The sequence below is a fragment of the Mya arenaria genome, chromosome 12 (assembly GCF_026914265.1).
Source record: "Mya arenaria isolate MELC-2E11 chromosome 12, ASM2691426v1".
Taxonomy (NCBI): domain Eukaryota; kingdom Metazoa; phylum Mollusca; class Bivalvia; order Myida; family Myidae; genus Mya; species Mya arenaria.
The window spans coordinates 35,582,267-35,654,355 of record NC_069133.1 but is presented as its reverse complement, the minus strand read 5'-3'; the positions used below and the strand labels follow the sequence as shown (position 1 = coordinate 35,654,355).

General features: G+C 36.7%; 2 protein-coding genes across 3 annotated transcripts; both read right to left on the bottom strand.

Annotated features, from left to right (window-relative positions):
- Positions 1-15,748: 15,748 nt before the first annotated feature.
- Positions 15,749-18,485, bottom strand: LOC128211998 (uncharacterized). 2 transcript variants are annotated; one of them, XM_052917208.1, is made up of 3 exons: positions 18,403-18,485; positions 17,647-17,766; positions 15,749-17,304 (listed from the first exon to the last, which is right to left on the bottom strand). In XM_052917208.1, the coding sequence occupies exon 3, from the start codon at positions 17,144-17,146 to the stop codon at positions 16,079-16,081; it is 1,068 nt and encodes a 355-aa protein (XP_052773168.1). In that variant the 5' UTR covers positions 17,147-17,304; positions 17,647-17,766; positions 18,403-18,485; the 3' UTR covers positions 15,749-16,078. The 2 variants fall into 2 exon arrangements, with proteins under 2 accessions (XP_052773168.1, XP_052773167.1); XM_052917207.1 differs by having other exon boundaries at positions 15,749-17,200.
- Positions 18,486-34,406: 15,921 nt separating this feature from the next.
- Positions 34,407-45,342, bottom strand: LOC128212526 (carbohydrate sulfotransferase 10-like). The gene is made up of 4 exons (XM_052918011.1): positions 45,036-45,342; positions 43,395-43,530; positions 42,443-42,594; positions 34,407-36,065 (listed from the first exon to the last, which is right to left on the bottom strand). Exons 2-4 carry the CDS (start codon positions 43,489-43,491, stop codon positions 34,962-34,964), a joined length of 1,353 nt encoding a protein of 450 aa, XP_052773971.1. The 5' UTR covers positions 43,492-43,530; positions 45,036-45,342; the 3' UTR covers positions 34,407-34,961.
- Between the last annotated feature and the right edge of the window lie 26,747 nt (positions 45,343-72,089).

Here is a 72,089-nt window from a genome sequence, read left to right as displayed (position 1 = left end):
ATCATGAGCACCATCGCCATCATATTTATCACCATCACGAGCATTACCACCATCGTACTAATCACCAACATAAGCACAACGACAACAGTACTTATCATCATAATGACCACGAACACCAAAGCACTTATCACCATCATGAGCACCACCACCATCACCACCACCACTACCACCACATCGTATGTATCACCATCATGAGCACCACCACCATCGTCTTTATCACCATCATGAGCGCCACCACCATCACCACAACTACAACCACCACATCGTACTTATGACCATCATGAGCACCACCACCATCGTACTTATCACCATCATAAGCACAACCACTCTCGTATTTATCACCATCATAAACACCACCATCTTCGTACTTCTCAACATAATGAGCATGCCCACCATCGTATTTATCGCAATCATGAGCACAACCACCATCGTACTGATCACCATCATGAGCAATATATATGCAAAAAGCTACAGAAACATGCAGTAGCAAAAAGTTTAAACATAAACCCGCAACACCACCATCGTATTTATCACCATCATGAGCACCACCACCATCGTACTTTTCAACATAAGGAGCACACCCACCATCGTCCTTATCACCATCATGAGCACAACCAACATCGAACTTATCACCATCATGAGCAAAACCACCACCGTACTTATCACCATCATGAGCACCACCAACATCGTACTTCTCAACATAATGAGCACACATACCATCGTATTTATCACCATCATGAGCAAAACCAACATCGTACTTATCACAATCATGAGCATTACCACCATCGTACTTATGACCATCATAAGCACAACTACCACAGTACTTATCATCGTAATGACCAAGAACACCATCGTACTTAACACCATCATGACCACCACCATCACTGTACTTATCTCCATCATTATGAGCACCACCACCATCGTACTCATCACCATAATGGGCACAACCACCATCGTACTTATCACAATCATCAGCACAACCACCATCATACTTATCACCATCATAAGCACAACCACCATCGTACTTATCACCATCATAAGCACAACCACCATCATACTTATCACCATCATGAGCACCACTACCATCGTACTTCTCCAGATAATGAGCACACATACCATTGTATTTATCACCATCATCAGGACCACCACTATCGTATATATCATCATTATGTGCACCACCACCATCTCCACCACCAGATCGTACTTATCACCATCATGAGCACCACCACCATCATCACCACCACAACCACAACATCGTACTTATCACCATCTTGAGCACCACCACCATCATCACCACCATAACCACAACATCGTACTTATCACCATCATGAGCACCACCACCATCACCACCACCAGATCGTACTTATCAACATCATCAGCACCACCACCATCGTATTTATGACCACCATGAGCACAACCACCATCGTACTTATCAACATAATGAGCACCATTATCACCAAGACCACAACCACCACATCGTACTTATCACCATCATGAGCACCACCACCATCGTATTTATCACCATCATGAGCACCACCACCATCGTATATATCACCATCATGAGCACCACCACCACCACCACAAACACCACATCGTACATATCACCATCATGAGCACCACCACCATCGTCTTTATCAACATCATAAGCACCATCACCATCGTACTTATCACAATCATAAGCACCACCACCATCGTATTTATCATCATTATGAGCACCACCACCATCACCATCACCAGATCGTACTTATTACCATCATGAGCACCACCACCATCGTATTGATAACCACCATGAGGACCACCACCATCGTACTTATCACCATCAGAAGCACAACCACCATCGTACTTCTCAACATAATGAGCACACCCACCATCGTATTTATCACCATCATAAGCACAGCCACCATCGTACTTATCACGATCATGAGCATCACCACTACCACCACCACAACCACCACATCGTACTTATCACCATTATGAGCACCACCACCATCACAACCACCATCGTACTTATCACGATCATGAGCATCACCACCATCACCACCACCACAACCACCACATCTTACTTATCACGATTATGAGCATCACCACCATCACCACCACCGTTGTACAACCACCACATCGTTCTTAACTCCATCATGAGCACCACTACCATCACCAACACCACAACCACCCCATCGTACTTATCACCATTATGAGCATCACCACCATCGTATTTATCACCATCATGAGCACCACCACCATCGTACTTCTCAATATAATGAGCACACCCATCATCGTATTTATCACCATCATGAGCACAACCACAATCATAATTATCACCATCATGACACCACCACCACCATACTTATTCCGATCATATCCACCACAACCAACGTACTTATCACCATCATGAGCACTACCGCCATCGTACCTATCATCATCATGACCACCACCATCGCCTTTATTATCACCAACATGACCACCACCACCACCACCCTACTTATCCCCACCATGACCACCACAACCACCGTACTTATCACCATCATGACCACCGCCACCACCGTACTTATCACCATCATGAGCACAACCACCACCGTACTTATCACCATCATGAACACAACCACTTATCACCATCATGAGCACCACCACAATCACCACCACCACCATCACCATTAACACTACCACCACATCATACTTATCACCATCAGAACCACCACCATTGTACTTATCACCATCATGAGCACCATCACCATCGTACTTATCACTATCATGAGCACAAGCGCTATCGTACTAATCACCATCATGAGCACCAGCACCATCGTACTTATCACCATCATGAGCACCAACACAATCACCACCACCTCGATCACCGTTACCACTACCACCACTTCGTACTTATCACCATCAGAACCACCACCATCGTACTTATCACCATCATGAGCACCACCACCATCGTACTTATCACTATCATAAGCATAACCACTACCATACTTATCACCATCATGAGCACAACCACCACCGTACTTATCACCATCATGAGCACAACCACCACCATACTTATCACCATCATGATCACAACCACCACCGTACTTATCATCAGCATGAGCACAACCACCATCATACTTATCACCAACATGACCACCGCCACCACCACATCTTACTAAACACCATCATGACCATCATTACCACCGTACTTATCACCACCATGACCACCATCACAGTGCTTGCCACCATCAGCACATCTACCACCAACACCACCATGCTTACCACCATCTGCACATCCACCACCACTACCACTGTGCTTAGCACCATCAGCACATCCTCCACCACCACCACTATAATTACCACCATAAGCACATCCACCACCACCATCACCGTGCTTACCACCATCAGCACATCCACCACCACCACCGTGCTTACCACCATCAGCACATCTACCACCAACACCCACCGTGCTTACCACCAAGAGCACATCCACCACCACTAAAGTGCTTAACACCATTAGCACATCCACCACACTACTGTGCTTACCACCATCAGCAAATCCACCACCACTACTGTGCTTACCACCACCAGCACATCTACCACCACTACTGTGCTTAGCACCATCAGCACATCTACCACCAACACCACTGTGCTTACCACCATCAGCACATCCACCACCACTACTGTGCTTACCACCATCAGCACATCCACAACCACTACTGTGCTTACCACCATCAGCACATCCACCACCACTACTGTGCTTATCACCATCAGCACATCCACCACCACCCCTGTGCTTACCACCATCAGCACATCCACTACCACCACTACTGTGCTTACCACCATCAGCACATCCACCACCACCACCGTGCTTACCACCATCAGCACATCCACCACCACAACTACTGTGCTTACCACCATCAGCACATCCACCACCACTACTGTGCTTACCACCATCAGCACATCCATCACCACCACTGTGCTTACCACCATCAGCACATCCACCACCACCACTATTGTGCTTAGCACCATCAGCACATCTACCACCACCACCACTGTGCTTACCACCATCAGCACATCTACCACCACCACCACTGTGCTTACCACCATCAGCACATCCACCACCACTACTGTGCTTACCACCATCAGCACATCTACCACCACTACTGTGCTTACCACCATCAGCACATCCACCACCACCACTGAGCTTACCACCATCAGCACATCCACCACCACCACTGTGCTTACCACCATCAGCACATTCACCACCACCACTACTGTGCTTACCACCATCAGCACATCTACCACCACCACCACCACTGTGCTTACCACCATCAGCACATCCACCACCACTACTGTGCTTACCACCATCAGCACATCTACCATCACTACTGTGCTTACCACCATCAGCACATCCACCACCATTACTGTTCTAACCACCATCAGCACATCCACTACTACTACTGTGCTTACCACCATCAGCACATCCACCACCACCACTGTGCTTACCACCATCAGCACATTCACCACCACCACTACTGTGCTTACCACCATCAGCACATCTACCACCACCACCACCACTGTGCTTACCACCATCAGCACATCCACCACCACTACTGTGCTTACCACCATCAGCACATCTACCACTACTACTGTGCTTACCACCATCAGCACATCCACTACTACTACTGTGCGTACCACCATCAGCACATCTACCACGACCACCACTGTGCTAACCACCATCAGCACATCCACCACCACTACTGTGCTTTCCACCATCAGCACATCTACCACTACTACTGTGCTTACCACCATCAGCACATTCACTACTACTACTGTGCTTACCACCATCAGCACATCCACTACTACTACTGTGCTTACCACCATCAGCACATCCACCACCACTACTGTGCTTATCACCATCAGCACATCCACCACCACCCCTGTGCTTACCACCATCAGCACATCCACCACCACCACTACTGTGCTTACCACCATCAGCACATCCACCACCACTCGTGTGCTTACCACCATCAGCACATCTACCACCACTTCTGTGCTTACCACCATCAGCACATCCACCACCACCACCACTGTGCTTACCACCATCAGCACATCCACCACCATTACCACTGTGCTTACCACCATCAGCACATCCACCATCACTACTGTGCTTACCACCATCAGCACATCCACCACCACTACTGTGCTTACCACCATCAGCACATCCGCCACCACCACCACTGTGCTTACCACCATCAGCACATCCACCACCACCACTACTGTGCTTAGCACCATCAGCACATCCACACCACTACTGTGCTTACCACCATCAGCACATCCACCACCACCACTGTGCTTACCACCATCAGCACATCCACCACCACCACTACTACTGTGCTTAGCACCATCAGCACATCTACCACCACCACCGCCACTGTGCTTACCACCATCAGCACATCCACCCCCACTACTGTGCTTACCACCATCAGCACATCTACCACTACTTCTGTGCTTACCACCATCAGCACATCCACCACCACTACTGTGCTTACCACCATCAGCACATCCACCACCACCACTGTGCTTACCACCATCAGCACATTCACCACCACCACTACTGTGCTTACCACCATCAGCACATCTACCACCACCACCACCACTGTGCTTACCACCATCAGCACATCCACCACCACTACTGTGCTTACCACCATCAGCACATCTACCACTACTACTGTGCTTACCACCATCAGCACATCCACTACTACTACTGTGCGTACCACCATCAGCACATCTACCACGACCACCACCACTGTGCTAACCACCATCAGCACATCCACCACCACTACTGTGCTTACCACCATCAGCACATCTACCACTACTACTGTGCTTACCACCATCAGCACATTCACTACTACTACTGTTCTTACCACCATCAGCACATCCACTACTACTACTGTGCTTACCACCATCAGCACATCCACCACCACTACTGTGCTTATCACCATCAGCACATCCACCACCACCCCTGTGCTTACCACCATCAGCACATCCGCCACCACCACCACTGTGCTTACCACCATCAGCACATCCACCACCACCACTACTGTGCTTAGCACCATCAGCACATCCACACCACTACTGTGCTTACCACCATCAGCACATCCACCACCACTACTGTGCTTACCACCATCAGCACATCCACCACCACTTCTAAGCTTACCACCATCAGCACATCCACCACCACCACCACTGTGCTTACCACCATCAGCACATCCACCACCATCACCACTGTGCTTACCACCATCAGCACATCCACCATCACTACTGTGCTTACCACCATCAGCACATCCACCACCACCACTGTGCTTACCACCATCAGCACATCCACCACCACCACCACTGTGCTTACCACCATCAGCACATCCACCACCACCACCACTGTGCTTAGCACCATCAGCACATCCACACCACTACTGTGCTTACCACCATCAGCACATCCACCACCACCACTGTGCTTACCACCATCAGCACATCCACCACCACCACTACTACTGTGCTTAGCACCATCAGCACATCTACCACCACCACCGCCACTGTGCTTACCACCATCAGCACATCCACCCCCACTACTGTGCTTACCACCATCAGCACATCCACCACTACTTCTGTGCTTACCACCATCAGCACATCCACCACCACTACTGTGCTTACCACCATCAGCACATCCACCACCACCACTGTGCTTACCACCATCAGCACATCCACCACCACCACTACTGTGCTTACCACCATCAGCACATCTACCACCACCACCACCACTGTGCTTACCACCATCAGCACATCCACCACCACTACTGTGCTTACCACCATCAGCACATCTACCACTACTACTGTGCTTACCACCATCAGCACATCCACTACTACTACTGTGCGTACCACCATCAGCACATCTACCACGACCACCACCACTGTGCTAACCACCATCAGCACATCCACCACCACTACTGTGCTTACCACCATCAGCACATCCACCCACCACCACCACTGTGCTTACCACCATCAGCACATCCACCACCACCACTACTACTGTGCTTAGCACCATCAGCACATCTGCCACCACCACCACCACTGTGCTCACCACCATCAGCACATCCATCCCCCACTACTGTGCTTACCACCATCAGCACATCTACCACTACTTCTGTGCTTACCACCATCAGCACATCCACCACCACTACTGTGCTTACCACCATCAGCACATCCACCACCACCACTGTGCTTACCACCATCAGCACATCCACCACCACCACCCCCACCGTGCTTACCACCATTAGCACATCCACCACCACCACTACTGTGCTTACCACCATCAGCACATCCACCACCACTACTGTGCTTACCACCATCGGCACATCCACCACCACTACTGTGCTTACCACCATCAGCACATCCACCACCACCACTGTGCTTACCACCATCAGCACATCCACCACCACCACCCCCACCGTGCTTACCACCATCAGCACATCCACCATCACTACTGTGCTTACCACCATCAGCACATCCACCCACCACCACCACTGTGCTTATCCTGCTGGTATCCATAATCACAAACCATTTCATTCTCATTGTATTGACTATGTTCACCTAGTCAAGTTCAGCCATTGCGTCTTCATTGCCTGTACATCCATAGCCGACTCCACTGCAAGAGGCAAATTCTCTTCCGGTTGGATGGTTCGACACTTCCAGTAATGCAGTAGCTGAAAAAGTGAACAGCTGGAGTCTCTTATTTTAGTTAAGAATGTATGCATAATTTAAAGTATCAAATCATGTATGTTTTTGAAACAAAAATAGTCATATTATTTGAATTATTTCTGTTATTGTTTTGTACTTTATATTTATAAGCCATTTAGAAATTCGAAGTAGCATTATCTATACCATTTTTACCAATAGATGTAAAGTTTCATACACTATGATCAATTTTTGTCAATACTAGCATTATCTACATATTTACCTAAAGGTGCTAAGTTTCATACACTTTGATCACCCGCTTCAATCCAGCTGTCAAACTGCTGTCATCAGTGAGTTATCTCCCATAACCAACCCAAATGCATGTGTCATCACTTCAAGTGGACAGTTGGGCACTCCCCAGTACAGTTGGACCTGAAACATTGAACTGATGCATTCATTTATTTCAATAAAGAGTTTATATGTAAAATTATAACAAGTAGCTTAATCAAACAAACACATATTAAACATATTTAGTGTTAATTAAACTAATATTATGCAATGGTAATAAAAAATAAATGTCACACTACTATAACAAGAACCACCATTGCACATTCAAATTTATATAGACATAACTTTAACGACACCTTTCACCTCAAGGCAGTAATACATTTAAAATAGAATAAATTAACACTTCTAAAATATTGATTTAGATTAAAAGGGACCTGCTGACACAATACAAACAATAACAAGATCAATAGTTTTCATGTATATTGTTATGCGATGAATTGCGATGTGAACATATCCGAGGATGTTGCGTTCATCGATTGATAAATGCAATTGCCATAAGGCAGTTCATTTAACGAATGGAAGTTGAGGTGAAAAATGACCGAGATTTTCCAAATTATGTGAAAAGGGAGGAGGTCAACAACTTGTTAAATCATAATGTGTCAAAACTTGCCCTCTTAACGATTTTTTGTATCAAGCTTTGGGACAGCTGTTTCAGATCAAGTAGTTCTACTAAAGTGACCTCCCGTTTGTGTTTGCAAATCCCAGATTTCGCAAACTCAAGTACCCTTTTATAATGCTGTAATCGAATACTGACCTAGAATTTAGTTAGAAGGCTTCATTTAGGTATGATTTTGGTGTTTTTTGTTTGCAAAATGTTTTTGGAAGTTTGTCTAATTAAATCGCCAACTTCGGGCCCCAGTGGAGTTTTTGCAGAAAAAACCTCGATGGGGTTTCAATGATACAAGATTTAAGTTATTTTAGCTCAAAACAACATCTTATACCAAAAGGAGCGTTATGCTTTGACACTGGAAGTGAAATAACGGGAAACAAAAAAAACAGCTTTTCAGAACGGGGTTTTCCTGCGGGATAAAATTCCCAGATTTTAGCAAAAAAAAAAACGAAATCAATTCAAGCCGTATGTTTTTGAGATTATATATATACATTACTCTTAAGTTAATAGCTTCTTTGATGGACTATTTTAGAGTCATCATTTCATTTGAGAATTCCATAAATTTCATGCTTATTTTATGTGAAAAAAACAAGTATGCCATTTAACGAAAAATAACACGATAAATGCACTTTAAAATTCAACTTCCAGCAGTGGGATGTTGTTTAGATGTAAAGTTGTTAAACATATTTATATTGAGTAAATGATATAAAGTTAAAATGTGTTTTTAATATTTAGTTTTTTTTAACTGCAGATTTTAATAATTTAAGTTGTATGTTACCGTCGGCATCGTCGATATACAGACATCGTAAAATCTAGTTATGTTATGGCCTTCAAGTCACCATCAGTGATCTTCCAGTTAATTTATTGCCTAAATGATAACTTACATTAAAGGCTTTAGAATTTCATTTAAGAACTACCAAGTGATATATAATTTTGTTTAAATAATGGAAAATAACATCCCCTCCCCTCGACTACCACTAAATATTTTAAAGCTGTACTCTCACAGATTTGCCGTTTTAACAGATTTTGTCTTTTAATGAGCAATTTTTTGCATAAATATCTGCAAACCAGTGTTCAAAGACTGCTGACAAAAGATCGAAGATATATAAGAAGCTTACTTAATTTGCTGAAAATGGTAATATTGTTATTTATTGGGATTTAATCTGGGCAAGGAGCTGTTATAGGCCACAGATTCTTTCTTTAATGCTAAAATAATAATATTTTGTGCTTTTGCAATTACAAATAGTAAAATTTCATAAAAAATAATATATTATAAGCATCAAATACTTCTCTAAATTCAATCACAATACTTTTTATACCACCCCGTTTTCTCAGAAACCAGTTTTAGCTACAATAATGAGCAATCAGGGATACTTTTTGCTTATTATGTTGATATTTCTTGTGTATCCCTGTACAGTGATTTCTTTGGTGCAATTTACTGCCTTCAAGGCTGTTTTCCCTTAAAATTATATCTTTTTCCCAATTTAATAAATGCAGACTTATAATAGTGAGTTGGGTAGTTGATGTAAGGGGGGGGGGGGGCTGAAATGGCAAATATCAATATGTGTGAATGTTAATATCTAAAGCCATACATCGACATGACAGTTAATAATTGCATTTTGATCTATAACTGTGATACAAAAACAGCCATTTCTTAATTCAACTATGCCCTAAACAAAATCAAAACATCAAACAATTCATTAGGATGTTGAATGAGCAATTACAGGCAAAAAGAAGATGATTTCCTTCAAAATAATCACTTTCAAGCAGTGTAGTCTTGTTGGACAAGGGAGATCACAGCTGCAAGAATTATCCGTACTGATGAGAAATTATAAGTTGGTAATCAGTGTTGAGGTAAACCCTCACCAGAGATTTTTTTTAGTCTTTAAGCAAGATGATTTCATCGCCAATCAATCAATTTTTTGTAGCCTGGGTCATTTATTTCTGTGCCTCATTGATCAGGCTACCGTTGATTTTGCACACTAAATTTGTTAAGATATAATGTCATTTTAGTTGAATTGCGATTGGATGAAACTCTGTTAACTTTGAACTTTTATCAAAAGACTCGTTGACGGCCGTTTAGGTGGGCTACAACCTGTTAAGGGATTAGCAGATAATCCATGGGTTTAGAATTTGACATAAGTGGGGGCAAAACATAGGTCTGTGTGCTTTTGACTAGCGCCCCTCCCTTATGCGCAGGGGCTGTGTGACATCCCTCCTACCCTAGGAGCCTCCAGTCGGGATTAGAAGAATATCGTTTTTAACGTACAGTATTGCACCAGTCAATTATAACCACCATCTCTAGGGATAGCCGGACAAATGGGCTGTGTTTTTACCTTACAGGTGGCCCCGCAGTGGCGATTGTATGGGGTGGTTTTGCCTTAGCACCAAAAATAGCCAGGAATAGGCCGTACCTAAGGTCTCATGGAGGCGGGGGCATTGGGCAGGGATTTTACCAGCAGTTCGTTCCCTCACAAAAGGTATTTTACCCGGGCTTGGCTGGACCGAAAGTCAAAGTCCCCGCTATTTCCCGGACCTTGGGAGGCCGTGGTGACAGTTCATTTTAAGAAGTTGTCCTACAATTTCTTACCTTATTCAACAAGCCACACAAAAATTTAAATGAATAAAATATATGACTTACCCAGTGGGTGTTTGGGTTATCAATTTAGCAAAACTTAGTGTCATTCATTGTTCTACAAAGCTAGGTTATTTTATTTATCTTCGATGAAACTTAAAATAATTCGTCTGACACATTTAAAATCGTATAAATTTTCCAGCAGTATTGATTACTGTACTGTATGTTTGTGTTACACCGGTTTAAAGTCACATTGAAGTACCAATAATAAAACAATTTTACGCAATATTGACATGTTAACGTTACGATTCAATTCATTAACGTCACTCATAATTTTCTTTCATTCAGCATTTTTAAAGTCGGTTAAAAAGCGGATTTTTTTTTAAAAGCACTAAGGTTACATTATACTATTTCATAAGTTTCGAAATTAGTCAAATGACCTTTAATAATAACAATGAAATAATTAACTTAGGTGTTATATTAAACAAATTAGGTATTTATGTAAAACATTTGTTTTTGCTTCAAATGAGGTGCAATATACGCGTTTTAAAAATAAATTGTCAAAACAGTTTTTGCTGGGATTTTATCCTGTCTAAAAAACATTACATTTTGTTTGTTGTTCTTTTTAATGAAAAACATTCATTTCGAAATACTTACCCAAGTGATAAGTAACTTCATAACAATATTATAATATCTCAGAAGTGGGCTTTTTTATGGATTGTGCATTATCGGTAAAATCTGGGGATTTTATCCCGCAGGAGAAAAAAAAACCGTACTAAAAAGCTGGGTTTTTTTTTTCGCTTTATTTAACTTCCGCTGTCGAAACATAATGCTCCTTTTGGTATAAGATGTTGTTTTGAACTAAAATCACTTAAATCTTGTATTATTGAAGTGTGACCCCCCCCCCCCCCCCCCCCCCCCCCCCCCCAAGAAACAAGACTAAATTAATGGTCATACTAATATCTCGTCATTGATGCGCCAATGCCAATCCTTTAAAGATAAAAAAGTTCAGAAGAAATTCATATACATTTTTCGATGATTATTTCATTTGTATTTGTTTTGTACGAAGGCCTTTACTCGAGAGATGTGGCTCATACTTATAATGTTTCCACTTCGTTTTCTATCGTTTATTAAACTGTGAACCAAATTCTAATATAACCGTAATAATCTCATTGTACGAAATGTCTGCAACAATTTGCATTATGATATGTCATACTATACACGAAAATGGAACAAATATATATACGTATTCGGATAAAATATATTTGGAAGGAAGCAAACGGCACCAACTCTGTGATAAAGCATTAATAAAAATGTTGCAATTTAAACATATCTTAACTGATGACGATCCCTTGTTTTATATATCTATAAGTTCATGCAATGAAGCTACATTTTCAAGTTTCATTGAATTTGGCCTGGTAGTTTCAGAGACTTTTTAAAGCAAAACAGTAACTCGGCCATTTTGTTGTTGTTCAGTTGTATTTTTGTAGAGGGTCATGCAATGAAGCTTCCTGTTAAGTTTCAGTGACTAGTTGGCCAGATTGTTGTTGTAAATCAATCGTGACCCCCTTGTCGTATTTTTGTAGAAGGTTACCCAAGGAAGCTTCCTGTAAAGTTTCATTTAATTTGGACTGATAGTTTTAGAGAAGCAAAACAGGAAGTTGGCTATTTTGTTCTTGTTGTTGTTGTTGATCAATCGTGACCCCTTGTTGTATTTTTGGAAAGGGTCACTCAAGAAAGCTTCCTGTTAAGTTTCATTAAATTTGGACTGATAGTTTTAGAGAAGAAGTTTTTTTAAGCAAAACAGGAAATCAGCTATTTTTTTGTTGTTGTTGTTGTTGTTAATAGTCGTGACCCCTTGTTGTATTTTTGTAGAGGGTCTCCCAAGGATGCGTCACGTAAAGTTTCATTGAATTTGACTGGTAGTTTAATAGAAGATGTTTTTTTTTAAAGCAAAACAATACTTTTCTTCTCATCTCCCTCATTGGCGAAAAAACTTTTTCACGCACACACACACACACACACGCAAACACACACGCACACGAACGCACACGCACACGCCCACACACACACACACACACGCACACGCACACACACACACACACAGATTAAATAAGGTCTGCTCAATGAAACTTTCAACATGATATCATCAGACAACATTTGCAATATGCCTTCAACTATTTTGAGATACCTCTTTGCTTAAACATTCTGTATGCCAATGCATTTACTATGCTATATTTTTATTAAATTGTTTTTGGTGTTCTTAACTATTTATTCGGACGGCCGGGCGCAAATTTTACACCAAGGTTTTGGCATTGTCACTTTACATTAGATTACATATCTTGGCGTTTAAGTTAAAACGTCATCTATTTTCAATTGTTCAGTTATTTTTCATAAAACATATATTATAAGTTTATGCAAGTATCCGCCTCAGATGAGACGAGGATTTTTCATCAATTCCACATTTCAAAACCGACATCATCATGGCCACAATTATTGAATCCCCATCCTGGGTGTCGAGTCAATAAAACTTTTCTTACCACCGCCGCACTCCACGTTGTGATTACTGCACTATATGAAGCTGAATAAATATTATATTTGAAATTTTGAGTTTTACATCATCAATCAGACAAAAAGTTATTTAAGGGACTAGTATTGTCATTATACATTAGGTAACATATCTGGGCGTGAAAAGTTAAAACGTCATCTATTTTCTGTGTTCATTTACATAAGATAATAAATATATACATGTTTATGCAAGCATAATTTTTATACGAAATTGTTACATTCTTGAAACATAGTTTAGAAAAGAGACATAAGGATAATGGGTTGTTTTGTAGCGAAGCCGATTCGCAAGAGATCGCTCCGAACAGGTGTGTGTATTAGGGACAAGTAATGTTTTCTAGTTTATTATTTAACATGAATACAGTATAAACTATAAAACAGCAAATACATAGTCATGTTTGAATAAGTTATCTCAACTATTCTATGCTTTCTTAAAAGTACATATAAGTAAACAAACTCAGAAATGACATAAATGGAGTTCCTACCTAAGTAGTGGTATTTGTTAGTAGTTGTTACATAAATGAGCCGGGCCGTACCGAAATAATTGGTCCGAGTGTCTCATCACGGCCTGGCATGAATGTATTCTGTTTATAAGTTTGCCTCTAATACAAATATAATCCTACCACCGTCAAGCTTGACGAAGATGACTAAACTTACTCTCAAATGAATAATAGTTTTGAGAGAAAGCCACGTCGGAAAAAATTGCAAAGAACATAGTGCTTATTCATTTCTCCACCATTTCCAATCGTTGTGAACACTAACACTATTAATGTTAGCATAATGATTCCGCAAAAAAGTATATATTTGTTCTGTACGATTCACTGACACTCATCTTTTTCATGTCACGAACTTCACAACACCGTTTCATAAAAACTTTAAGCAATTAAAACACTTTAATAAACAATTAGCTGATATTCTTTATGTTAACAAGTATGTGAAGTGTACCTTAGTTTAGAAACAATTACAAATAGGCAGATGACATTAAGGTGACAAATGTATTTTTATTTTATCTCGTTTACGATTTATCAAGCGAGTGAGTTACTCGTTAAAACGACTTAGTAACTTGTTTTAACGCCTAACATGTTAAAACGACTTAGTTTTAGCACGTATGTCACCAATATGCCAACGAAACTTCGGTTGTTTCTGGGATTTTATTTCGATATCGGCTATGAATAAAAAGGCCGCTCTATCAGTCACTTGTTGCCAATTGTTTGCCTCCCTTTATTATTTTAATAGTTATTCAGTTTGAGCAATGAATCATGTAGTTATTACTGCAGCCCATGCGCCCGTCGCCATTTTGATTTTAAAACGAAAATTGAAGTAGCATGAGAACGTTCAACAGGCGGGCTGCAAAGCGATAATCGATAATCGGACGGTTTGCACAACTGATATTCGCCGAGTTTTGCACATAACCGCAGAAACCCGGCATAATTTTATTAGGATAGTTGACCAAGTAATGTTTAGCTACAGTCAATTGGTCATGTGACCGCGAAAACTGACTTTTTTCTTTTCAGAAATGTCAGAGGGAAAACACAAACTACACAAGAATCGTATCAATAGCCTGCCAACAACCGACATGTATGTAATACCATGTGTATATCAGATTATTTAATACGTTATCAGTGTATGCCGAAGCTACTGTAATTACTTTTGTAAACATTGGGGATTCAATCATGCCATCTCCAATTTCAATTTATATATCATGCCGGTGTCAAGTACTGTTGATTAAAGATATGTCAATCACGCTCAACTGAATGCTTACGATTAAAATGAAAGCGCCGAGAGAGTTACGAAGAGCAATTGAGGTAAGGACATTGACTGAAAACACAAAGAATACAAAACATGGCTCCTGTTCGATTTGCCTTATGGACTTACCATATTTATATCATCGAGAGTGGTACCAATATTAACTATAAAATTAGCCAAAGATTGAGGAACCTCCCGTGCTGAAAGGTAGCGGGAAACAATTCTTCTTTTCGACCTTATCCGAACTGCCATTGAACACAAGCTTTTTTACATTTTATCCTCTTTACTCATTTAAAAACCTTGGTACAAATTACGTGGCTAAAATGTTGTAACCAGATAAGAACAGAATATCACCAAAAAACGGATTAGATAGAGAAAAACACAATGTTTTGACAACACGTATACAATTATTCCGTGTCAAATCTTTAAAATAATCTAATTGAAAAAGCGAATTAACTCTAATATTTCAAACCACAACTCTGAAGTCTCTTTCTCAATGGAACAGTCTCAGCTGATCCCCAAGACGAGAATTTTCATCAATTCCACATTTGAAAACCCACATCTTCGCCATGGCCACAATTAGTAACTCCCCATCCAGGGTGACTACAGTCAATAAAACTTTTCTCCCCACCACTGCACTCCACGTTGTCCATCAAGATCCGGCCATTCCCCGGAGCCATTTCTCCGTCAGTTAGGCCTTTACAGTGTTCAAACCCAAAGGTTCTACACACCACGTTAACGTTGTTTGTTAACGTTCTTTTATTTACACCTTGTTTGTTAATTTCAAAGCTATCATCGCAAACGGTGCCCCAAACGGTTTTGAAGACCTCGAGCCGACCCTGGACGCCGGTTGAGTCATATAATGAGGCCTTGGCTAAACGAATATTTGGGTGACACGGGGAGAAATAATATCCATTTCTCAAATTTCTAACTGTTCCACTACAATTTAAGGTTTGTGTGTTGTCAGATATGTTGTTTTTGCAAATTATATCCGGTATATTATATATGCCACTGCCATTTAGTGGATTCGCTGCAATGAGTTTATTTATTTTGATGAATGTTTGATTAATTACCAATGACAGCCTGTCATTTAAACGTTCGCTAATATTGTCAAATTTGACAGCCAGTTTTGCATTTATCTTTTTTTCATATGTTTTAAAATAATTTTGTAATGTAATTTGCAAGTCATTATGTTTTTTTGTCATCTCATTTATAGCCTCATTAACTTTTTCCTCACCGTGTATAACAACATTGCTTACATTTCTATGTACATCGTCTAACATATCACGAATGCTTCTCTCACAGCTTGCTTCCATACCATTTACATTTGTAGGTACACCACGAAGCTTGTCACTCGTACCCTCGGTTGCTAGCGTAAGATTAATACATTGACGGTTTACTCTAGCGTTCATGTCTTTGACAGAAGATTCCAGTTCGCGAAACTGTTCCTTTTGACTTGAATAAATGGCCCTCAAAATTAGTATCTCCTCAGACACTCGTTTGTAAATATCCTCACTAATTTTGTTAGTCACTAAGGAATTGGAATACGTATCGGCAAGGAGAATGCCGGTTCTCTGCACCGAGGCTTGTGTAGCGTTCTCCATCGTTTCCACTCTCAGATATAAATCTTTTACCTCCTCTCGAATGGAGACTAGCTCCTGCAATTATAGGGATAAGCTAATAAGAATATCTTTTGTACCATTCTACATCGTTTCCACTCACAGGGACAAATAGTTTACCTCGTCTCGTACATAACAACCTCCTGCAATGATAAGGCTAGATCATTTGATTTTATATCTTTCACATGGACAAATAGTTTACTTCCTATCGTATTGCAAAAAAGCTTCTGCAAATTTAATGGTAGATAATTAGATTTGGAATTGGATGTGCTTAATGTCAGTTTAAGCACTAGGGCAAAACCTGGGCTTTATATTCTTTGTAATAGACATCATGTATGCAGATGTTCTGCTGAACTTCTTCAAATATATTTCCCACAGGAAGAGGTACACTTGTGGGCAGCGATGTAAATTCGAATGGCTTTCCATTTATTACTATAGTTTTGTTTTTGAAATAAACGTTCTTGTTATTCAAATGACACAAGTACCTTCAACATATACGACTCCAGCATTTCGAATTTCGCTTTCAGCTTTCCCCGTCGTGCACATGAACCGGAGCAGGCTATCACCAGGACGATCAAGCAATGGCAGATCATTATTTCCGGATGCTGAAATAGTTCATTACATATGGCTAGTGTGGTACGACTGTTGATTTGATACGATATATACCTTAGCATCTAGTTTATTATATTATTAGGTTTTTTTAAATCGGTTTTGACTGCAGCTGGTGAATGTATTTTATACGTTAGTTTCTCTAGTTCATTGTCATTTGGGTCATGCCTTGTTTCTCTTAACAGGGTTTATTTTTAATTTTTCGACTACATGGCTTTTCCCTGTATTTTTATTGTAATATTATTAGTATATATATATCTTCGATGGCTGCTCTGGAAGTTAATGAGAAAGGGTTGTGATAAGGCTGAAGCCAACAACAGTTATGATAAGAGGTGAACTCATAATCTGCTAGACCTCACCTCTCCCTGTTTTTCTTGAAATTTGATAATTTTGAAACCAACTGCTTATATTTGGCTGTAAATAATGCCTAAGACTCATATTACATATGGCAAATTTAATAGGGTATTGAGATGTATAATTTGAATAACAAGCTGAAAAAACACAATGCTGAGCATATATTTTATAAGCTTTTTGGAACTAAGCTTTCCACATAACTTGTGAAAAAGGCATGTTATAGTATCCATCATTAATTAAACACATGTATATACGTTATTTAAACAGTATTTCCTTACGAAAACACAGCTTTAGTTTACTCCTCAACTTAAAATCCAGTATCAAAGTCGTTCTCTCAAAGTCAAGCCTTTTTGCAATCTTACTCATTATAAAATGTGCTAGAATATTCGGCAATATGTTTAGAGAAAGATCCGGAAACACTTAACCATGAAAACACCCAAAACTTGAGAACAAAAGAGATCGGAAACACAAACATCTTGAAACAATATTGTTAACTGTTTATAATGGTATACAAAGTGGCTAAAAAGTTACAATATGGTAAGAGCGGCCTTTCAAATATGAATTCACTGCATTGTTATAGCGGTTGCTGTAATATTTTAGCTGTTAAAAAATCCTTAGTATAGCTGAAACACGCAGCTGTAACCATACTTGTGGCGCTAAAGAAACAACTACAGGTGCATATTTACAACATACCGTTGTATTTAAGAGCTAATAATATAGCTACAGCCCTAATTTTAGACTGTTGTTGTAGTTTATTAAAAGCTACAGCTGTAACAGTGAAAGTGTAAAATACTCTGTCAGACTGTAAACATTCTGTTTTTCAACTTCAATGTTGCATGCGTATGCATTTTATTTTACGTAGTACAATAATTGATAATCTAGTTTTATTTTAAGGTGACCTAGATTCATAAAATTAAAGTACTCGTAAGTTTAAGAATAATCAAGATTCTTGAACTTAAGAGATAGTTCTCGTGTTTTTATATAGAGAGTTATGATGTCCTGGAAAATTTTTATTTGATAAACGAGGGCAAACTTCTCTAATCATCGGTCCTTGTTAAACTTGTTTCACTGAACAGTTAAATCTTTATAAACGTTTCACCAGTCACTGGCGTAGGTCAACGTATACATTTATAATAGCCTTGGTCCGAGTCCGCACATAATTTTCAAAAAATGATATTTATAAAAAGTCCAAAAAATGCATTTAAAACTGAAGGGGTTTGGGACATATTCTTCAGGTGTATTTCGTTTTAGCGTACTATTTATTTTAATGTGTGTGTGTGTGTGTGTGTGTGTGTATTTTATATTCTAATATATCTCCATTTTTATTCTCAATGTATTTAAATGACATAAAAGAACATTATTTGTTGAATGGGTTCAATGGCATTGATATGGGTATGTTAAAATTATTTCTGTTGTTATATGCTGATTTAGCTACCAGAAAATTAAGTTATTAGATAATAAAGTTATTCAGACTTTTGTCGGAATTATTTTGAATGTGTATTGGGATTTAAATAGTGCACGTGGTGTGTTCAGTATGTTTTCATTTGGATTTAATCTCCTGATAAACAAAATTACCAGGGCCTTCCACAATGCAAAAGTAGTTCGAAGGACCAAAACATTACATTTAGTTTTATTTTGTTTAATATTTAGCAAAGCAGAATGCATACATGTAACATGTGTATGTATAATAATGAAGTTTAACTAAATATTATCTTATCAGATTTTCAAAAAAAAATAATTTGATTTTTATTTCAGAAAAGTCATTCATTTATAAAAAATGAATAAAAATTTTATGTTTTTGTGTCAAGAAAAACACTACCCAATCAACAATGTCTTGTGGAGTTGTGGTATTTGCAGCTGTTTAAGATATTTGCTTTTTCGTAACTAGGAAATGAATTAATTCCACATTTTTAATTGAATAACACTTTTCTTTTATTTGAAAGATATCATTACGAAACCAAGTACATTGTTGATGGGTAGTTTGGGGACATTTTGACACAAAAACATATTTATAATGTCAACAGACTTTCCCCAGAATATGAATATGTTTTTTTTTTATTCAAAATCTAATGAAACCTGTTGTAAAATTTGGTGAAGTCTATTTTACTCTTTTTTACTCATAACATGTTGCAAAAGATGTAATTATGTTTAAATGCTGAACAAGACTGTTCCTCCGAACTAAATAACACATGGACTTTAAACATTTTAATTTCTTGCCTTCCCCACCTAATTTTGCACTGTGAAAGGCCCTTAATGTTTTATGATCTTTTTGTCCAAGATTCAAAGGCGAACTATGATTAATGCTGTAATGAAGTCAATCATAGTGTCAGTGTTCATCATCATTATTGTTGGTAGAGACATATAGGATTGTCCCATCGCGATTTTAATGCAGTTTTGTTTAGTTTTATACCGAACAGTTTGAAACAGATACATATTATTTACCAAATTATGGGGAATCCCAGACATGCAAGACATTTGTCGTCTATCTTTTTTTTGTATAATCCATTAAGATAAGGTTTAATTATAGGATACCAGAAACCTACGCCAAAAGCTAAATGCAAGAGAGATATTACTTAAACCTTAGATAAGTAGATCCATAAATTTGATCATGCTAGAAACTCTTATCTATAAAGATAAAACAAGTACCCGTATGGAACTCCTTTTGTATTGTCATCACACAATTACCTCCCTTGTTGTCTGTATAGCATCATGGAAACATTGTCTTGTGGCAATATTTAGAATCCTAATTAACTATTGCTCGCTACAAATGGCACCATAAAAACTGTTCACGCTCCATTCAAGAAATAATGCTGCACTCTTATCAGCACTATTACAATAGCGAAAAAGTCACTGCGCGCATATCCATGACAACCATGAATTATCACATATCTTTACGTATTTATTTTCACTACGCACAAAAGAGTTCCAGGAAAAAATACAATTTTACCTTATTTTGTTTAACTGAGGTGGGAGAAAAAGCATCTATCATATCCGCTAGTGTAAAATAGGTTCATCCCAACCATCGCGCAGAGTGTTCTAAGGAAACTCGGTAATCCTTGGATGAACCTATCTTACACTCTCGGTCATGGAAGATACTTATAATCACAGGATGTGAACAAACTTTAGTCTAGTGACCACAAATGCAAACGCCGAGGGGAAATTTGACATCAAGATAATCCGGGTATTTTTATCGACATTTTCACTAAACTCAAAGAATCTAATAAAGAGGCATAGCGCAAAAAATGTTATATATTTTTTGGGATCGTAGTGTTGGTCCCCATTCTCACAGTCATGATATCTGAGAACATTTCTGAACAATTATTGTCATGTGATGCAAAAGTACGCAGCAAACATTTAAATGTAACGGATTAAGTTTATTAACCATCCATTTCTTACAAATATGCCTCTCGATTGTTCAATTTTGTTTCTTTTGTGCTGTATGAATATTTTGTTCGACGTAATAACTATACTTTTGAAGATTTACAATTTGGCAAACGCCATACTAAAAAAACAAACACACGTAGGCAAATCTATTTTCTATGCATTAAGGGCAATGAACACTAAATACATATAATAAATAAACATTTTTTCGTTCAGACTTTGCCGCCTTTGGGGAGAAAAAAATGTCATAGGGATTGACAGTGCATTTTCGTAACTAGGAATTCGCAGTGGATTATCGGTGAAAAGAAGACTGCTTTAAGGCCTTCTCGCCACGATTCCATGGTTTGGTGGTCTTTTGAAGCTTCTTTATTTGCATGCACATGCCTTTTGGTGCACATGTATTTTGTGTAAAAGTGAATTATTCCAAAATTACTGTAAAGCACATTTCTGTGTTTCTGCTTTAAGTGCTATTATGCATTAGCATTGATTTATCTGTGATTCCTTTGTGATTAAAGTGAATTATTTGTATGCATTTTTGTAGGTGCCTGATTTATGTAAAGATAACCCAAAATTCTGAGTTTTTTTCATTTTCAGTTACACAATGAATTTACATTGACTACAATTTAATCTCAAAAGAAATAGTACACCTTTCAGTGGGTTTACTAAAAAGAGTTGAGAAAATAAAAGGTTCAGTTCACATTTTTTTCAGTAACTATTTCAAACTAACAAACTATACAATTTATCTTTAAAGTGACAATACAAAAGCTGTTTTAAATATAAGAGACGTTGGAAAAATATATATTTCAATATACGAGAAGCATCATGTATTCATATGATAAATTGTATAGTTTGTTAGTTTGTTAGTATATTTCTTACAAAACAATATATTTGTATACAATGTATTGAATTGTTGATCGATAAACATATCACAATCCTTGACTCCATGATACTGTTTGGTTTCAATTAAAAATAATTTTGAGTGGATTCGCAGACAACGTTTTAATATTATAAATAAAAAAAGGAAGATTCAATTAACCATTCGTTAAATCCATACAATTGTATTTGCCTACTTGCGTTTGTTATTTTAGTATAATTGCTTTGTACGTTTGCACCAAAAAGATGCCGTTTGACAAAAGTCTTCAAAAAGTATAAAAGCTTTTTTGCATACGAAATCGAATGAACTATTCCTTCATCACATAATAATCGAAAATGAACAATCGAAAGGCATATGTGTAAAAAGTGGATGGCTAATTAACTCAGTCCGTTATATTTCAACGCTGGCTGCGTTCGTTTGAATAATTCGTCGAAGAGTTCTCAGAAATCATACAGGTGGGTATGCGGACAAACACAGATCGAAAGACAAAACAATGCATCCTTTTGCGCTATGTTTCTGTAACAGACTATCGGGTATAGTGAAAAAATCGGTACAAAACTATAACCGTATCGACATTATTTCTGTCGAATATCCCCTCAACGTTTGTATTTGTGGTCACGTGATAAAGTTTGTTCATCGCCCGTAATAATATACTATATTGGTATCATGTTTAATCTCCGCGTTATGTATTATACTATCAAATCAATCTTCATTACAGTATCCCCTATGCGGGATGGACTACCCTCAACTCAATAAGCATTACATGATTCGGACTGGCAACGGTTTCTCAGATTCACAAATAGGATAGAACATTCTAGAAAATGACAGTTTCCTCATCTAAATTTGACAGCACATTTTATGATTATTAGTACGATAAATAGCTCCGAACCTGTTAATGTTAAAATTAATTTCCAAGAAAAGAAAAAAAAGCCTATTTTGAGGTTGCAATGCTAATGTATCTTCCTCAGCATCTAACAACACATTAGCCATAATGGAGAACCGTAACAGATATATTTGTGACAAACTCCGACAATCTATAAATCATTGTCGTAAAAAAGCAGTATTTTGCCTGTGTTATCCATATTTGACAACAACATTGGTTTTAGGTACGTAATAAACAAAAACTTAGTACAGGATGTGGTCAAGGATGCCATCTCTATACATAAGATTGAGTGTGCTAAAATTCAAAGTGAGTGAAATTCGTTGGTAAGATGAAACGCGGCATATCGTATAAAGTGTTTGATCTGAATTTTTAGGAATTGTATGGCTGTCTTGTACATTAAACGATATAAATGGCCCTTTTCCAATCTGATCTGTGACTGTTTGCATTGAACTTTAATGGGAATAGGATACGTAGTGTATGACCTTTGAATATTGCAGTACCAATGTCCAATGCAGTTTTTCTCATGATTTCTTTAGATACTGAATTGTTGTATATTTTAAAATATCAGACATGACATCATTTTATATTCATCAAATTATGTGACCTATAGAAAACACGTGATGAATCTATAATTTTAATTAGAAATTTTCGACTTCTCAGTTGTGTTCTCATCTTTCAAACTCATGATCGTTCAGTTCTAACAAATATATTATTTAGACAATATCACTTCTTAAGCGATTAAGACCATTAATCTAACAGGCCCCTTGTACCAGCTTCAATTATTTACCAATTTTCGAGTAATAACATTCCCAAAGGCGTTGATACAAAGATTTTACTATTTATTTAATTACAGATCAATATTCATTACTCAGAAATGTTGCCAAGCAGATTAACACATAACAACATTTAAGCTCAAATCTGGTTATATTTCATTTTGTAATTTGTTGGGTTCAAAGCTTTGCTCTTCTGCTTTATGTGGTATTGTTATTTTACTGGATTCAAATCTTCTATAATCATTACAGTTATGTTAATTTCACAAAGAAGAAGTTGTGGGGAATGATTTTAATTCTATATTTTGATATTGTATAAATGACTTTGCATACTATGTATGTTTATATCAAAAATGAAATTTGTTTAAACCAATACTTCTCAAGTCTCCAAAGTGCCACAATGCTATATCAATCCTAAGCAATCGTATAGAGCCAGTAGATTGTACTTATTGTCAACAGAAATTCACTGAGTGGCATACAAATAAAAAAAATAAATCTCATGAATCACATGAACAAAGATGAAATGTAACACAGTAAGTCTGCCCAGCCCTGCCCAGAGCCTGGTATCGGACACTGCCTAAAATGTACTGTTCTGCCTGATATTTGCTGTTGAAATCAGAATAGTACATCACTTGATTGTACATGCACTAGTAACGCATTTTGTATGGATGTTTTAGTTCTATTCTATGTTGCCCTTGCAAATTCAACAAGTTCGATGCAAGCAAATCCCCTGGTTCTCGAATAAGATCAAAATCGAGCTCAGCAAACTATTTTTGTTTTGGTGTTACTTTTGTAATATATTTATTTTAAAGGCAATTGTTTTTAAGACCACCGCTATTAACTACGTTTGGTAATAACACGTACAAGTCCTTTTAAGTAAATTGCCTGAATGAAATAAGATATTTAAGTGTTTGATGCCATTTCTTTCCAGAGCATGGGTGGTGTTTGCGCACGCCATACTTCAACGTTTAGATTGCCTCTTAAACTAGTCACTTTTAGTGTTGTTATTTCAAGGACAAAAAACAGACATTTGGAAATTCGCTTTTTAGACGGAAGAGCTTTTAACGTAATGTGGTAAATAATTAGGCAAAATCGGAAGTGTGCAGCCACAGAAGGGATTCTCAATTTAATAGCATGATGCAAACAATTAGATATAAGTGCGACTTTTAAAGTGACACTCTTATTCAAAATCAATACATACGCATGTAAAACAAACATGCATTTTAAGTGATACACCCTAAACTACTTACCCATATAATGCATTTATGGAAAATATTAATTACTATTAACAATATTATAACCCTGTATTTAATAGCTGAAAACGCAAAACTATTAAATGATTGGTGAATGCTAAAAGATTTGCTGCGATCTACAACGGTCTCATAAGGTAGCAATACTGTGTTTTCTGAACAATTATTTTAAATTAAACTCGGTATCCTTCATAAGCATAATTGTTTTTGACATTTGTCCATGTTTTTGGTATATTAAAACAATTGTATTAAATGCGTTAAATCTTATTTGGGAGTTAAAGGCCATATTTAAGAGAAGATAATCAAAGCGTTCCAGATTTAATCGTTTGAACAGATACACTCGATTCACCATATAAAGGAAATTGTTTATAATTGTAGTTTATTTTATGAATATTACCAGCTATGGCACAGCATTTGATTTTCAGAAACACTTCCAAATAAATAATGACATAGTTTAGTTTAATAGTTTATTCTGTTTATCCTCCAAATGTGAAGAGAAGTATAGTTTATATACACATACACAAATATATACAATACAATACAAAGTATGGATATAGAAAAATAACAACAAAAAACAAACAAACACACAAACGTTATGGACACATATAAAGCATAAGGTTATTTACAATATATACAAATAATACATTGCCTATGTCATTTGACAGGAACTGACGCTTATCGTTTGATTGAAATAAAGTCCGTTTACCATTTAAGGATTAAAATTCGACATGTTGCATTTTATTGGGGTATGGTGTGCAATGGGGCTGTTCAAAATGGGTGGAGTCCGAAGGAATGGCGGATTTTCAATTTAATAGAATGGCGCAGTTCAAAATATTGGTGGAGTCCTTCGGACTCCACCCATTTTGAACAGCCCCATTGCATACCATACCCCAATAAAATGCAACATGTCGAATTTTAATACTTATATTTACATTCATTTAAATCTACATTTCTGCTAAAATAAATTGATTATTCAAGAGCATTTTCTCTTTTTTCTTTCTCTCGTTGTTCTCAACGGTGGGTAAATTAGAACAGCTATCGCAACCTAATTTTATACCACAATGAATGCACAGATAAAATAGTTCCTTATTTATATGATTACTTTCTATCTTTTCAAGGTCAAGAATATTATAAATACGTATTATTGCTTAAAATGTGTGTTTTCGGTCCGTTATTGTGGTGTATTAAAACGCAAAAACCCGGGCGTTATCGGTAGAAAACGTGCATTATTCAGTAAATTCACGTGCCGTTAATGCCCGGTTTTTTGCTTTACATATGCGCTATCAGGGCCCGCATCATAACAATGAAGGCTGAGCGACCAGGTTTTTGACCGAAAGTTGGTCAACGATGCTAACTTTTGCACAAAAACATATTTTAGCATATATAACGTAGCTGCATACAAATACCAAAACATGAAATAAACCACATATAACTTACATATTTTCTACTGAGTTGTCTTTTCCTGGCAAGCTGATGTGTTTACTAAATAGTTTTTTCTGCAATTGTTTTGACTATTAAAAGCACTAAATTATGTCTAAAACGACTAACTCCTCCGAACTGTAGTTATTTCTGTCGATTTTATTCAGAACATACGACTTATATGGACATGATTCCATTACGTCGTATGCAATGAACAAAGAAATTTCAAATATGTTTTCTCTGATGCTGAAGATGCTGTTCATTTTATCAAGAACATGTTTACCAAATTTTCAGGCTTAAATTAGTTATCAAAACAAACAATGGTTAAAGTATGACTGAATAGGTAATTAATTGATTACCCAATAGGCATTGCGTGTAAATAATCCCAGTAATCCAGTCAATTTTCGAAAAAACAACACTTTCAAAACGAATGAACACTGCAAAAAAATGGCGTCGAAACAAAATGCAGCTGCCGAGTTATGTTGCAGCCCGAATCGAGCTTAATGTAAAACTTTTTCAATGACATCACTCATGACGTCATACAAGCACCCGTCATAGAGGTTATTTTGAACTAACTGTTTTTGCATTTTCGTGACATTTAACAGCCTTTTTAAACACCAACGTTTCTTCAACTGTTCCATCCATCATGAAACCATCTACATTAAAATCAATCAAATTATCGTTGCTTATCTTTTTTAACTGCTTTACTGCAGATTACAGTTTTGCATGTTGCCAATATTGGCAAAAATTTTACTACGATTTCATTGAAAAAAATAGTTCCGTAGTAAATATATTCCTCGCCCCTTGGTATTATTGCACCCAATGACAGGACAGAAGTATCGAACAAACGCACGCGATATCGATGGGAAATGCCATTGCACTTTATACAGAAATAAAGTGCAATTGATAAACAACAACCATCGTTTAGGAATGAAGTGTGAATGTAAATATTGTGTTGTGGTTACAATGGCATTTATTGTCAATTTATATTTCTTGCAAAATTTGACACTACAATAAAGCACTGGATTCGACATTCATCAGTAATGTCGAGATTGGTGAATCCTCTTAACATCTCAACAAGTTGATGGTTCAGATTTAATAAGATCAAGCGTCTAAATTGTTCTTCAACTAAGTGGTTTATAAGTTTGGACCATAGCCGGCATCGTTCATTTTCAAAATATGGACAAAAGAACACCTTATGCAGAACAATTTCATTTGTTACTGCATTACAATGATAGCATGTAATGAAATACTTCCTTGCAAATAATTTGCATAATAAACCGAACATTGAGAAACATTGCTTTTTATAGACTGGGAAGCCTTTTAGAAATCGCCATATCAGACAAAATTCATAATTGGAGTGAAAAAGGGAGAATAGTATGAGGTTTTCGTCATCGTGTACTCTACTTTTCCACGATTTTGTCACATGTTCATCAATGGCTGATTTGCAAATTCTTTTCCAAACGAATTTGTTTGGAAACACGGAAGACTTAGAAAATTCTGTTAAGTATGATGTGAGTTCGTATTTACCTAGAATACTATATATATCAGGGATAAATCCCTGAGCTTTTATAGGTTGTGATATAAACGATAAAAGTCTGTTGACAAAGACTTTTTTAATTCTCATATTTGGATCAGCGTGACATAATTGACATAAGAATGCTAATTTTTTCGAATCAATGAAATTTTGAATTGGTTGGATTCCAAGACAACTGAGTGCAATGTCTGTGTGTGATTCTTTTGGGACCCCTTGGATCCACTTAATGCATTGCCGGTGGATTCTTTCCAAGGGGAGCAACTGGTTCGAAGTGACACCGCTCCAGAGTTCGCTCCCGTATAGAGCGGCTGAGAGAACTTTCGTTTCGTAGATGCGTATTAAGGTGATTGGGTTTAGCCCGTTTTTACCGATTCCACAGTTTGTCACACTGAAAAACGTTTTTCGAAGCTTATGGCAGCTTTCTGTTATGTTTTCATTGATATTTAATTGTTTATTACAAAGTATTCCAAGGTGGTTATATGAATCGGATTCATCAATTAAATAATCGCCAAGTTTCCATGTCCTAGGGCTCTTTTTATTTTCATTAAATACTAAAACTTTACATTTTGATGGATTATAGTAATATCTTTCCTTTCCGGCATGGTGACAACAGACATCTAGGAGATCGTCGAGACCCCTTTTTACATTAGAGATAATGACCATATCGTCAGCTGATGTAGGACATGCGCAGACCATGTTATGTATCTTAAAGCTGCTGTTGCAGGCGTCAATCTTATGTAGTAATTCATCAATAAAGAGGATATAAAATTGCGTGCTACAGCATTGGCCTTGGCGAGTGCCTTGTAGGATCGGGAAAAATTCAGACGAAAATCCGTTGGTTTTGACACAACTGAAACTATTTTCAAAGAACGATTTTAATATACTAAATAGAGAAATATCAACTCCGGTTCTGTACAACTTCAGAAGAAGCGAAGATAGCCAAGTATGATCGAAGGCCTGTTTGGCGTCAAGAAAACATGTATATAGTTTCGAGTTATTTTCTTTGGCATAGTAAATGCATTCACGTAACATAAATGACGTCATAGTACAATTTACGTTCTTTTGAAAGCCACCTTGAGAGGGGTTTAACCGTATAGAACCGTCTTTTTCAAGAAGGTTTAAAACTATCTTTTCGAAAAGTTTTAACATAGGGAACAAAGGGAGATAGCTCTATAACTTGACGGGTCAGATCTTATTTTGTTGCCTCCCTTGAACAGAACTGTAATCACGCCCTTCTTCATCTCTGTTGTCGTATCCACAAGCTTTTCTTTTTTTGCATGATTTTAGCGCTGTTGTAACCATATCGATAGATATTCTTGGAAACTGTATACACCCTTGACGTGTATTATTTGTTAAGTCGTTCAGTTCCCTTTCAACATACGTTTTGTATTCGGTGTCAAAAGATTTGTCTCCGTTCACTGAGTATAACTTTGAGAAATATGTTTTCCAGCCATGGTTAATACGTTCGGGGTCTGAGACTTTATTGCCATCAAAATTCATTTCAAAGCCGAGTGTAAAGTTGTTTTTTGTTTTTTGTTTGTTAACTAATTTCAAGAATTCATTGTTATCAAGATCAGCGGCACTATCAAACCGGTTTTCTTCTTTTTCAATAAATGCGAGAACTTCATGGCGGTGAGTTCGACGAAATATTGCTTTTAATTGTTTGTAATGTATGTAGCTTCCGGAAGTGACGTCGCGGGGCTGTCCATCGGTAACCCAAGCTGCCCGCGCAACTTCCATCTTTTTGTGAAGTGTTTGTAGACTTACATTCCAATATGGTTTTATATGCGGTTTAAATTTTACTCTAGGGATAAACAAGTCGGTGGCTAGATTTATTATCACAGCGATACCCGAATAGAGATTGTCAATATCTGATGTGGAAACGATGGGTAGTTCTAGCGCAAGACGCAGGACCTCCCTGTTTTCTATAAAAATCCTATAATTATCTATATTGTTTGGTTTGACGTTGTGCCAGTTGATAACGCCCCCCAAGTTTAGTAGGAAGAGAGCCCTCGTTACTTGGAATGCTAAGTTTACAAATTATTGGCCTATGGGTAGAACATTTGTTGCATGATCCTCTAAAATTTCACAATATGTAAAACAATCAAGTGCCATTTTTGATACAAAAATATGGTCAATAAGCGTTTCTCTGTTAGTATTAAAAGGTACATTGCTAAACTTCGAACCCTGACAAAATGACATTGTATTTAAAGATTTAAGATTATGTCGGTTTGCTATATCTAACAGTTGTGCTCCCCTTGATCCTAATATTGTGTTTATACATCTCTCTGAAGGGAGTTCAGTGTTAAAGTTTCCTAAAATAATCAGTGTTCCCTTATCATTATATTTACATGCAATGGTTTCTAGCTCTTCAAGATAGCCATTATACACAGACATTGGATGGTTTTTACATGGTACATAGACCTGTATGACAAAGATATATGCATCTGGGCTGTCATAATCTGTATACCAATAATCCTTTCCGAATTAAGTTCCAAAGGCGATATTATGTGGTTTATGTCTTTTTTCCAGAGAAAAGCAAGACCGCCTTTTCCCACCTTCCTTCGGGACATAATATCTAGGTCGGGATCGGAAAAGGCATAACTCATATACTTGTTATTTATAGAATCGAGAAATGACAAATTTGCTCTGTATAGTGCTCTGAAAGGCCACACACTTGAATGTTATTCGTTTCCAGCAAGTGGCTTAAATAACTTGCGCTTGACATGATTCCACTGGCATTCCAAGTGGCTAAATTCAATGCTCTAGGAATGACCGTGAATGATTGTTCATGAGCGTGTTGACCTAGTCAACTTCGGAGTCGAGGACGGTAAACGGATTATAGTCCTCGTCATTATCGTAACCGCTTTGACTACCATAATTACTATACCCAGGATCGGACCTTAACTGTCTGATCGGACGTGTGTCCGTTTCAGATGGTTTGTCCTGTAAGTTTAAATTATGGTCTGCTTTACGGTTTTTAAAGCTACCATTAGACATCCATGGACGGCAGGATATACCGCGGGGCCAAAAATATTGATCCTCTATCAGCATATTGGCATTTCCGTCGTCCTCGACGTTAACTCGAACCACAGTGGTTCGCCTTTGTTTATTTCGGAATATTGTAACCTTTGTGGGTTTGGGGCCTTTCGTTCTTACGAAAATTGCAATTTTGTTTTCGGTAATATTGGGCCTAAATCCTCCGACGTAAAAGCGTTTTGTACGCTTGCGTACATATTGACTAAAATCATCATGAGTTTCGTCAAGTGGATCATGATGAGATTCATTTTGAAAGGGGTGCTCTACATGATCATGATAGAAGTTCATATTTTGTGCAGCAAACCGAGGGGCGATCTCGTTCGGGCGAGAGTTCCACTGCTTTTGTCGTTTTAAAACTGGCTTATCGCGGATAGTGATTATGATTGGGATGCGATTATGTTGCTGTTTGGTGTCTTTCCTAGTGCGAGATGGGGAAACATTTGTTGGTTGAGGTGGGGCGGGCGAGTGGTATAAGGCGGCCCTTTCCGAGGCAGAGACAGTATCCTTCCGCATGGGATGGACAGGTGCGGGGATGATGGTAGGATCAGTCTCTGTGTCAGGAGGGCACGACTTTGATATAATGCCGCTATGGTTCACACATGATTCTAAATGAGCACATTTAAATGACAGACCAATCAAAGACTCTTGAACGTATTGAAGTGATCCTTGATTTTGACAGCAATATGACTTACATGTTAGTATGTCCTTTTTTACATTTGATTCCACGTCAGTCACGCGTGAAAGTATGCCCTTTGATGATATTTGAGCATCGTTCACTTTATTATCGATACACTCTAATGAGTCATTGACATTTTTCAAAGCATTTTTTTGTAGTCGATTCTGATAGCGCTAAGCTCTGTTTCATCAGGAGGACGTCGGCCTGTAGTGCTGCGATGGACGCCTTCAGTTGGTTGAACTCGGCTTAACACTTGGAATGATCCGCTGTGTTGGGAGTAGAAGGAAGGATCCGTATTGATTTACGCCGCTGAGAGCGACGGGTGGTGCTTATTAGTTCCTTAACTGGCGAGAAAACCTCCCCTTCCATAACAGAAAGTAGAATTTTGATGTCCCTCGCCAGCTTCACATTAACTGTGTCGCCATTTCTAGTGGCAACGCGTCTTTTCAAGTCACTTTCTCGGTCAAAAGGATAACCATCGAGTTCCTTTACAATTTCATAGAGCATTTTGCGGAGTGTTTCTATGTTTGGCTCCCAGTTAGAGTATTCTATTAGCACTTGATTTATAAACATATCTGATGGAAAGTCCCTCAGCATTTGCTGAAGACGGGAGATTTCCGCGAGATCTTCTGCCGCTCCACATCCAACTAACAAAGAGTCATACAAAGTGTTGTCGGGGTCTGCGAAGGGTGGAGCGATATTGGACCACTGAAAGGGGTTTGTAGTCTCTTGATGAGTATCAGCACTCGATGTATCGATCTGTGACCGTGAGGAGACCGGGACTTTGACCTCTGTACATGGAGATAATGTCATCGGCTCTAGCTCGCACAAGTGACGGCGATCGTTACCGCTATCGCACCTGTTCATGATTGTATACAACGGTATATGGGCAATTACATGCAATTGCCTAGTCCTGTGTAATGATTTTTCACCAGCGCACAGCACTGATTGTAATCCGCCTTTTCTGGTGAGCACTTGTCAGGTTTTTAGGAAATATTTATTTACAGAACAAAGGGAAATGAGTATTCTGCTATTTGCAGATAAGTTCCTCAATATTTCTTTACACAACTTTCACAATAATATTCCATAAGTCAAGTGCTTTAAATCCATATAAAATTTATGCAGTAAATCAACAAATTGACTTTGAAAAATAGCAAAAGGTGTCCGTGATCTAAAACACGTCTATTCACACCTTCTTTACATCAGGCATTTGTTTAGGCACGCCAAGAACATGTGGTTTCGCCTCTAGAGTTGAAAAAGCTTAAGAAACTGATGCAATATGAAAACATGTAGGAATGTTGTTTTCTTTGCGTGGTGTGTTGTTCTTTTCGTTAATTTTTTTTAGCAGAAATAAGTTGTCATTGAAAAATGAATTGGATTGAGTTCTTCCTTACCGCATTTAAAATTGTGTTGTTGTTGGTTTTCTTCCTCAAGAAAGTCTCATAAGGCGTTGTTTTTTATGCACGACAATCATGGTGGTGATGAATATATTGTCGGCATAAAAAATGCTAATCACTTATAAAAACTTATAAAGAATACTCAAATACCCGACTATACTACCATAATAATTCAATGAAAAATACCGGGACAAGCCCAGTAGTCGATATTTAAAAGAAAATCAACCCTGTTAATGGGCACAAGGCAAGGACCCAAACGACAATGAACTATAGACACAAACATATTAGCATCACACCTACAAATACAAACACCAACAACAAACTAACACCACATGCACAATTACAAACACCAACAACAAACTAACACCACATGCACAATTACAAACACCACAAACAAACTAACACCACATGCACAATCACAAACACCAACAACAAACTAACACCACATGCACAATTACAAACACCACAAACAAACTAACACCACATGCACAATTACAAACACCACAAACAAAACATACTATCATCAAAATTGCTTTACCGGTATATGATGGAATTACCGCCTTGGAACCGTCAGGGAAACGATTCTTACAATATCTTTTTTATTATTTAATGATAACGTACCAGGCCATGTGTTGAACTGTGCTCATTGTCTCACGGACGAGCGTTGTCATTTGTAAGCTAAGCTCTTGTTTTTTTGCTGATTCATGCGTATAAATTATATAGATAATGAAATAACGATGTTAATTTTATGTTTCTTTTTTCTTACAATTGTAACATCTGCTGTCTAGTCCCTTTAAACAGTAGAAAAAAATCGTATGAAGACTGCAAAATGATAGCACATTTTGCACTTGATATATATCCGTAGCATTTGAATTTTTAAGATAACGACCAAAATAATCATTAACAATTAATATGTATATGAGCGCACAATAATTTTGAATCGATTGAGATTCACATGTACAATAACTTTTCAATGGGTGTGAAAGTGTCCAATAAGTTGACAATGTCGCCATGAAATGAATGATTTGGACCTCGTTCTTTACATGTTTATTATGGCAGCGAAAACAAACAGCCTCTGAACTGCGTGCCTCGGACTGCTATTTCTCTGACATAATGGACAGTTTCGGCCTTTCACCCTTACTTAAATTGATAACTTTCAACACATTATATGTTTTCGTTTTGACACTGAACGTTTTTTATTTAATTTCTTCATGTTTAGTACACAGATGGAATTATATGCTGTAAGAGGTCGGGAAAATCTAAAAACCACTACCGTGTAAATTGTTTAATTCACCATAGAAAATAGAGGAAATATTGTTACCTATAAGATATTTTATGACGTACTCTGTATATATTTCTCTAGCGGATCCATAAGACAACACACATACCATCGAATACGTCTCATTTTAAGAGGCACAAGGTAAATACCAAAACGACATATCAGAAATGGAAGACCGCATGATAATAAATTAGTATCACATGAGTATATTTCATGAATGGAATAACGCATGGTTACAGATACATATCACGTGATAACAAATAAGGAATCACGTGATTATAAATCAGGTATTAAATAACTCATGGTAATCTATTAAATATTACATGAACATGTCAGGAATGAAATAATTCTGACGGTCGATCGTCATATTCAAATAGATTAAAATCTTGAGCATAAATAAGACGTATTTTCTCCATCTCATGTGCGTTAATAGTTGCGAAAAACTTAAGGAAGTGATCGCGCTGCATCTTATTCCTATCAGGTGAAGGACACGCATTCCTGGATTGCATTGCCATCTGATAAAACTGCTCCAAAGTCAAGGTCGTGGATTGCGCCTCTGTCAGGGGCATTTCCTCCGGGCCAATCAGGCCCCGCATTTGCATTTTCAGCCAAGCTCGTTTGAGTGCTTCGTAGAAGCTTAAACATTTTAAATAGTCTTTTTTGAACCCAAGGTCGAATGGCTGGTGGCAAGAGTCTTTAATTGCATCCTCGGCCGCTAGAGCGCTACCGTTCTTTTTTAATAGATCAATGGTTTCATTTGTAAGTTTCATTTTACGCATTAACTCAAGCGAATCAACTCCAAAGCTTTCCATTTTCCCAACAAAGTCGTATTTAATACTACAAGGTCCACATATGTCTGTCTGAATTAAAAAATGACCATCAGGCCTAGCTGGTGTCTTCAAGACATTTGCGTCTAACGTCAATATGACGTATTGTATAAACTCGCGGAACGTAAGATCATGACCACATTGTCGACTTAGTTTAGTGGCATTTTTTCGTAAAAGGCGAATAGCCTTCACAGATATTATCTTCCAGTATACGGGATTTGGCGCTAACAATTTATCTACATATGCTGATACAAGCCGCTTGTACGGATCCCGCACAAACATAAATCGCGATGATGCATCGATGGATAACTTTTGTCCTTGCAGATCCTCATCAAAGCTTATATCATACGGATTTATCAAATTGTTGTATTTTGGCAATTTCTGCATCATAAACAGACGCTTGACAAACGTAGTTCCGACCTTCCAGATGATACATAGTTCAGTCCCTCCGGACCGGTACGTTCCCAACTGTGGCTGGCGTAAGGATAACCGAGCAGTGGATTTAGCGCTTGAATTCCGACTGGCTGGTCCCGCGCACTTGTCTCTTATTCTCGTAGCCAGATTGTACCCGTCAGATATTTTCACTAGAGGTTGTGGCTTTTGGGTGGTCTGTAAAGCAAATATTTAAACGATACATATTGCAAACAGAGAGGATAGAATCTGTGAAACAAATTTTTAAAAGATTAACATAATGCAAACAGGGTAAATAGAGTCTTTGAAGCAACTATTTGAAAGATAGACATAATGCAAACAGGGAAAATAGAGCCAGTGTACCAAATATTTACAAGTGAAATTGAAAATTTATCAAAACCCTGTGTTTCCAAGGTACGTGAGCCTCCGTTTGTAGAAAATCCGTTGACAGTTGCGTTCGGCAAAATGGGTCAGTTAAGACTTGTACTCGATTGTCGTCAAATAAACCCAGATTTATTAAAGTACAAACGTTGTTTTGAAGATCAATCAGTAGTAAAACGAATGTTTCGCAAAGGCGATTATATACTTGCGTTTGATATTCGGAGTGCTTACCAGCATTGAATGATCTTTCCTGAACATAGAACGTTTTGAGGATTCTGTTGGAAGAGAGGGAAGGAAGAAAAGAAAATGCTCACAGTGTTAGCTTTCGGAATTTGTGTAGCTGGTTTCATTTTTACTAAATTTATAAGAGTTTTGATTTCAAAATGGAGGTCACTAGGTTATAGAGTTGTTTCATTTCTTGGTGATGGACTTGGCGGCTCCTCAAATTGTGCAAATGCAGTCTGTGCGTCGAGATTTATTCAAAACGTTGTAGAAAAATTGGCTTTTACATGCCGAAGACAAATGTAAATGGGGGCCAAGTCAATATATTACCTTGCTAGGTTATTAATGGAACACGTCCGATAAGATTTGTTTGTTAGTAGTGAACGCATAGAGAACATGTTGGGTTTATTGAACGAATTCGTGTTTAAAATCGCAAGTGGAAATACCATATTTCCTGTACATTGAATAGCAAGATTATTGGTTATCAAATTCAATGCAAAGCACAGTTGGGCCACTTTGCGTCTAAGGTCAAGGCCACTGTATAATTGCTTAGGAAGTCGCGTGGGGTTGAAAGCTCCTGTCATTGTAAGTTGTATGCCTTTTAATGAAATGCTGGCGGTTTAATTTAAAGGCATTGAATTGTTGGAAATTAGAAACTGAACTTGTAGTTAAGAAGCCGAGTTAAGTTGAGCAGGCCGTCGTTTATTGCGACGCCAGTGGAGCTGGATTTGGAGGGTATTTAGAGGATGAAGAAAGCGTTTTGATGATTGTTGATCTGAAACTGAAAGTGGTTCAAGCTCCACCAAGAGAGAGCTGGTGGCTGTCCATAGAGTTTTGAATATTTCTGTCGATTGCCTGCAAGGGCACGAGGTCACAATTAATACAGGCAATCGAAATGTCACTAGCATTTTAAAAAAATGTTGCAGAAAATCTTACTTGCAAGATATCGCACTGAATGTAGATAATGTATTTACTATTAAGGGATAACAATATCACGATCGTCCCAAAATGGGTTCCACGCGAAAATAATACTCGAATTGATCTTTAAGTAGATGCACTGATAGCGACGATTTGTCTATAGTACAATTTATATTCAATGAATTAGAAAGAAAGTATGGGGTCCACATACATGTGATCGTTTTGCATTTAACTACAATGCTTAATGTACCATATTTAATTCAAGGAACTGGTCCCCAGGAACATCAGCGGTAGACGTATTTAATGTGCAATGGACGGGAGAGAACCATTGCTTGGTTCCTCCTCAAAGATTGGTATGCGATTGTATCATTAAGTTAAAGAAAGAAAAATGTCTGGCAACTTTGATGTTTCCAATTTGGATGTCGGCTCCATTTTGGTCGAAATGCTTTCCGAGTCGAGACAAAAAGGCCGATTGTGTACATGTTTTTTAGGCGGGTCGTCTCACCAAGCGGGGTCGGGGAAGAAACGGCATTTTTGATAGCAGACCGCCTTCATATCAATGCTATTTGTGTAGTTCAATGTATTATATTCGTTTTGCAGTCTTAAACATCAAGGAGAGCAACGATGACAAATTACGAGTAAGTGGATTGAATGGTGACGTCATCAGGGATTTGACGTCAAAGATGGCAGGTACATTCTAGAAGTGAAAACACAAAAATAAAGTATATGATTGACTTCAATAAGTGGAAATCGTTTATAATCTCAAAGGGTTTACCCAATTTACCAGCTTCGCCCATTCATGTAGCATTATATTTGACTGAATTGATTGACAAACGCACCTCAATATTTGTGATAATTTCATCTGTATATAGCATAAAGTTGGCGAATTGTCTTAGAAAATTATCTAATCCTACCAATAATTGTTTTGTGACTAATTTGATTGAATCTGCCAAGAGAACATCGTCAAAAACTACAATCCGTAAAAAGCCCATTTTAACAGAATCATTGTGAAACACGTATTCTGATTGTACAGATGTATGTATTCTCCGAGATTTGTGAATGATTGTTTTTGCTTTCAATGGACTTTTGCGTTTCAATTAGTTGATTCATTTTAATTGTAATGATGTCATATATTACGATGAGTGTTTTACAATAGATATCACGGGAAGTAAGACTGACGAATACCGCAGGGGAGATAAGATAGATATAGCGATGGGAATCACATCGGCGTGCCCATATATATAGGCGCGGCAAAATTGTCAACCCGACAATAGTTTTCTTTCTTGTCCAATAAATAGATCGAAAAAGCAGTGTAAGCTGATTTCAAAGAATAAAATTTGAGCTACACTCATACACGTAAATGCATTTTGTCAAGATTGAGGGAGGTAGTCAGCGAATAGAGCATAGGTTTGCACTCTTTACGCGCAGGGGGCGTAACGTGCGCAGCCAGCGCAGGCGTGAATGATTGCTGCTGGAAGCGTCATGGTCGATGTAATAGCGAGAATAGCAAAGACAGAGATGTTTGCGACTCATTGTGAAAGAGATTGGAAGTGTCTAACTCTTTAGCTCTGAAGACTTATGCGTGGCAATTTCTTTTGTTTTCTCAAGACATTTCATTATTAAATTTTCAAGCCCGCTTTTTTGTTTTCTAAACTGTACGTCTGGTATCGCATATATAAGTTGTTGCTTTTAGTAAAAATGAAGTAAACCAAAGATCGTTATGAAATACAACATGCTTGGCATGTGTTAGATTGTTCATTTTTAAAAATATCCCAAATATAAACAAATCTCGTGGATATTTCGAACTACGGAACGCTATCGGCAATATAATTTCAAATTTATTCCGTTTTACGAAAAACTCCAAACTTGTGCAAGAAGGTAAATTGTGCAAATAATAAAAGCATTTTACTGGACTTATTGATTTCCTAATTTAATTCAGCCTGTAATGTGCTGCTTGCGTTGTTGTAAGAGCTCAAATGATTAAATAAAGCTATCAGAGTTGGAAGGAAAAGGATGGAAAGGCTAAATTGAAGGAAGTGAAAGGTTAGTTTCTTTTCTATAGAATTATATTCAAATATAATATATGATATACATAACCAATTTGTATTATTTCACGTTATTAGTCATTTCCACCCCCTTTTAAAACTTAAAATTTATAAGCAATCAATCGAACGGAATAATATACCGTTTGTTTGCATTAATTACATCAGTTTATCTGCAACGCAATCTTAATAATACACAAACAACTTAAAGGCTCTCATACATATGCTGAGAATAGTACATACAAAGTTTGTTAATTTATTTGGCAATCTAGCATGTACATGCATTTAAGGGAAAATAAATTATGTTTCAGACGTACGATTGTTTAGCTGTGCGACCAGGCCAATATGACCATAAAGAATGCAGACAACAGTATAACATAAACAACACAGAAGACAGAATATAATTAGAACACCTTACAGCATAGAAGCCGGACTGAAGAAAGTAAATTTAAACTGTGGCCAGCATTGAAAGCAAAAGAAAGGTAACGATGTTGTTTAGATTGAACACTTGATTTTCAAACCAATCAGGAGATTTCTGCAAGAAATGAATTAACGAATGGAGCCAAAATGTGATGGGTCATCTGGAGTATGTTCAAGATCTACCATGTTTTGAAGCAGATAACACCAGAAGTTCAGTATAATCTGCAGAACAAACCGAAGTCTTCCAATTCAGTACCGGCCCCTTCAGACACAAGCATATTAGAAAGGAAGACAATCAAGGAGAAAGGGAAACACCGCCTTCCGAAATGTCATGGAATATCTGGAAAAGCATGTTTATGACTAAGTTACAATTTCTGATCTTGTTCATCAGATGCAAGAACTTTGTTGAGAAGAAGCATACAGTATGCTGTACATAAAACGAAAACTGATTGACTATTTTGTCTGAAGTATTTAACAGTACTTGATGGGAAACCAAATGGGATAACATTTAAAGGCACTGCTGATTTCATATTGAATGCATTTCACTAGAACTCCTGAACCTGAAAGTGAGAAAAATGAAGTTATTAAAACAGCTGCAAAGCTTATCATGAAATACATTAAAGACATGCAATTTTCTGGAAATAAGGAAATATACCCTAGCGCAGATAAAATGATGGCAATTTAGATCAGCAAAACTATTAACCATCAAGTCTTATGTTATTTCTTAAACATCTGGTAATAAGCAAGAGCGGCTATTCTCCCGTTACATCTTGGACTTGGTGTACAAATGCACTTCCACTTAGGATTAAAGTTTGTAGTGGACACACTGAACAGTATGGGATTTAGCCCTTCGTATACAGAGTTACAAAATATGAAGCTATCCTGCCATAAACCGGAGCCTTGAAAGAGAAAAAAGCTGATCAACCCATTTAGTTTGTTGCTGATAATGTCGATCACACTCTCGCTACAGTTAATAGCTATAACACATTTCATAGCATGAGAATAATGGCCACCATAAAACCAGGGGTTAATTAAATCCAGCCGTGTTATTCTATGAAACACAAGGACTCAAAGCAGTAGGGTCGCACGAGACTGACACGTTTGTGACATTTTTTAAGTATGAGAAGTGTTTTCGAAGACTCAAAGCTAAGGAATATTGAAATTGGTATCGTCGGAGAAGAGAATGTTAATGTCGACATGGCAAAGGGCATTGTCGAAGACATTTTGTAAACATTGAAAGCAAAATTGTCGCTTCACATTATTTTAAAAGATCAAGCAGAGCTGTTGCACTAGGCACAAAGATTGCAGTGCAGAATGGCGAACACATATTCAAAGATTTGTACCCTTTCAGCTGGTAATCCTTTTGAAAATCCTCAAACTTCAGAACAATATAATAACAAGATATGTCTTTTGGATCGCATGTGTAGCGAATATTTTTATGATGAACATAATGCATACAGGGTAAATAGAGTATATGAAGCACATATTGGAACGATATTTATAATGCAAACAGGGAAAGTAGAGTATGTGAAGCAAATATTTGCACGATAATCTTAAATCAAACAGGATAAAAAGAGTATGTGACGCAAATATTGGAACGATAATTGTAATGCGAGCAGGGAAAATAGAGTATGTGAAGCAAATATTTGAACGATAATTTTGATGCAAACAGGGTAAATAGATTCTGTGATGCAAATATTGGAACGATTATTATAATGCAAGCAGAGTAATTAGATAATGTGAAGCAAGCAAATATTTGATCGATAATTATAATGCGAGCAGGGAAAATAGAGTATGTGAAGAAAATATTGGAGAGATAATTTTAATGCAAACAGGGAAAAAAGAGTCTGTGAAGCAAATATTGGAACGAAAATTATAATGCAAACTTGGTAAATATAATAAAGAGTGTTTGAGGTAAATATAATGTTATGTGTTTCCATGATATGATGAGTTAACCATGGTGTACTCATTAATAGTATAATTGAAGTTTGTTTCAGTAATTATAATTTATGAAAGTCATGGAGTTATTTACAATGATTGGAATAAAGAAGTTAGCATATTTTAGCTCAGTAGTCGTTGTTTTAAGGAGTACAAAATGATGAAAACTTTTCAATATAATATTATTAATTATGCTAAAAAATGTGTGATCTATAATGATTCCGATCCACTGTCGCAGAAGAAAGTTCGTTTCAAGCTGAATTACATTTACAAAGAGTATTAATTGTTATTGTTATTATAGGAAATATTTCGAAGACTAATTGTTGCATGTCATACATAGGTTCCAATGCGAACATTTCCAAGAATTGAGAACCAAATCGACACAAAAAATATCGTGGCATCAACCGGTAGAAAATATATCTTTTTTGTCCTGAGTCAACTACACATATTAAGTGTGTTATCATAGAAATCAAAACTATTGAGGTCACTTTGACGAAACACACTTTTTAGTCTACTATCAATGCATATTGTATTGAAAATAATTTTTAATCAATTTAAAAACTTTTTTAAACATATTTTCGCGAACTGCTCAAGCTACACGCGTTCATTGACCCCCACCTGATTCGAAATTAATTTATACCGATTCATAAATACCTTTGGATCAATGTTGCTTTTACCATTAGGCTCCACGATACGGCCGGGAAGTTGGAAATGCGCATGTCTTGAATTAGTCCACGTCATGTCCGCTTGCAGAAGTTGGCGGAAGGAAAGATCAACACTGCCATCGAATGGTAAAAAAATATTGGCTGTAAGAAAAAAGAGGAAAAAAAACACAATGCAATTTAGAAAAACGAAAAAGTATTTGACATCGGAATGACATATGTGATTGAAATTAGGGGTTCTAACAGCTTACAATTTATCAACTCCGGAAAATAGCCGGGGTCTGATTTGATTATAAGGGACTTACGCCAATATTAATTATTTTTGTTTCAAGTCACGGTTTTTATTGCAAACGCAAAGTTAAATTAAATTAAATTCAGTTCTTTTCAATTTCGTTCTTTACAATACCATATAATACAATAAAATACAATACTATAATACAATACAAAACAATACAATACAATACAATACAATACAATACAATACGATACGATACGATACGATACGATACGATACAATACAAAGCAATATAATACGATACGATACGATACGATACGATACGATGCAATGCAATAAAATGCAATGCAATGCAATGCGATACGATACGATACGATACGATACGATACGGTACGACGCGACGCGACGCGACGCGACGCAATGCACTACACTACACTACACTACACTACACTACACTACACTACACTACACTACACTACACTACACTACACTACACTACAATACAATACAATACAATACAATACAATACACTACACTACACTACACTACACTACACTACACTACACTACACTACACTACAATACAATTCAATGTAATACAGTTCAATACAATACAATAAAAACAAATTCAACACAAAACAATACAACGCAATATTTATCAATACAATAGTACGTGATACAATTCTAAACAATATGCAATGTAAACATACTTTGGTCAAGAGATAATTTGAGCGAGACGACAACAATGAACAACACCCCCGCAATCAGCAGCAGTTTCAGTTGGCGTTTAACTTTTCTCAGTACCATATTCTCTTTTTGCTCTTTCTGATTCCACGAAACACAGTTCTTAAAACAAAACAAAAATATACCACAGAGTGATAAGCACTTAACAACCAGACACATACATCCCTTATAGAGTGCAACCTATGTCGAGAAACATCATATATGTTTGATGGCATATTTTACCTCATTTGCATAGCTCGTTCAATAAATGACGTGACTGCAACCGTCAATATTGTTTGAGAGATTAGCGGACCGAAATTCAAAGACAAAGCCCGTAGTCAAGGCAAAATGCGTTGTCGTAATCGTCACTCGACGACGTTTAAAACAAAATGGCTGTAAATGTCGGTCGTTGTTTTAAGTTTGTAAGTGTTATCTATTTCAATGCGAGTTTACTAGGTTTGTATTTAAAATAAATATCAGCTGTCATAGGCATTGTATTGCATAAGTATTGTACGGCAGAAAACGGTTTTTATCATAGAGTTTATGAAAGGTTACTGCTATATAACCAATAAATAAATGACTTTTATAGTTGACAAAAATCACAGTCAAAGGTATTTACAATAAAAGGTTGGCGAATTAATAAATGAAACGTTAACTCTTTCAGCAGAAATCCATAACTAATTTATGTGGATTTTATTTTGTCAAAGAATAACTTATCATTAGAATCCCTTAGAAAAAAAACAAATTTAAACCCTAGTACTATGCACAAATGTAGTACATGTATATGTTTGAATTCGGATATCTTTGCCCGGTGTGTGCCAAACTAATGGTTTAATAAAGTAAAAATAAACAATTATTATATCTTTACCCTGTGTTATGCTATTTTGATTCTAAATTTCTACTAACATCTAAAAAAAAGGTTAAGTAATTTTTTTTTATATTTTTATTTTTTAGAACCTGGATTCTTTTCCACACCGACCTAAATCATGATTTATTAAACAACTATTACGTATTTGGCATGATACGGGGACAACCGCGGTACCATTACCAAACAATATATGTCAAAACTCGGCCAATATCGACCAATTTCTAAATCTATCTATAATCTATCTATAATATTACAGTCAAACCCCGTTGGCTCGAAGTCGCCTGGCTCGAATTCCTCGTTGGCTCGAAGTCGCTTGGCTCGAATTCCTCGTTGGCTCGAACTCGCTTGGCTCGAATTCCTCGTTGGTTCGAACTCAAAAGGACCGATTTATTCAAACATAACGTAAGCATTCCCGCTTGGCTCGAATTTTCGAGGCTCGAGGTTATTTCGCCGGTCCCTGTGAGTTCGAGCCAACGGGGTTAGACTGTATATCTATGAGACTAACGGAAACACACACAAAACGTCAAAATAAACGAATACGTTGTTTCACACAATAATTTATACTGTATTGCAATAACACGCCCCTATGATAAAAGTTTAATCAATAATTTAATTACAGATTAAACCTCTTAAAACAATAACCTATACTTAATATATACTTAATTAAAATGTTTTTCTTGACATCATACTAGGGTGGAAATAAAGAGTATATATAAACTCATGTTTGATTGTAAAGAATAGATGAAAAGGGTATACATACTCAGTTTATTTTATTCCACAGTGGTGTACAATTATGATGAAAAAATGTTGTCAGTTGAACTGTATACGCTTGGTTCTATTTACATCGCTAAGCAACTCACTGTACTTACTATGAAGAAAAACTTATATAATTTTAATACAGTAGTAATTCAGGCAATAAGTCCAGTTCAGAATTTCATAACTATCCATTCGCTCTTAGTTATTAAGACGAACATCTAATGACCGTATCATAGTCGCATGCCAACTTTAAAACACAGAACAGAAAAGACTAAACACATATCAGTTATATATTGTAATACTTCTTTAAAAGTGTGAAGACAATGCGAAATGTCCTTTTCTAATTATACGAAATCAAACAGCTGTTGTATTTTCTATTATAATTTTCTCCATGTGAAATTGTACATTTTTAAGAGCAAGCTGTTTATGATAAAGCTGTTGTAGATAGATGAACATTTTAAATTATTATTAAGGCCACACCAAATTCATGTTTAGTTCCTCGGATTTTTGCCCAAAAAAAATGGAGCGAGCGAAAAAAAAATTTTTTTTGTCAGTTTTCATAAAAACCGAAGCGAGCGAAGAGCGAAAAATATATTTTTCCTTATATTCAATATAAATAAGAAAGATTAATCAAAATAATTGCCCTTAAACCCAATTTAATGCCATCTTGAACTGAACCTCTAATGGACATTGGGAAAATGTCGGAATACATACTATTTATTTATCAGTGTTTAGTACAAACATTATATGGATAAATCTAATTTCTTATATAATTAATACATACTTTAATATGACGATCATTTATAATAATAAATAACTCTGCTTTTAGTAAAGAGTTTGAAACAACTGATATAAATCTACCTGAATCAGTTTAACATAATATGCAACTGTATTTAGACATAACTTAGGATTGATTTTGGATTTGTAAAAATGATCACTTACTGGCATCATCAAACATCAAACTCCATATAACATAGACTAAATTTTGTTTATATTATCACTGGAAATGCAATGACATGTGCTTATTAAAACAAAAAGAACAAGGGTATTTTTCAGAGTACTTTTTTTGGTTATTTAGATGTTTTTATGCACCAGCCAATGGTATATGCCCCCCCCCCCCTTCGTCCGGAATAGCGGGGACTTTGACTTCCGGTCTCTCAAAACCCGGGTAAAATACACGACCTGCAGGGACACACTGCTGGTAAAATCCCTGCCAAATGGCCCCGAACCCCGAATACCTATATGAGGCCCATTCCCGACTATTTTCAATATGAAGACAAAGCCACATTCACTAGGCACTGCGGGGACACCTGAAAGGTAAAAACATAGCCCATTGCCTCTGCTGTCCCCCGTATACCCCTGGAACAAGGGCGAGGGGTGGGCGGGGCAGTGGTTACAATTGGTGCATTACAATCCCGGATTATGTTGCAAATAAAAACAAAATATAAGGTGATAAACTTAGGCTTACTTATGTTGAGGTATATCCAGATTCGTGTTTATATCGCTATTTGTGAAAAGATATTTGTTCATAACTGTTGTTTTGTCAGAATTTGATCAAAAATGAGATTGATACATCTGTCGCGATACTCGGAGTACGAGGGTTCAAAACCCAGGCGTGCTGAAGAAATAGCCACGCAAAGTATAAATTCAAGAAATAAACACAACACGTCTGTGATGTCCAAAATCTAATATTCGAGTGCCTAAATACAAATACAGCATGTACGACATAAAATGAATACAGAATGAAATATAAATGGAATTTACCTGAAGAAATAGCCACGCAAAGTATAATTTTAAGAAATAAACAAAACACGTCTGTGATGTCCAAAATCTAATAATACGAGTGCGCGGATTCCTCGTGCACGAGTGAAAGGTTATGGTTAACGGATATAGAAAAATAAAGTGAAAATGAAAGTGAAAGAATAATGAAGACCAGACTGAAAGTGAAAGTGAGTGACAGGGGTTAAGTTCTTCTATTACTATGATGAATAATATTAGACACATATAGACAAACAAACAATGACAAACACATAGACAAATGACCCTGCGACATCCTCCCCCTCTTAGAGAGAATGTTTGCGGTTAAGTTCTTCTATTACTATGATGAATAATATTAGACACATATAGACAAACAAACAATGACAAACACATAGACAAATGACCCTGCGACATCCTCCCCCTCTTAGAGAGAATGTCGTCCCGACATTGCAAAGTAACTAGACGCTGTAAACTAAAATTCAGCTAAAGTAATATACATAATTCTAAATACAGGTACTACATTTAAGTAAGTAACTACAACTGTCAAAACTACTTGTAGCTGGTGACAGTCACTATGAAAACAAAAACAGTACGGGCCCCAAATTGAACAGTAAACATAATAATATGTTTACGTAGTAGTGAAATAATATTAATTAAGACATAATCTTAATCAATAGCAAATAAATGGGACATCTAAATAATTGTATGTCTGCAGTTTTATCATTTGAAAACACATCATTTTTAATCGTTATGGTTTACATATTCAATAATAACGCATTTCAAACACAATAAATAACCTTTATTTTCAAAAACACATGTTATTCTATACTTATTGAAAAATAACACAATTTTCAAATTTATGGTTCAATACAACAAGAAAAAAAAAATTGAAACAAAATCTTCATATCTCAAAACTACTATCTCAGAAAACACCGTAATCACTCTGACATTAAAACCAGTGTCAAACGACCCAATCCTTCTCCATCCATCTGGGTCTCTGACGCACCCTCGCTTCACGTCGCAGCGGTATGACGTATTTCTGGCTGGAATCTGAACAAGGTACCACATTGCTACTATCTCAGGACCTCAAAGCACGAGTACCATCAGAACAACCACCAGAGTCTGAAATTAAAGAAGCTCCCGGCGCGGACGCCATTGCTGTACTTGGTGAAACTACGTCATCTGACTCGCCTACATCCGTTGAATCAAGCCTTTCACCAACACCAACATCAACATCGGGACCTCTCAAAGGAATTGCCGAACATGGCAGCAACAAATTCCTATGAAGTGTTTTCACAGGACCCCTGCAAAACTCCTTCCGGACCCGGAAAACGGGAATGTCCTTGTTAGGTTGATCAACCACAACATAGACATCACGGTCCCAGCGATCAGCCAACTTGTGTCTACCTTTTATGCCAACCTTCGTGATCGCCTGGCTCTACCTTACAAGATCTCACACGATGGTCGTATCGGCGTTTATGTCTCCGGCCCTGTCGCTTGGATTCACGACTGGCAGCCTTGTATGCAAAATGCAAACGAGACTTAAGATCTCTGATATATGAGGACTTATCGACAGAAGAAGAAGAACAAGAATCAGGTGTAATGCCTAGAAATGCATCTAGAGCCAACCGAGGGTGCTGCCCAAACATAAGAAAGTGTGGCGTTAAGCCCGTACTCTCGTGTCGAGTTGCGTTATACGCGTGCACCAACGTAGGTATATGTGCTTTCCAATTCTTCTTCTCCTCCTCGGTCAAAGTGCCAATCATGTTCATCAGAGTCTGATTGAAAATTTCTGCCATTCCGTTGCCCTGGGGATGGTAAGGTGTGGTGCGGCTTTTCTCCACGTTAGCAATTTTGCATAACTCGCTGATAACATGACTTTCGAAGTTACGACCTTGGTCGCTGTGGATGCGGCTCGGAAATCCATAGTGACAACAATGACTCATGTTCCAGTTAAGTTGACCTTTGACATCTTCAGCATCGTCGTAACGAGGTAAAATTTTGGTCCCTTGTATTATGACTTGAATAAAATAGTATAAAATAGTACTAAGTTGATCATTGCGATTTCCATTCAAAACGAGTCACTAATTAGGCAATATAATCATTACCAGTCTCAGATACACATGCTTTATTGCATAATAATGGCTTTAAATAATGATCCTTTAGTGCATGAGACGATCAACAATGGCTTCAAGCATGCTCAAAACATATTTATTGTCAAAAATAAGATTTAATTTCCAAACTTCGAGCCACATTGTTTATACCGAAAGCGGCCATTTTGATTGAATTTATTGAAACCCATGCTAAACCGATCGATATACAGTATAAAAACACTACCCATCGGTAACTTCCCTTTACAAAAACACGAAAACTAGCGTAGAAAAATTATACTTGATTGTTTTTAGCCTTTTAATAAATTATTACCTGAAAAAAAAATCTGCTTGGCGATCAAAATGGAGGTGCGGGCGCACAAAAAAAATAAAAATATTTTTTTTACATTTTCAAAAATATAGGAGCGGTAAATCCGCGGAACGAAATATCAATTTGGTGTGGCCTGAACTATTTCTCGCTTCAAATGTCACCATAAAACAGTTTTCACGCACCTTTTAAGAAATAATGCTTCACTCTCCTTAGAACTATTTGAAGTCAAGTTTGACTATTCACATAATCGAAATCACTGCGCGCATATCCATGACAACCACAAATTATCGCATATCCATACGCCATTATATTCACTAAACCTCGTTTCAGCAAAACACCCTACGCTCGGGTCAGAATGAACCTATCTTACACGAGCGGCTATGGTAGATGCTTTTTCTCCCACCTCAGTTAAACAAAATTAAGTAAAAATGAATTTTTTTGCTTGAACTCTTTTGTGCTTAGTGAAAAAAATTGCGTACGGATATGCGATAATTCGTGGTTGTCATGGATATTCGCGCAGTGATTCAGAGTATGTAAATGGTCTGATCGGTCTTTAAATAGTTCTAAGAAGTGAAGCATTATTTCTTGAAAGGTGCGTGAAAACTGTTTTCTGGAGACATTTAAAGCGAGAAATAATTAACTAGCGTTCTAAATATTGCCACAAGACAAGGTTTCCATGATGCGCTACAGACGACAGTCTTCAACAAGGGAGGTAATTCCAATGTGGTGACCATTAAAAAAGTTCCATACGGGCATTTTATCTTCACCCATGGGCAAGAATAGAATTTCTAGCATGGTTAAATTAATGGAACTACTTATCTGAGGTGGGAGAAAAAAATATCAATCACGTGTGTCCGGTCCGGATAGAAAAATCCGACCTTCGGGTATGCTTCGTGGCCGGTAACTCGGCAAGCCTCATTACATGGCAACGTATGTGCCCTCGGATCGTATTTTTCTATCCGAACCGAAAACACATGCCATATATTATTAGTCAGGATATCGCCAAACTTTGAGATAAATGATAGAAGCTCATTCCCAGTGTGTGTATATACCACGTGACAAATTGCGTCATAAATGATACGTCGGAAGGCAATATTTTGCTTCGAATGAAGACTTTAAACAAAGATAACTTCACTTTTATTTCACCATTTTAAATGAAACATAGAGCAGTCAAAGCCACTTGCGGAGCTCCGCTTTCGGTCTTTTACCAGAGTTTGATTGAAAGTTCCGTTTCTAAAAAACACTTCGACAAACCTTTTCACAATACGGCCGTCTGACGGAGCACTGTCAAAACATTATTTTGGAAACCGGTTTGTCGAAGTGGTTGATGAAATTAATCACCTTATCAAACTTCGGTAATAAAACGAAGGCGGGACTTTATAAGCAGCATAGACTGCCCTTTGTTCTATTTAAATTGGTGTAGTTAAAGAAAAGTTATCGTTGATTTAAGTCTTAAACTTAGGTAAAATGTTGCCTTCCGACGTAGCATATATGACGTAATTTATCACGTGGTATACACACACTGATTCCATATGCATCTATATTTTGAACTGTATCTTTTTTCAATCGATTATCCCTTGTAGTTTGTGTTTTGTTAGTTTGTTAGTACTAAAAAGAGAATATGTCTGAATCATCAGATAATACTAGTTATTCTAAATAGCAGTACTGTTTTTTGCCTTTACATGTATACTTATTTATATATGCTGTCATTTGAATTTCAATGACAACCGCCTTTGAATATTACATCGTTTGGTATGCCATAAAAGCTCCTCGCCAAAGACTATTTTATTATATACCCATCATAAATCCACACGCAATACATATCGCAAAATACGGTAGTCCGTATTCCACTCTTGTGACGTCACGTCATCGTTGTATCGTTGCGCGATGTTAAAATGACGTCATAAAACAAAATAGTGCGTCGTAAGTGATCTAACGAGCAATGCATATAATAAAAGGGTTGTAAGTACTGCGTTTTGATCTGGAATGTTGTATTTGACTCTCGTAGACTTTTGCAGATTTTGATTTCACTCGGCTTCGAGTCGAATACAACCTCCCGGATCAAAACGCAGTTCTAATAACCCTATTATATTATGAAATCCATCAGAAAGTATGGTTTATCATACAATTGCTACACAATGTCTCCTTAAAGGATGCTCTTGTCCTTAAAAGAATCGCCTTTTTGCTTGATTGCCTCATTTTGTGTTCATCAGAAGTACTTGTACGAGTTTTGTCAATTTAAAATTTATTAGGCCCTAGGTTATCGAAACACATTAAGTCCCTTATAACAGGATCAATCTAAGCACGCTATTTTGATTTGGTTTAAATTGTGTAATACTCATTTTTTAAGAATGTTGAGCCTATCAAATAATATAAACTACTTGCTGTTTCATAAAATCATATTCATGTAATTAATATTGCTAAATTGAATAAGATACTTAAGTTATTTACGCTTAAGAAGTTTCGAGAAAAATAGGGCCAGATGTTCTGTTTGTGTTATACTGGCATTAGATCTAATCAAGCAAGCTAAAGTTCAATGATCAGATTTTGAAAATGTATAAAATCAATAGCTTCAGTTGATCTAGCCAAACCTTCCGCCGCCGATAATAATGGATATATCTGACCTCAAGTAATGTTTCAACATATACTTCTTATTAAATTGTTCTATTTCAATTGTCGCAATATCTGTTCAATTGTTCTAAAATGTTTTATATGTATATGTACTCTTAAAAACTATTCAATGGCAGCTGGATACTAGGACTTTAGTAGTAGGATACCAATTAAATTTAGAACTTGTCATCAAATAATTAACTCCCTAAAACAATAAATTGAGCAAGCCTTAAAAATCCCACTTTTTCTCTCTTCTATTAAGCATCTTTCTGTTTCCGATTTTCTATCCTCCAAACATTAAAGCTGCACTCTCACAGATTAACCATTTTAACAACTTTTTATATTTTGTCTTGGAATGAGCATTTTTTGCGTAAATATCTGCAAACCAATGATATAAGACTGCTGCCAAAAGATCAGATCGCAGATTTTCATAAATAAATGTTTTATGGCTCAGACCGTTACAAACGGTTAAAGAAAAATGCATAAAACATCAATTTTCGAACTTAAATATAAAAATCTGCGATCTAATTTTTTGTCAGCAATCTTATATAACTGGTTTCCACAGATTTACACAAAAATTGGCTCGTTCCAGGACAAAAAATAAATAAGTTGTCAAAACGTTCAATCTGTGAGATTGCAGCTTTAAAACCCTACACTATTACTTAATGTTAAATTTACAAAATATGGACTTAAGATCTGGTTTATTCTTGACTCATAGTTATGTTTATTCATAACACCGTTGCTTTTAACACAAGTAATTTATTCAGTATCGGTCTTGGCCGATTTAGATAAGTTATCAATATGTTGGAATTATACCAGACCGTAGAAAGATTTACTTCTATACAGCTTGTTTTCCGATCCACATCATCAGCAATATTTGCTGAACAGTGTTTGTGGATTGCATTACCATTTTGAATAAATACTGCTTAAAAGCTGCACTCTCACAGATTTAACCTTTTGGCAACTTTCTTATTTCTTGCCTTGGAACGACCCAATTTTTGCGAAAAAAACACTGAAACCAGTTGAAAAAACGGTAAATCTGTGAGAGTGCAGCTTTAGAGAAAAAAAACATAACTGGGAAACAAAAATAAATTCGCCTAACAGCTCGACCAATATGTTTTTCCCAGTTGCATACTGGTTCAAACATATCTTCGTATTGTAAATACCAATATATATATACATTCTCCTTGGCTTAGTGGTTAAGGCGTCCGCCTACGGAGCGGGAGGTCGAAGGTTCGAGTCTCACACGGGGCTTGTTCTGACATGGCCGGTTGCCGACCCAGCAGCTAGTTAAATCGAGGGGTACCGATTGCCTTCCTGCCAGGCGCCTGGTATTTGGGATAAGGAATCGGGGTAAAGATGTTCACGAATGTAAGTGTCTCATAAGCCCAACGGGCTGGCCCTTAATTAAGATGGGTGACACTATAATAAACAAACACTTTACTTTACTTTTTATATAGTAGTATCTCACTCACGTTTGAACCGTTTCCTTTGTCTAGTGGTTAAGGCGTTCGCCTAAGAAGTAAAAAGTTGGTACAAGTAGCTACCTTGCCTGGCACTCGGCATTTAAAGGGTAGTGTTTGGAACTCAGTACTGGTTTAACCCAGAAAGGTTTCACCCCGTGTGTCAGTGCTTTACACCGAGCACGTAAACGAACCAATGGATCTCTTCAAAAACAGCTAGGGTATCGCACCCGGACTTCCATGTATCCCACCACTGTCTCTTTCACGTGCTGTCACTTCAGCAAAAGCAGAGGAACGTTTAGCAAAAATTTGAGTTCAAAGATATTTTGTTTTGAATTTTGTTCTATAAACCATTTCCATACTATCGTGGATTTTGTTTCAAAGAATTATATATAAATAATCGACGTCCCTTATGATGATAACTTGTTTTGGGCAAATATTTGATGCAGTCTATCTTAAAGTAAAATTAGTATGAAATTAGTATAAATTTCATATTAAAATAGCTATTCGAATTTTGTAAGTATACAACGGAATTAATTTTAAATTCAACATTTTCTGTCTAACCAGAATAAACAAAGCTAACCCGTAACTATTATTTTCTAAAGCATAAACACTTCAATGGTGAATTTCTAACTACCATGTATCTCCGACAATAATAAGGATTCCCATGACACCAAACGCTAAGGTAAATTAAAGCGTAAAGCAGTTACGATTCCTGTCACATGACTGTCCTATATATGCACCGAAGTTATACAGTCCGAGACAACAGGACTTTGTTACTCTCCACGTCAACACTTTTAACTACTTCCAATTGATATTTTGAAAATGATTACCCACCAATCAAACCGATTTCACTCTCTTTTATGCGTATCGTCAAAAAAGTCAAAAAGAATTTTGAGCAAAATCTGATTAAACTTTCTATCGATATCATGCTCAATACATTATTCTAACACTCTTTTACCGTCTCCGTGGCCTAGTGGTTAAGCATCCGCCTACTGAGCGGGAGGTCGTGGGTTCGATCCCTGGTCGCGTCATACCAAAATACGTTAAAAGTTGGTACAAGTAGCTCCCTTGCCTGGTGCTCGGTATTTAAAGTGCTTTACGTCGAGCACGTAAAAGAATCAAGGGGTTTCTTCGAAAAAGAGCTAGGGTATCGCACCTGGACTTCCTTGTATCCCACCACTGTCTCTTCAGCGTGCTGTCCCTTCAGCAAAAACAAAGGACCCCGTTGAAAATAAGTGCTTGCAATTTCACGGGTTATCCATGACCGCAAGGTCTCAAGAAATACATACATATATCATATAATACATTGTTCAAATCCTTATATGCATTGCACTGTTACAATATTGTTTATCATAAATACACGAAATTCAATCTTTTTTCATTTAAAAATGTTGCCCTTCTCCTACATTTTCATTGTATTATCAGTTGTGTAAACTTATCATGTATCGCCTGATTTGCTTGTCCACAGAAAAAAACAGTCATATTTTACCGAAACTATCCTTAGTCTAGTATTGATGCTGGTACCCTCAATTAAAGTGTAATTTCTGTGTCTTTTCATTCAAAGCTGAAATAAATGCTATTTTCTTCAAAAAATATGAAGGGTACATGACTGACTTGAATTATAACGCATTCTTTTCAAAGACAATTTACAAAGAACTTTTGTCATTTAAGCCAAATACGGCACGCACAGAAGTGAAGAATTTAAATTGATAAAATCCATTGTGACATTGACATAGCAGATAGCAGCAAGACAGCCTTTCCAGAGTTTGGCCCGAGAGGCCCCGACACAATTCATAATCTGCGAGCTTCTGATGTGTTTAACCGAAAGGCGGCTATAAAAATGCCTACAGAGATCAGCGATTCCTTAGAAGGTATCCATCATTCGCAAAGTTCTCAGAAAATTAAGTCTGGTAAAGTCAATAAATGTGCAGACATTCAAGTTAAAAAACTCAACTCTGGCCTCATTCCTTTGTTCCGAGTCAACTTTGCAAACAATCAGAAATTGAATATAATGATCTCTCTATGACCCAGTTTGTAGTCGGCTATTGTGCGATAATCTCACATTTATTCACCACGGGCACGAGAGATTCGCTCGCGGAAATCAAGCGTAGAGTGGTACATTTGAAATCCCTAATGTGTTTTGCTCATGTGTATCAGTGGACATGTATTTTGAACATTCACCAAGAGGAGCTTATTGATAGAGAACGTGGCAATATATCTTGGAATGACAGTTTTTCGGACATAGAGAGCTTAAATCTCCTGTTAGATCGAAGTAGTACCAGTGCTAGTCTTCGAACAACGGCTGGATCATCATTAACCTCAAAACGTAACGCCAGGTAAACGCACATGGGTTTGCTCTAAGTTCCAAAAGGGCGAGTGCTCCAAGACATTCCCACACTCTGCGCGGATAGGTTCGGAGTTACGCACAGTGAAGCACGTTTGCGCAACGTGCTTTTTGAAGGATCGGGAACTACGAGACCATCCAGAGAGCTCTGCGTCCTGTCCCCATAAACAAGCCTGACTACCGTTTCTTCAAACATCAAGAACTGAATGTATTGAACTATGTCATAATCCTTTTCGTGTTCAGGGTTGTGAACCGTCCTCAGCTTCGTCAGATACGTTTTCGTCGTATCCGGATTTTATGTGTGTTGAACAGTTAAATCGCGTCGAGCGATTGTACGTCTCCGACTTCTTCGTCGTTCGTCCCTGAGAGATCATGTTCCACTATGCATTCTCACGTAAATGTTGCTTGTGATCTTAATGTTCGTGGCGATATCAATAGTTCAGCGAACCATAAAATTCAAGATATTTTAAAACTTCATGATATTGTGTTTAATTCAGGTGTACCGAATTACAAGGGTGCTAGGATCACGGTGGAGAACCCCAGTGACTTATTTTATATTATGACTAAGGCAAAGTACACGGCTTTTGTCCAATCTATCGCTTTACTTCATGTTAGCCGTAAATAATTCATACACAAACCTTATTTTAAGGAAATTTTATGTATTTTAAAGTTTTCAGCGTGTATTGTTGAACTTCTTATAGCTATTTCAAAGGCGAAAATGAACTAAAGCCAAATTGATAAAGTACACGGACATTTTAGGTTTGATAAAGTACACGGTCGTTTACAACCTTCAGTGTATATACTCATTATTTCACTGACTGGTGCTAAAGCAAGTTATTATACATTTATTTATTATTTATATTTTTCAAATTCATTATTGAACATTGCTCCATGTTTGAAAAGACGCATTGTAATGAAGTGACAATGGAAGAATAAACGCGTTTTAACAGTTAGACCGACGGAGTCGCCTAAATGATGGGCTCATTTTCATGAATCATGGAAACATGTGTTATCACACTAAAATTCAGTCCCGTATTTTAACAAAATATTCGCAATTGACATATAAAGGGCTTGAATTTTTTGTAAAGGGTGTTCCACTTCTTTTTCGTAACGTATATGTAAAACGTGTTTGTATTCATTATACATGGTAAACAGTAACACATTACTGCCAGATTTCTACTAGACACAGGGGAATGACACGTCACAAATATCTACAGTGTCGCTCAGCATTCAAGTTCGAATCTGGACTTAGCAGGCACGTTAAGGCAAAACATACCTAATCAAGACACATTGAAAGATCACAATGGTCTAGTTAGAAGTGCATTTCAGTATGTTGCCGAGTTAAAATAACGTTTTGATGAGTTTAAGATTTTATTAAGATAAATAGCAAAACGTACTGTTACCAAATGGTGCTCTTTCAAAATGTTCGTTTGTCTTACAGTACTGAAAAAAATGCTGTGTAAAATTAGTATGAAAACGGATTGAGCATAAAACATTTTCACAAGGTTTAGAGATGCATTGTTGTCATTTTCCCATTGATGTCCTATTAACTCTTAACTGCATGTATCTTATATAATTCAGCAAGCTTTAAAACACAATTATTTGTAATCACATTTCAGCCTTTAGTCTAGAACATTCTAATGTTCCATGCTCAGCTCTTATCTAAATGTTCAAGTCTTAGTCCTGGCCTGTAAGTTGGTAATATAGTGTGCTCTCATTCCTCATTGCTGTTTCCCATCTAACTCCGAGCCTTCATCTTTACAATGAGGTCCTGTCTGTATTGTTCGACCGACCGCAGTTTTACTGATCAGATCCTGTAATATTTGTTCAGACTGAACCAAATAAAAGATTCAGCGTAACCTGAAAGGTATGAACAATATGCTTTAAATGTGGAAATATATGTAAACTAATTGTGATGGGCCTATTTTATGATTTAAATATAACATCAAAACAGGACCATTCATGAAATTTATAATCACTACAAACGGGCCCGCTAACTACAGAGATGTTTTATTCGCCGTCAGTCCAGATTATAATTTATAAGTAAAACTATCTGATTTTTAAAGAAATGTATGTATGATTCTGTATTTATCTGCATATTTAAAAGTAATCGAACTTATAATGGCAGACTTTCTCTTAAATTATCCCATATACTATCTTTCAACTCCTAATTAAATATGAAATTTATTGATACAACTTAAATAAAAACTAAACACTATACATTCTGACTTCACGAATAGAAAATGCTTATATAACTATTAGTTTGTAAACCGCACTCTACTTTCAAACATAAACTAAAATGATCGTGTACTTTATCATCCTTAAATGTCCGTGTTCTTTATCAAATTTGGTTTTAGGTCATTTTCATCTTGAATATGGGTTTCCTATTGGATATTGTAAGGACATTTCACCAGTATCGGACAGTATAAATCACAAAGGAGCTACCAATTTCCGCTGGATGTTGATAAATTCATTGACACTGAATTACGCCATTTTGCTATGGTTGGTCCTTTTCAAAAGAATCCTCTTTGCTGTGACTTGGCTTTTTCGCCGTTGAATACTCTTGAGAAAGGTGAATCGAGCCGCAGAGTGATTGTTGATTTGAGCTGGCCAGAATTTACTTCAGTAAACAGTGGAATATTAAAAAGCATGTACTTAAAAGAGGACATAAAACTTACATTTCCAACCGTTGATTCCTTAATGGATATCATTTTGTGTCAGGGCCCTGGTGCTTGGATGTTTAAAACAGATTTATCACGTGCATATCGCCAGATACGCGTTGACCCCGGTGATATTCATCTTCTATCTATAAGTTGGCGCGGTAAGATTTACATAGACTGTGCACTACCGTTTGGATGACGTTCTGCAGCTTTTAAATGTCAGCGAGTAACATCCATGATCTGTTATATTGTATCTTTGCAAAATGTAATGTGTGTAAATTATTTAGATGATTTCGGTGGTGCTGACGTACCCTCCCGCGCGCAACACTCTTTCCGTGCTTTGTCGGATACGTTGCACCGAGTTGGTGTGCAGGAGAACGTTAAGAAGGCCTGTGAACCCTCGCCCATCATGGTTTTTCTCGGTGTACTTCTGGATTCAGATCGTTTGGAGTTACGGATTACTCCGGAGCGCTTGGAGGAAATTCGTTCTCTACTTCCAAGATGGATGAAGAAGAGATCGGCCTCAAAAAGGGATTTGCAGTCACTTCTTGGAAAACTCCAGTTTATTTGCAAATGTGTGAAACCAAGTCGTGTTTTTATATCGCGTATATTAGTGTTGGTACATGGGTTGAAAAGTAATGATCAAAACGTGAAATTGAGAAATGAATATAGGAAAGATATCAAGTGGTGGATAAGTTTTGTTCATATCTATGTGTGTCCATGATTAAAACCAGTCAATGGTCTACTGTCGATCAAGCGTTCTCATCAGATGCTTGTCTTTCTGGATGTGGAGCTATCAATCAGTGTGGTGAATTCTTTCATAAAACGTTTCCCAAATGTGTGCCTGAAGTGTGCTCAAATATAACTCAATTTGAGTGTATCAGTCGCTTTAAAGTTGTGGTGTGTGAAATGGCAGGGGATGAAAATATCCATATTTTGTGACAATCAAGCAGTTTGCTCTGTTTTGAATTTGGGGAAAACCAAGGATCCAATCTTACAGAAGTGCCTTCGCGAGGTAGCATACTTGGCGTGCTCTCGCGAGTTCGAGCTTCGAGCAGTGCATTTGTCCTCGGCCAGCAACATACTTGCAGACTTACTCAGTCGCTGGCATTTAGATCGTTCTTACGCAGAACTATTTGCGCAAGAGGCGCTTCTGAATGGATATACGGAGATAAATGTGAATGATTCAATGTTTATCTTAGAAAACAATTGGTGAACATATTGTTATACTTTGGTGATATTCATTGATTGGTCGATATACTATTATAAACATATATTTCTACATGGGTTTTGTTTTTGAGTAAATTTTGTTAACCTGTGTGTAACCCATTTGATCATTTGAATGCATTTATTGGTAATTCTACATTTAATGTGCCTAAGTGTTCGCAATAGTGTTTATTTCATGAACTTTTGATCATTTCGACATTTATGTTTATTTTTATTTCTTAATACCTCCACGGACTTATAATGGTTTAAATGTCCTTGGTACCTCTTAGTTTGTTAAAATTTGTATAAATAAGCCGTGTTTTTAAGATGCGTTTCTTCTTTTAACAGATGAAGGATCGAACAATAGTATGGGGCTTAATCTTCTTCGCCAACAGTTGGTTCATACCCAACGGTCTGCTTATTCGCACGGGACCTACAAAAACTTAAAGACTCAAATTCGCACATTTCTGTTATTTTGTGAATTTTATTCATTGCAAGACTGTCCTGTAAATATTGAAACACTTTGTTTATATGCCCAATTTTTAAGCCGTAGCATGACATCTCTCCAAAGTATTAAAAGCTATATTAACGGGGCTCGTATTTACCATGTCTTGCAAGGAGAAGTTTTCCCTGACATTTCCAACATTTCTTTGCAACTCACTTACAGAGGGCTAGGAAAGTTACTATTTCATTCCCCAAAGCAGGCTCCGCCTATAACGCCAGATATTTTGAAGCAAATTTATGATGTTCTAGATTTTGCTATTTCATTTCATGCTACGATATGGTGCTTATTTTTGTTTGCATTTTACATGATGTGCAGGAAATCAAGCATAGTTCCTGATTCTAGTGTTTAGTTTGATAAGTCTAAATACCTGTGTAGAGACGATGTGTCAGTGACAGATTTTGGCATTGTTGCTTTACTTAAGTATGCTAAAACTAATCAATTCGGGGACAACAACGTAGTTATTCCGTTGTGTAAAAATGACTCTTCTTCTTTATGTCCAGTAATAGCGTTTCAAAACATGTGTAGGTTAGATCCCTTGGCACCCTCAGAACCATTGTTTGGTACAGTTTCCGGTGGAGATGTGATCCCACTTGACGAGAGCTGCGTTGATCGTATGATTCGACGTATTATGACGCAACTTCCGATTGCTCACGCTCACGAATACACCGTGCGCTCCTTCAGACGCGGGGGAGCTTCCTTCTATTTTAAATGCGGTGTGCCGGGGGAACTTATTCAATTGTTTGGTAACTGGAAATCCGACTGTTATCTACGCTACCTTAGATTTTCATTTTCTAGCATGACTGATGTGGCTCGGCTTGTCGCTTTTGCTTTCTAACTTAGATTCTGGTATTTAAGTTCAGGTTTTGGCCGTTTTTGGGGAGGATTTTTGGCTGCTTTTGACAAAATTTATATCTATGTTAATTTCATTTCAAATCTAGCAGCTCATTATTTCGGCCAAATAAAATTTATATTTTACTTTTGTCTTTGTTTTTCCTGAGCGCAATAATTGTTAATATTTAATGTCAAATTTAATTGCTTTTTTCAAAATGAACCCCCTTAAATTACTGATTCATTTATTTAAACAAATATTCAATATATGAAGACATAAATGGCAAACGTACTTTACTGTTGAAGGTCATTGTTTGTTTGTTTGTTTTTTTAAAAAAAAACAACATTTACCATTTTGTTGTGACAAGTCATCAAGATATAGTAAAGGAGACGTAACCAGTGGCCATCACAAACAAAAAACGAAAGGTATTTTGATAATGTTTTAAAACAAATTGGTTATATCTCGGACTTGATTCGATTTGATTAACCTTTGACTAAATCTTTACGAATGGATATCTTTATCAGTGCCGTAGCTACACTGAGGCCCACCGCTGCCTCGGTGTTTTTCTGGCTTCAGCACTGTATAATTTATGTACAATAAGATGAGCCGCCATACGTTAATGTTATGATGTACACTTTGTTCAAATAACTAGTAATTTCTCGAACAAATCTTGGTATTTGTGCTTTAAATATATATCTTTATATCAAGCTGAGACTAGGTTACTGATGAATAACTGATAAAAAGGGATTTCTAAAACATTTAAATATTTATTTAGATTCGTACATAGGTATTCAAACTGTTTCTGATCAATACATGCATGCATTTGCATTATTGTATAATACATTGGTAAACAAGTATGTCGGAATCATTTATTTAACAGGCCAGTTTCAGAGGTGAGGTACAATAATAAAGGGAACATACTAGTTATTTGTTCTGTTTTCAAGCAAAAAAAAATGCATGTTTTTACTATTTTCATATGTTCTTAAGAGATAAGAAATAAGAAATAAAACCATTTTGTTCAAATTCAGTTTTTAGTGAAAAAAGAGCGAGTTGATTTTATATTCGCTCACATGAACCAAGTTTTGCCGAAATAGAGGTTTTGATGAGTAAAAAATGGCAATATTGAGGACGGCAAAACAATTAATTCTTGCAACACGAGATGAAAAAAACCCCAGATAGATTTGTAACAAGCAACATAGCTCTAAAAATTACAGCGCCGAACCGGAAGTAACAAACGTAAATGCTTTTCTTAATGAGATAAAATTCTGCACACTACAGCTTTAACGACCTCTAACAATCGACGGTTTATGGTACGAATCATTGCCTGAATTGTAGAAGGGTCATATCGTTCTATGTAATACTGCATATAAATATTAAAAAGATGTTGACATATTCAACTTACTCATTGTTATCAATTTTATAACACCGTTTTCTTATCATTGACCTAAATTTTGTCCGTAGAATACATGTAGCATGTTATTGTTATATGTTATTGTTATATGACATACTTTGTAGAGTTGTTGATATACCAGTAACTATGTCTAGTGTATTATGCAATGATAAGGCCAAATAAAAATAGGTGCGTTTCAGGTAACACTGCCAAAAAATAGGGTAGGTAGGTCGGAATATTTTATTTTTTTTTTATTTTTTTTTTTTGATATATTGATTTCAGTAACTGTTGACCCACACTGTAACAAAAATAAAAGTCATCAATTTTCAGGTTTATCAGCAGTTTTTAAACATCTTCCATGCTTCAAAGGAAACATGCTTTATTTGTCTGGTTAAATACTTTGACAATGATGGTTGGATTTCAACTAAGTTATGGTACACCACTCTGCTATTATTAAAGACTTTCCAGGAACGGTTTTACTTTTCTTTATGCACCCTTTTGCTTTCAATCACCCTCTGTAGTATGCTTAACTTCCTGTAACATAATTACATGGAGAGTGGGGCAGCAAATTTACCATATAAGCCATCAGCCAAGGAAACCTCATTGCTGTCAAGAGGACCTGGGTGTTCAGGTTTAAAGAACAAGTAACATGCAGGTTTTATTGCCAAAATTGCACTTATCAATCCGAAAGTCAGTATCTGACACATTTGTATCTGACAAGAAAATATAGTTCAAGAATTGTTTGGACACTCTAAAAATTCAGACATCTATTATTATTTTCAAAAATAATTTATTTACGTACCTAATTTTTAGACACACAAAGGACATCGATTATAACTTTTACAGTTACTAAGTCTCACAGACGAAGATTATAGATCTTTATCCTTACAATGTATTTGCCTTGCTTAATTACCTTACCGCGTATACTGCACCAGTCACTTGTAACCCCCCCCCCCCAAAGGTCCGGTGAATAGCTGGGGACTTTGGACTTTCGGTCTAGCCAACCCCGGGTAAAATCCCCATCCTGCGGGATGAACTGTTGGCCACCTGGAAAGTAATAACACGGCCCTTTCCCCCGGTATACCCCCGGACCTGGGGGGGGGGGGGGGGTACAATTGACTGGTGCATAACATCACTGTGACAAGTTAATTAGCAACTACTCATCCTAAACGATTGATTGCCTGTTGAAAAGTAATTGTGTTTACAATATTGATGTTAAATCATTCATAAAAAAATTCAAATGTAGAATTATCGATACTTTTAAATAAGATTGGTATAGTACTATAGAAAATAGCATGGTGTTAGATGTGTATAGACATTTTAAAACCTGTCTGGAATATGAACCTTATTTAGATATTTTACCAAAGAGCTTACGTTTTTTCTTTTGTAGACTACGGCTGTCCGTGCACCCACTTCATATTCAAACTGGTAGATACAATAGAAATAACGTTGTACGCAACCAAAGATATTGTTTGTGTTGTAACTCTAATGACATCGAAGATGAATATCATTTTATTTGTGTTTGTAAATCCTTTAGCAATTTAAGAAAGAAATATATCAACAATTGTTACTTTATAAGACCTTCTGTATTTAAATATATGCAGCTTTTGAAATCTAACAATAGAGCTGAACTGATTAACTTATGTCTGTTTGTTAAAAATGCTCTCAAAGAAAGATCCGCTTGGATTAATGTTAGAACATAATTCTATTTAATGTTCATCCTCTGATATATATATATGTATATTACTTTATTTAATTTAATTACTTAGAAGTATTGAATACTTTTGTACATATATATTTGTATATATATACTAATTTGTTTGTATTATCTGTTACTTTACATACACGTTGACATTATATGTTATATCATTATGTGTTGTTGACGATGTACATTGTACAAGTCAAAATAAATTCTCTGTCTGTCTGTCTGTCTGTCTGTCTGTCTGTCTGTCTGTCTGTCTGTTATGTTTAATTAAGGATTAAAGAAACAACAAGGGCAATCAAGGGATTAAGAAAACACAGACATGACATGTTTGTAAAACGATCCGCCAATAAACTTTGAAACTTGTACCACAATTTTAATATAGACTTTATGAAGCAATAATCGTACAGTAATACTCATTAACTATTAACAGGTAACTATTTAATGTGATGAATTAAAGTTAGATATGCAATACTTAAGTTACAATCGAAAACACCACCCAGACACATTAATCCTGCATAACAATATCCATGCTCTCCATGAGATCCTCGTGGGTCTACTGTGAGTTATGTGACGTCACACAGTGTGACTGTTTGATCTGAAGCGGATAAAAGGTGTTTATTCATTTCAATGCATGTATAAAATGGTGTTGAATGGGATTTTAATTAACTTGATGAAGGAGTAACACTTTTAGGCGTTATAACTATTGATAACTACGGATAAATTAATAAGTGGTAAAATGCAGACATGAAGAAAAAAGGCAGGTTTAACATACATGTAGATAAAATGTTTAAATGGTTATTTTCTATGAATTCGGACAGCGAAATTTTTTTTTTCAGGTGTCCGAACTCTAATGTGAATTACGGGGTAAATACAATCAGAAATCCAACTCTAATATTGTCAACTTTTCGTATTTATTTCGTAACAAATGCTTTTCGTACCCAAATCACATTTTTTTAGGGAAAAAATAGGTTAGGGTCGGCGGGAAAAAGTAGGGTCGGTCGTGTAACCTGAAACAGACCTATTTTTTATTTGGCCTAATAATTATTTCACTTCAAAATAGAATATTTACACTATGTACAAATAAGGTGACGTTCATTTTAGTATGAATGTCCCCAAATAACACCGACGTAGTGATTTCGGCGACCTATGTTATACAAATGTTAGCTAGGCGCATGCACATAACACGATTTCTGTCAAAACAATTACAAACGCTACAACAAAGTGTTTCGCGACATTTGAAACCAACATTCCTTTCCCGAATGAAAAACTTCCAACATTTGGACTGTCTTGAAATTTAGTAAGGTTACGCATAATATCAAAGTACAATAAATGTTGTTTTTTTCTAACTTCAAAGGGATATACTCGTTTAATCTCATTTTATTCGTGTTTTTGCCCGTGTGCACTTGTTCACACCCAACAGTGACTTCTCGAGTTTTAGCAAAAAGTTAAGTATTCTTAAGCGTGCAAAAAATATGTACATACAAGGACCGAAATTTATTTCGGAGGCGTTCAAGATCGCATATATGCCCCCGAAATAAATTTCAATCCGTAAATAGCAACGTGTCATCATGATATTAGCATAATTATATTTTTGGTCCTTATTTATTTATTATTATGTTATTATTAGACTTGACTATAATTAAGGAATCTCACTTTGGAAAAGAGTTGTTATTTACTCGGAATCAATTCAAGAAAAAGAATTTAATGCGTGTTTTTACCAGGAAAACTTGCATTGTACATTACAGTCGGTGATGGAAAATATCTCCGAGGTACAAAATCGCCCTTCATATTAGACGTTTAACGAATATTTTATTTATTACTCGGTGTATTTGAGAGCGATTAACCGGATCCAGTTCCATTATATTTGAATTACTGCAGCAGTGTTAAAGTCCATTTTTCAAATTAAAAAAAAATATGGTATTGATTTTAAAGCTAAGACTTTACAAACTAAGATCCTTAGATCAAATCATTATATCATAAAGAAATATGTGAAATGTTTGTATGGTCATGTTTATCTGTCAGTATAAAATAAGCCTGTATAGTTTCTTTAGTTTTATCATATTGTGTAACCCACAAGGCGTTAAAGGGCTGTCTCACATATGATAAAATAGCGGGAAAAGGAGAAAATTGTCGAAAACTAACATAAACTTGGCATCGATGTGTACAATGCGTTGAAAATTACTAACTGAAGTACCACATAGTTTACAATTTATTTACGTTTAGCAGTTATTTCGTATTTTTCCATTAAAAATATTACTGGTAACCAGGTAGAATTAATTCCTTATGCGTGATTGGTTAGTCGGTTTTATCACGTCATATTACCGAGGTAGGTGTAAAGCTTAATTATGTCACCCGATAAGAATAAGCCTTTGTAGCGCAGTGAGTAAGACGCTGGACTACAATTTTTGCGACGCGGGTTGCGACAAGGTCTCCTCTCTGCTATTTGTTTTGTAACGGTGCACTTTGGAAATAAACACATATTTATTGTTTCGTTCATTATTGATTGACGAATAAATTTGTACGATCAAAATTTACGTTTTATCATAACATGTGTTTTTGATCGTCAGAATACAAAATCAAATCGTCATTGGTAACGTTAGATATGGAGCCACAGGCATAAGATCTGTCTAAACCATGCTAATAAGGAAACACACTCGAGAATTTATCGAAATATTCACATTGACCGTACACAGGCTAACCACAATATATTTTCTTGAATGAATTCGTGCTTCGTTATTGCTGTTCGGCATCGTTCTTGTGTATATAAATTGTATTTTTATATTTATTGTTAGGGTTTATTGGGATAAAGGTCGAGCGCTGGCAGACCGGGTTAAGCCCAATGTGAATTCACTCCAGTTTTCTTTCCGCTCCAATGCAAAATACCGTATGACGTATTGAGGTAATATGTTTTAAAAGATCGAAGATTGGCAAACATGATTTTCTGTTATTGATATTTTCATGATGTTGGAAACTGAAATATAATAGAAAGAGATCTTATCATTGCGTAATTATAACATTTATAAGATTTCTTGAACCTTAAACAAAATTATGTAATAAATTTATCAATTGCTACGTAACATACCGGTAAAAAATATGGCATTTTCTATTTCGAAAAATTAAGAAGAAAGAACCGTTTTGTAAGGAAATGAAATGGCACAATTGACAAACGTGCTTACATATTACTTCCTTATCGAAACTGAGGCTTGAGGCTGTCTCGGTTATAATTAAGGCAAAACTAAATCAAAATATTAAATGAATATGTAAAATGCAACAAGCTTCCCTTTATAGTAAATAAGATGTTGACATCTGAAAGTTCAATACATTATTATACATGTACTAGTATATTCGTTCAATATCTTTAAAACATGTCATAAAAGAGTTCAGAGATCGCAGTGTGATTTTACTATTTTTCTTATTTAATAAGTATGAAAAGTCGAAAAGAAAATTAGCAATCATCACCGTTTACAAACAGTACCGCAAAAAAGCGAAACTCACAAAGAAGTTTCTTGTATGAAATCCCATTTCGATAGGTCTGTATATAAAAACCTATGTTTTGACAGTGACCTTATACTTGCATCTTAAACGTTACTAGACACGTATGATACTCGATTGTTTTTTTTCTCGCTAGCTTCGCTCGATATTGCCTTAATTTCATATTGTTGTTTTTAAATGTTTAAGGTTAAAGTCTTGGTAAATGCATATCTTATATATACTGATGCAAATACGTTGATACAGTTATTCAAAATCACAAGAAATCACTCTTTGGTGTCAAGTTTCCTCAAAGGGGGGCCCTCGGGGAATTATCCTAGTGCGAAGCCTGTCTGTTCGCAAGAAAGGGAAGTCAGGCAAGGCAATATAGGTTACAGAGGCAGATAAATTTGTACAAAAGTTACAGTAAATGTGATTTTGAGTCTCGAGCTCTCAATTCAAACGTTACTAGTACATACACATGCCAAATACAGCAGTTATAGACGACAAATGTTTGTTCACGAAACATACATGTTTTATCAAAGGGAAACTCGTAACGAGCTTGTTTCATGTAGTTGATCTTGGTCAAATGTGATGTTTTCCGGCTTACTTTCAACCATCACAAGTTAATGCATACCGAAAACTCCATGAACATACTTTACTTTAGTAGAGAATTTCTCTTGTATTCATATGAAATAATTTTAAGTGCGCTGATGGCACTAGAGGCACCCAATTTCATATTTTACATTTTTACCTTTCTTGTTATTTACAAAAATGAATAAATATCAAAATTTTGTGATAATGAATTCAAATGTCGCCATTGATAATCCAACATCTGCCAACAGATAGAAAATGGCAAGTCTTTTCATGAATGAAACATGGTTCTCACTTTAAAGTATTTCTTCCTCGATTAAGAAACTACACTGATTGAAATGGTTAGTGCACACACTGTAAATGTTGCCATGCATCGGCTAAATGTGACTAATAATTAACTGGACTGCGGACCAGAAAATGAAAAACTACGCTGTGTAAGAAATACGGCATTTTTAAAAAAAAAAAAATCCTTGTTGGAAATTAATGTATTCAATGATACTGTCCTTTATTTGAGCGGGATAGGACACATTAAAACATTCTTTTCTATTGTAAGGGTTTGAAATGGGAAGCCTGATTATCCGACTTAATGAATGAAAAACAACAGTTACATTATTGATAAATGACATGCAAGCTTTCCAAAGAAAGAAATGTCCTAATTGTAGTAACGGATTTATTAAGGCGAGCGTTTTCGTCATTGGCAACATTTGATTGGGTACATTACTTTGATGAACGTGAAATAAAGGACAAAAAAAAAATACGATTTAATGCAAGATAAACGTGCAGTGCCGCTAAATCAACAACATTTTGAATAAATTGCGACAATTTAGATAAGGCCAAATTATCACCACTACATTCGTTTTAAGAGCCAATTAGGACTATGCACGATAGTATCTTTGAGTGAAAAGCAAACAAAGCGGATAAAATTATACCTCAAACCACGCAAGATCACCCTCCCCTCCTCCCCCCCCCCCAAAAAAAAAAAAAAATAAATAAAATAAAATAAAAAATAACACGAAAAAAGCACGAACGGCGTCCCTGAGAGCATGGCACCGCTAATTCCCATAAACAATAACATATTTATGACTCTGGTAGATTGTACCAAATAACACATAATTTTTGTTAAATGTCAGTTTCACGTCTATATTTCTTTCCATGTAAATAAAAAATGTTACACTGCACACTGTGAACGCCAAACGCCTACATATGGTAATTGTAATGTCGATCTATGTTTCATTTGGCGCTTTGTGTCTCTTGTTAAGTGCCTGGAGGTCTGTGACGTGCGTCTTAACACACTTATCGTTTAATATTTTGTTGCTTGGTTTGTCCACATAGACCAATTGAAATGTTTTCACGTTTTTTTTTATCAAACCGTAGAACAGTCCATTGCGTCATTTATAATTTATCTATATATATATATATATATATATATATATATATATATATATATATATATATATATATATATATATATATATATATATATATATATTATATTTTCAATTTGGCTTTGCTCTGCTCTTCCTGATTTACGTTTTGCTTGACACAAACCGCAAATTGAACGTATGTTTCAAAACGGCATAGTTTAATCACAGAGAGTTCATTCGAATTAGATAAACAATAGCTAATTAGATAAGATGAATTTTGTGCAACTCTGGATTTCATGAACTTTAACTGAACTGCATTTATTGACGCTATTAGTGTTCTTTTTTTAATTTTGTTATCTATACTGTCTATACCTTTTCCTTTAATTAAGAAATGACTTCACACGTCTATCTTCAATTGCTAAAGATAAAACAACGCATCTTTCATGTTAGATAATACAGCGCATCTTTCATGATTGATGATACAGCGCATCTTTCATGTTTGATGATACAGCGCATCTTTCAGTATTGGTGATACAGCGCATATTTCATGACTGGTGATACAGCGCATCTTTCATCACTTGTGTTACAGCGCATCTTTCATGATTGATGATACAGCGCATATTTCATGATTGATGATACAGCGCATTTTACATGATTGATGATACAGCGCATATTTCATGATTGACGCTACAGCGCATATTTCATGATTGATGCTACAGCGCATCTTTCAGTATTGGTGATACAGCGCATATTTCATGACTGCTGATACAGCGCATCTTTCATGACTGCTGATACAGCGCATCTTTCATGACTAGTGATACAGCGCATCTTTCATGCTTGATGACACAGCGCATATTTCTTGATTGATTATACAGCACATCTTTCATAATTGATGATACAACCCTTTACGCATATTTCATGATTGATTCTACAGCGCATCTTTCATGTTTGATGATAGAGCGCATATTTCATGTTTGATGATACGGCGCATATTTCATGATTGATGATACAGCGCATCTTTCATTTTTGATGATAAAGCGCATATTTCATGTTTGATGATACGGCGCATATTTCATGATTGATGATACAGCGCATCTTTCATGTTTGATGATACAGCGCATATTTCATGTTTGATGATACAGCGCATATTTCAAGGTTGATGGTATAGCGCATCTTTCATGATTGATGATACAGCGCATCTTTCATTTTTGATGATAAAGCGCGTATTACATGATTGATGATACAGCATATCTTTCATGTTTGATGATACAGCGCATCTTTCATGTTTGATGATACAGCACATCTTTCATGTTTGATGATACAGCGCATCTTTCATGTTTGATGATACAGCGCATCTTTCATGTTTGATGATACAGCGCATATTTCATGACTGGTAATACTGCGCGTCTTTCATGTTTGATGATACAGTGCATCTTTCATGACTGGTGATACAGCGCATCTTTCATGCTTGATGATACAGCGCATCTTTCATGATTCATGATACAGCGCATCTTTCATGAATGATGATACAGCGCATCTTTCATGATTCATGATAAAGCGCATCTCACATGATTTTTGATACAGCGCATCTTTCATGCTTGATGATACAGCGCATCTTTCATGATTGATGATACAGCGCATATTTAGTGGTTGATGATACAGGGCATCTTTCATGTTTGATGATACAGCGCATCTTTCATGATTGATGATACAGCGCATATTTAGTGATTGATGATACAGGGCATCTTTTATGATTGATGATACAGTGCATCTTTCATCATTGATGATGCAGCGCATCTTTCATTTTTGATAATACAGGGTATAGTTCATGATTGATGATACAGCGCATCTTTCATGACTAATGATACAGCGCATCTTTCATGTTTGATGATACAGCGCATCTTTCATGTTTGATGATACAGCGCATCTTTCATGACTGATGATACAACGCATCTTTCATGATTGATAATACAGCGCATCTTTCATGTTTGATGATACAGCGCATCTTTCATGACTGATGATACAGCGCATCTTTCATGATTCGTGATACAGCGCATCTTTCATGATTCATGATACAGCGCATCTTTCATGATTCATGATACAGAGCATATTTCATGATTCATGATACAGGGCATCTTTCATGACTGGTGATACAGCGCATCTTTCACGAATAATGATACAGCGCATCTTTCATGATTGATAATACAGGGCATCTTTCATGTTTGATGATACAGCGCATATTCCTTGATTGATGATGCAGGGCATCTTTCATGATTGATGATACAACGCATCTTTCATGATTGATGATACAGCACATCTTTCATGATTGATGATGCAGGGCATATTTCTTGATTGATGATACAGCACATATTTCATGATTGATGATACAGAGCATATTTCTTGATTGATGATACAGCACATCTTTCATGTTTGATGATATAGGGCATATTTCTTGATTGATGATACAGTTGATACAGATAATATATACGGGAAAGAAGAAGCCTGTTAATTAAGTCAAGTTTATTTGTAAAATAAATTGGACTTTTTCAACGTTTTGAAACTGGAGGTGTTCGGTCACAACCGTTCAGCCGTGACTCTTATGCCTTGAAACAAGTCCAAGGTATACTTATGGATGCTCGCCCTCAGGTGTTTTCATTATTGTTACTCGGATACGTTTTGAGTTTAATTTCACTGTTAAAATTACCTGCGCACAATATTCACATCGTCCAGCGGTATAT

Excerpts from the sequence above, each read along its gene's own strand:
- LOC128211998 (XM_052917207.1), bottom strand. The coding sequence starts at position 17,754 with ATGATCTGCCATTGCTTGATCGTCCTGGTGATAGCCTGCTCCGGTTCA. Across the intron at positions 17,201-17,646 it reads TGGAGTCGTATATGTTGAAG|GAGCTAGTCTCCATTCGAGA; the intron begins GTACTTGTGTCA and ends CTATAATTGCAG.
- LOC128212526 (XM_052918011.1), bottom strand. The coding sequence starts at position 43,491 with ATGGTACTGAGAAAAGTTAAACGCCAACTGAAACTGCTGCTGATTGCG. Across the intron at positions 42,595-43,394 it reads CAAATTATCTCTTGACCAAA|CCAATATTTTTTTACCATTC; the intron begins GTATGTTTACAT and ends TTTTTCTTACAG. Across the intron at positions 36,066-42,442 it reads AAAGCAACATTGATCCAAAG|ACCACCCAAAAGCCACAACC; the intron begins GTATTTATGAAT and ends TTTGCTTTACAG.